Below are 72,089 nucleotides of genomic sequence, written 5' to 3' on the forward strand. Positions count from 1 at the left end.
GTGCATTGCACATCGCCGTCTTATCAACTACACCCTTCGGCGGGAATAGATCAGATCAGCTTAACCTCCATCAGAGCTTAACCTGAGTCTGATGTGGTCGCCAGACGTACTGACGACCCAGAAAACTAAAAGCATGCGCCAACCAGGCTCTAAATATATTTTAGCATGACTACTCGGTTAGCTACGTTAAAATGCTACAACTTTTTTTTTTAATTTGTAACACTGGCTTGATGTGTGGCATTTAATTTACTGGAAACGCATATTTTAAGACATGCTTTTTTTAGTTTGTCGTAGCCAAGAAATAATTCACCTTTGAGTGCCGCGTGTTGTATCCGTTATCCATTGGATCAAAAGGTCTTGCGATTATTTTCTTCTTTGCTTTTAGGATGTGGCGTAGCGTTTAAGTAAAATCTCATTGTGTCAGGACTATACTTAGCAGATATGCCCGCAGGTGAAAAGAGGCCCAGAATGAGAATCTTATAATGGATTTTTGATGGCGTGAATGGCTATTTTTTGTTCTAGTAAAAAGCACGGTGTAAGAATATTTTAGGTGAGACGACGCCGCCGCTGTCCGCGTCGCGACAAACCTCTGCTTCTCAAGCTCTCCAACAGATGGCGCTACCAACTCAGACCCGGTAGAGTTACTGTATATGCTACCAAAGGTAGCATATACAGGAACTCTAGGACCCGGTAGTGCCCGGTCGCTGTGTGGGCGAAGTCACGGTATACAAGAAACCAATTTGTCTCGCAACGTCATTGTTGCGAGGCCATAGCAAATCGTCCAGTAAAATAAATAGCATCACTTAACAACTTCATGTTAGCCCCTAGCGTTCGGTTTTATGTGCAGCGAAGGCGAAACAGCGAGTTGGGGGGCTAGGTCCCGTTCGTCCGGGCGATGTCGGAGCATGCGTTAGGTAGTTTCTCTGATACTGGCTATCGCGTGAATAAACGTGTGAAATGTTTTCGATCGTTTACCCCAGTCACCCGTCGTAGGCGGTCAAGCGTAGCTACTGTTATACACCCAGTTTATATTCTACCGCTCACGAGTGGCCCGTCATGGCAATAACGTCGCAAGTTGGCGATAAGCGTCAAAGTAAAGGGAATTCACAGGAAACAGTTGCAACATTTCAGCCCAGAAAACGGCTAATAAACTGTGATAACCCTTGCAACCTTATGCTGCTGTGTCGGCTGTGTGCTGTGTTGGCGTGGTATTGGCAACCAGATTCGATACTGTCTGAACGCTTTAGTATTCCTACGTTAAGATACATACAGTTTATAGTGTTGTTCGTGAGAAGAATGCATACTTTTGTGTGGATGGCAAAAAGGCGTTGACATCATAAATTTCATTTATTTGCAAAAGAGAAACACTACATTGTTAAGTGTGACAGTGTACATCACATCATGCACACACACACAAAACAATTGGTTAGTCACATATGCAGTACAAATAAGCACTATATTACACATTGCGCTCGCCCCGGATAAAAGAAATCATACAAGTTCCGCCAATTTACGCAAGTCCTGGCTTTTCTTTACATTCTTGTTCTTTAGCTGTCGGCAATACTGGCGCATTCGCAGGCACACATAATAGTGTAACAGCTTAGCAAGCATTCCTTCTTTATGAGCGACACATGGAAATGTGAAGTTGAAGTTTTCGAGCACAGCGTCAGTCGTGCGATCATATACATCCCTTTCGCCGGCATGTTTTGCGAAGTGCTCCTCAGCCTTTTGAAAAAGATGAAACAGGTGCACATTCGGATGCATGAGCCCTCCTTTTGTTTTACAGTTTACCAAATCGGCTTCAGGTAGCTTTGAAATGCCCTTCTGTCCGACCAGAGCCTCCTTACAAACTGTACAGGATGTATGAGTGCCAAGCTTTCGTGACACAAATCCTGTGACATATAATACACAATGCAGTCAATAACCGAAAAAAGTCATGCTCAAACACATCATCACACTCCCAAGTTTCCTCACTGATAAGGCCATCCAGCTTCTGCTTGAGGTCATGCATTTTATCGGTGTGCTGAACGGCTCCTGATTTAAACACCTCTCTAAAGTCATTGAGCGTGAGAAAAGCAGATTGCTCTTTCTCGGAAGCTACACAGTTGCCGAACTGTTGTGGCCTCAATAATGAATAAAGAGAAAGCATGCGCTAAAGCTGTAGGAATGTTGGAAATGTGGGATGATCATTTTGGCCGCCCGCTTATCTTATAATACCGAAAAAACACTCCAAGGGGTCCTGATTCATTTTCGCTGTCAGAACATACTTGAAATCGCACTCCTTCAGAAGAAACATTGACAATTCCTGAACAGACTTAAGGGTAACACGCAAGCCTTCGGCAGTAGATTGTGTTAAGAAAAGAACTTTGTGAATGTCACCCCTCACAACTTCCTGCTCCAGTTATCTAGCCACTTAGACGCAGACTCGAGAAGATGGAAATCTTTGCATCCAAGTGTGAGGCCTTCTGCGGGAAAGCGACGACTGAGGGCGTCAAAAAGGTTGTTCATCAAGAGGGTAAACTCCACAGTTGGCTCGACATTATCAAGCTGAGATGCGCCTCTCCGTGCATAGAAAGATATTCCGTTAGCAACTGAGTGGTTGAAAACTTGTGTGGCAAGGTTCACACGCATTTTGAGCATATATGAGGGATTGACATGACAATGCGTCAGCTTTGGGCACACCCTAAGTTCAGCGGCATTTTTCAGTATGAAGTGAGGAGCGAAATGTTTTTCACACACACGGTCCGTGCGCTGCAGTACCCGGTATTTGCGAGGGATCGCCCGTCTCCATGCGTCGAGCCTGGCTTGGTCGTGCGGCGGCGTAAAAAGCGATAACTTCTCTTTACAGGACTTATAGCCTGTGTTGCAGTAAGGTACAAAGCACTTCCCCATCGCGCAGCATACCAGTACACTAAACAACCAAACAGATCGACGCGCAAACACACGTGCCCGCGATCACAAGAGCAGGCGCAGAGGCGGGCGCGGCGGGCGCTAAAGCCCCTCGATAATCTGAAAGTAGCGTCTTTCTGTGAACTATGCCGCCGCGCCGCGCACCCTCGCCGATCCTCCTCTCTCACCTCTCCCTTCGGCGCTTTTCTCAACGGTGATTGGCTCCGCGGGCGGTCTCCGGGAAAAGCGCGCGGAAAGTTCGCTCTTTTTGTGTTTTCATTTTTCGTCGGCGCCATTTTTTTGCCAGCCGCCGCTGCTACGACCGAGCTCCCTGGCATTGCGATCTTGCACTTCGCGTTATTCGTGCTCTTTTGGTGCAGCACTATGCCGAGTTGCTGCGCATTTCAGTGCACAAGCCAGCGTGAAAAAGCCTTTGCTTTTTTCGCGATTCCGAGCGGCAAGAAAGACAGCATTAGAAGAAAAAAGCGGCTGCACAACATTGGCCGCAAAAACTTTACCCCGACGAAGACTGCCCACCTCTGCGAGCAACTGTGCATTTCTTGCAAGCGACTGTGTATACTGAAACTGCATGCATGCGCATCACAAGGCCAACAACCTCACTTAATTCACTGATCATTTAGCGTCGTTATTGTCACTTCATGGTTCCGCTCACCGTGCTATAATAGCAGCGGCTGATGCATACAACGTGTGTGCATGTGTTAGCAAGTGTGGAAGCAAAACTGCTGGTTAGCGTGCAGCGGTATCCGTGGTGCGGTAAATTTTTCGAACCTGTGGTAATGGTGCACATCGCAGTAATGCGGTGCATGTCCCGAGCGAGATTTAACCTAGATTGTTTTTAATGAATGCGACTTGTCTAACGATCTACGCTTATTTTTTGTTTTGCTGAACCGTTACGCTTCTACCAGGTGAGATTATCAATGCCACATTCTCGGAAAAGACCTCATATTGCATTCACATAAATAATTCATTTTTTAATCACTTCAGTGCTTTACATTGTTGCCTGAATGTACTCAAGTATTGTAAATATTCAATGCATGCCATTTTTGTATATTCATTGCTACAGTTTGTGATCATTTGCTTTAGTTGAGCATGGTCACGTAGCCATTTGTTGAATACATCATCCGCTCAAAAACTATAGGCCTACATCTGAGCTGTTTCATTTCCCTTAGTATGTTTTTGTTCTCTGTGTTTTGTTTTGAGGACTGCACCCAACGGGTGACAGATGTCCACAGCTGGCTTATTCGTGGTTTTTATGTATATTTTGGGCGTAAAACTACACGACTCATCTGTAATAAACATTGCATCTGAAAAACTGTGTCTCATATTGTGACTGTATTTATACTCAGTCACTTGCTTTAGGATAGCCTTGACTGTGGCTCACCAAATTGCTAAGACCCCATAACTTTCTCTTAGGTTTTGTCACGGTCGTTGCTATCAGTTTTTTTCTTTCCTAACGTAACATCTCTTTAAGCGGATTTAAAAAGGAATAGAATGTGGGCGGAAAATGCCCAAGTGTGCCAAACTTTGGGGGTGGTCTACCTAAATTTGGAAGCCAACACTGAGTTTCCCATAGTCAAATTAGGTTGGACCCCGATGTTGGTCAAATATGGACGACGTCAAATTTATGGGTTCCAGAGAGACAAATTTTGGGGATAGCCCATCTAATATTGGAGCTCACCATTGAATTGGTCATATTAAAATTAGGCTTGACACCAATTTTGATGAAATTCGGACAAGGTCAAATTTCAGTGGTTGAGAGGGCCAAATTTTGGGGTGCGCACACTTTCCTTGGATGACGGAAAATCGGTGCGCGGATCTTTGGCTCTCGGCTTCGGCTCGACATCACCTCAAGGTCGCCGACAGCGGGAGCTGAAGTCGTTTCATGCTTAATAGAAAAAAGTTCATATTCATTTTCAAGCCGCCGCGAAAATTCTCAACTACAAAAACGATTAAGCCGTTGCATGTGCACTGCGCGGTGTCAAACTCATACTGAACCTTAATGAAAAATTTTAGGACGGCCATCGAAGCAAATGCCCCAGCTTGTTCCCAGCAACCATCCCACTTCTGAAACTCCACTCGTGAACAACTTCATAAACTGTACTTACGCGATAATTAGTTCGAAGTGAATCTACATTTAACTAAATATTGGTATGCTGAAAATATTCAGCAATGTTCAAATATATTGTAAATATTATGCTTTATATACTATGCCGTGTTGAGACAGACGGTATTGAAAAGTCAAAAAGAATGTGAGATGTATGCAGCAAGTGGTTTTGTTCGTGCCGCAAGCGCTCGTAATTGGCACTTTCATTGCGCGTACGAGACGCTAATTTATGTGGCTTGTGGTAGTCACGCATGTCGCACGTCTTTCTCGTGTTTTTATTCAATAACAGAGCGTGGAAAAAGCGCGCACTTAAGAGCGCGCGCATGTGTCAGCCAACTGCCCGGACGGCGAGCGAGCGACGCCCAAAAAAGCGTGCCGTGTGCAGCGCGCGCAGCCGGCGGGCGAGGATATTAGAGGAGGAAAACGCCGGAGTGGAGGAGAGTGTCGCTACTTTCAAATTATCGAGGGGCTTTAGCGGGCGCTAGTTTCGCGCGCCACCTCTCGAGGGCTCTTCTCACTAGAACTCAACTGTCCTCTCCCCGGGAAGCGTCGCCTCCGCGCCGTTCTGTCACCTAAAATATTCTTACACCGTGGTAAAAAGCTGGTGGCATTAGTCCTTGTAGTTTTTTCCTGAAGTAGATTCCAGTAATGTAAGCGCGGCATGAAAAGCGAACTAATATAACACTGTAATGCGGGTGGCAATGAAAGACAACAGTTTTGTAAGAAGAACAGTAGTGGAAATAGTTATGCTAGTTACAGCTTCCAAATGAATGGCAAATGATAAATCATCTTCTGAAAATGCACCAAGTTTCTTAAATTTTTTGGGACAGTTGGAAATATTTGAGGGGCGTCATCTCATATTTATTCGCGGCCTGAAGAGGACAGCTCTCATTTTACAGGAATAATTTATTAATTAGTCATCAAGACACCAGTTATTCTGTGCTTCGAAAACTTTATTTGAGTGGCGGGTCAAATCGGCAGTATTTCAGGATGTAAGAACCTAACTGGTGTCAGCAGCGTAGACAAAAGGTATGACTGAATCAGACCGAGCAATACATTACTTACGCGTATTCAGAACAGCAGGGGTGAACGTACATTGCATTCAGCTATCACATTTTATTTCATTAATAGGCTAAGCACTGTTATTAACCCTCACATTTTGCGGTCGTGTCTACAGCTTTCTTTGGCATCACTTTTAAGGCGGAAGCCTTTAATGCCTCATCGTTGTAAGCAGGAGTTGTCGACAGAAATGTCACGCTTTTCAATTGGTCGAAACGGTCGTGTCGTCACAGTGCGCGAATTTCAAATGGGGCCAATTGTACTTTGGCTACTAACCATGCAACCAATTAAAGTGATCGTATAGTGATGCTCCAAGTGAGTTTGAGTGAGTTTAGTTAATTGCTTACTTAACCAATTAGTCTAATTAACCATTCTAGTCAGACCAGATAAATAAAAACCGAGTAGGAAATTGGTCGAGCTTAGGAAGGAAGGAAGGAAGGAAAAACTTTATTTTACTCTAGTCCTTTTTCCTGCGGTTTGGGAGCATCTTCAGAGACGTTTTCTCCTTGATTTTACCCCCAGGAGTCTTCTCTGTCGAAGTCGTCCGCCTCTAATCAGTGGTCGGTTGCCCTCAGTCCAGGGCTCCGCTGGCCACTGCCGCCCGTTGAGCTCGCTGTACCAGACCTTCTTGGTCTTCACAGCGGTCGCTGGACAGCAGAGTCTCCCACTGCTCCGCACTCGGGTTTTGTATTTTGGGGACCACGTCTATCTTTTGGCAGGCCCATGTGATGTGATAGAGAGTAGGTTTTCCGTCGCACCAGGGACATTTGTCCGCGTATATGGTAGGGTGCATTTTGTTTAGTATATGTAGGTTTGGGAAAGAGCCTGTTTGTAATTGTCTCCAAGTGACAGCTTCCTCTCTGCTGAGAGATTTGTGCGGTGGGGGATACCGCAATCTTCTGCCTCTGTAGTTTTGTATTATGGCCGAGTAATCCCTGGGTGCTGGCGCGAGTTCCGCGGGCTCATCGGATGCTCGGAAAGTAATGTATCCTCGAGCTATCCTGTCGGCCTCTTGGTTCCCTGCCACCCCCGTGTGCCCCGGTACCCACACAATTTTGTGTGGGATCTTGTCGCTTTGTTCTTCCTGGTTTTTAATTCTGTCGCTCGCTGCGAGGAGTATACGGAGCGCGTGACGACCTATCCTGCCATTCATGTAATTTCGGCAGGCTGTTTGAGAGTCGGTGAGTATTGTTAGCGACCGCCCGGTTCTATAGCCCTCCGCCACCGCTAGAGCAACGGCTACTTCCTCGGACTCTGCAGCTGTGCAGCCTCGGAGAGACGCGCTGGTCATTTCGCGTAAAGACGAATCGACCACCGCCGCCACAGCGATTTTGGTGTCTCCTCCTCTCCAAGACGCGTCTGCATACACGGTCGTGGCTTGAGGAGCGTATGTTCTTTCGATGAAGTCGGCCCTCGCTTCTCTTCTGCCTCGATGGAGGTTGGGATCCATGTTTTTTGGTATTGGCGCTACCTTGAGGGTCTTGCGAAGCTCGTCGGGGATCGTTGCCGTCCTCGTCATTTCTCGCATCTGCTCGCGGTATCCGAGCCTCTGCAGGAGCGCTCTTCCAGTCGTTGTCTGCAACAGCCTGAGTTTTTGCGACTCAAGCTGCGCCTCTCGTAGCTCCTCAAAGGTGTTATGTAATCCCAGGGCCATGAGTTTTTCGGTTGACGTGTTGCGCGGAAGTCGGAGCGCTGTCTTATACGCTTTGCGTAGCAGGGCATCCGCTTGTTGTATTTCGTTTTTGTTGAGGCACTGGTAGGGTAGGCTGTACGTGATTCTACTAACTACAAGGCTTCTGACTAGTTTGAGTGTGTCCTCTTCACGCATGCCATGTCGCCTGTTGGTGATGCGGGTGATCATGCGTGAGACTTGTAGTGTTGTTGCTTTGAGCAGGGTAAAAGTGTGAGTACTGCGCTGGTTGGATTGAACCCACATGCCTAAAATTCTTATTGTTGTCTTTTCGGGTATGGGTGTCCCGTCAAGGTAGACGTTGAGTTTTAGGTCCTCGTTGGTTGGGACGGTCCGGTTTTGCTTGCCTCTCCAGACTCTCAGCAGTTCCGATTTCTCGGTCGAGCATGCGAGTCCTCTTTCTGCGAGGTATCGCTCTACACAAGAGGCCGCTTGCTGTAGCCTTTCTTCCTTCTCTCCGAGACAACCCGTGTTTGTCCAGACTGTTATATCGTCAGCATACATTGCATGCCTGATGCCTTCGATGTTGTCTAGTTTTCGAGCTAGGCCTATCATAGCTATGTTGAAAAGTAAGGGGGAGATAACTGACCCTTGGGGTGTTCCCTTATTTGGAGTGCGAATTTTGTCCGATCGAAGGTCTCCTATGCCGATGGTGGCAGTTCTGTCGGACAGGAAGGCTTTGACGAAGCCGTGGATTCTGCGCCCGCAATCCAGCTTGTCTAGGCCCGTAAGGATCGCTTCGTGGCTGACGTTATCGAATGCCCCTTTGATGTCCAGGGCCATTATGACATTTTCTCCCGTCCGAGGTACTTTCGCAGGACATCTTCTTGTATTTGGAGGAGAACGTCCTGCGTCGAGAGCTTCGCTCTGAAGCCGAACATGGTATGTGGTACACAGTCGTTGTCTTCCATGTAATTTTGCAGTCTTAAAGTTACCACCCGTTCGTAAAGTTTGCCAAGGCACGACGTGAGTGATATGGGCCTGAGGTTTTCAATTTGTAGCTTTTTACCAGGTTTAGGTATCATTATTACTTCGGCGTGTTTCGAATCTTCGGGAACCGTCTCCGCCTCCCAATGTTTGTTAAGAAAGCTGACGAGCTCTTGTATGAGGTCGTCGCTCAGGTTGCGGATTAGGGCGTTGTCGATTCTGTCCGCTCCGGCTGCCGTGTTTCTGGTGGTGTTTCTTATGGCCGCGTAAACCTCTTCCACAGTTATGGGGCGGTCGAGTTTCTCGTTTTCGGCTCCTCGATACGTTCCTTGGTATCGCGGGGGGTTGTGATCGCCGAAACATTTTTCTCGTGCCTTCTCCAATAGGGTGATGTCTGATCCCTCGAAGGAGTGGATGAACCTGTGGATGGCTTTATTGTTTTCTGATTTTATTTTGGTCGGATCGATTAGTGCTCTTAAGAGATTCCAGGTTCTGGCCGTGCCTAGAGTTCCCCTAAGCGAGTCGCTGAGTTGTTCCCAATTTTGTTTCGCGAGTTGCATCGCATATTCTTCCGCCTTTGCCGTAATTTCTGCTATCTTTAGTTTTAATTTCCTGTTGTGTTTTTGCTTCCGCCATCTTTTGGTGAGACTGCGTCTCGCTTCCCATAGTCTGAGGAGGTGGGCGTCTACTTCAGGCGTTGCTGTCGTTCTCCTTAGACTTTTTGTGCATCGTTGTCGCGTTTCTCTCAGCATGCCGCTCCATTCCTCCAGTGATTGGATACCGCCTTCAGATTTGTTGCAAGCCCCGCGAAACGCGTTCCAGTCAGTGATTTTCGCCTGTCCAATCTGGCGTCTTATGATGTCGGATGCTATTCGTGTCCGGAGGATAAAGTGATCGCTGCCTAGATTTTCCATCATGTTTTCCCACTGTGACTCCCTGCTCTTCCTTACGAAGGTGAGGTCCGGGCATGTGTCCGTGCTCACGCTATTTCCGATTCTCGTGGGGGTCGCAGGATCGCAGGATCTGTGATTAGACTGCAGCCAAAGTACTCCGCTACTTCCACTAATGTTCTTCCCTTGATGTCTTGTTTCTGGTATCCCCAACTCCTGTCCATGGCGTTGAAATCTCCTACGATGATGAGTGCATTTTTTTTGGCCAGCCTGTGCGCTCCATAGAACAGTTCGAAGAGTTTGGCTTTTCTTTGTCTCGGCGGGCTGTACACGTTAAGTAAGAACGTGCTGCTTCCCTGTCGCTTTTTCGGAATAATTTCAACAAGCGCGTGCTCGATGTCGGTGTCGGCGATGGTATCGTGCCTGATGGCGGTAATGGTTTTGCTGACTAGGACGGCCGCTTTACCTTCGTTTTGACTCTCGTAAACCTCGTACCCTTGTAAGGTCGGCTTGATTCCAGTCTCTTGGAGCGCAATTACATCAGGAGGTGTCAGTTGTGTGTTTATATATTGTTTTAAAAGGGCCTGCTTTTTGCGGTAGCCTCTGCAGTTCCATTGCCAAATATCTAAGTGTTCTTGTTCTTGCCGATACGTATTGATCATGTTTACGCGACACTGCTGTTGCCTTGTTCGCTTGCGAAAGCTGTTAGCGCTGGACGGTTGTACGCTTTTTCCCTAATGTTTTCGGTATGTTTTTGTTTTCGAAAAGCGCTTCTGATCTCTGCGATCTGCCCTTGGAATTGTACTTGCATCTGTTGCATTTGCGATTGGATTTGCTGCATGATATCCTGCATCATCTGCTGCATCATCTGTTGCATTCGTGTTTCAAGGTCTCCTTCATTCGATGCCTGTGGTTGTTGTTTTGGAAGGGCTGTAGTCGTGTCGAGTTCCCGCTGTTGGTCCTTTAGTTTGGTCCTTTAGCTTAGGAATCGAACCCCGGTTTCCGGAGTGCGAGGCGAGCACGCTACCACTCCGCCATACCAGCTCAATGGTTTGGAATGAACAAAGGTGCGTCTAGTGAATACGGTGTCTTCGTTCACTCCCATCTTCCTTACTTTCCGTTACGGCGAAATTTAGGTGTCCAGCGAGATATGAGAGACAGATAATTTCCTTTCCTCAAAAACCAATTTACCGACGAGCAAGGTGTTTCAGATTGGTCCAAATTGTCGTGACGTCACCGCGGGCGAATTTTGACGGGTGTTCACCGAAATATGTGAGGCATTTACTGCGCAACTTCCTTTCCTCAAATACAATTTTCGAATAGTGTCTACTGAGATATGTGAGACAGTCACTGCGTAATTTCCTTTCCTGAAATACAATTTTCATTTTCTTCATTTCGGCCCCTCTTTCTTCTTGCACTCACACTTCTTCCCTTCCTGTACGGTGCGGTTCAGGTGTCCACCGAGATGACAGAGAATTACATCCCCCATTTCCTTTCCTCAAAAAGCGTTGCGTTCAAAGGACAACACATCACGCCGAACGAACGGGTGGTGGCGTTCCTCTGACTCCGTGGCAGCACTACAAAACGCTGTCGCGTTCCGCTCCTAAAGGCGAAGCTTAAGCTTCATTAATTGGCAGTTAATTAATGCAACAACAAAATGTGCAGTGAACAATCGCGTAGCAGAATGCAGCACTCAGGCTTTCGCCTTTCACCACTTTACCCGCTAAAGTTCCTCGTAATTTTAATCATAAGGCAACTGTGGCTGATGTTGAGTTATACTCTTTTAAACATGTCGATGGGGATAGTCTAGCCTTCCGATAAATAGCAAAATGTAGCGTTTATAGTTTGCCGTGCGCTAGTACCGATACTTATGACTGCATTAGAAAAGTAATGTGAATGTGTTTTTAAGAAAAAATGATCGGGCCACTGCGGAATATTGTAAGATATTGTAACAACCATAAAGATGGGAAGGCTCTAACCTTTAATTTCTTGAAAAATGTTGCCTTTAAAATTTGTCCTGCCCACTCGCCGAATAGTTAAGACTAAATAAAAAACCATTGGATTGGGTTTTTGACAAATATTAACATAAAACTACAATATCCCGAGGAAGGGACTGCTGATATATTTATTTCAAGGGTGCATTCTTAAGATATGCGAAAAAAATTACGTTTATAATGAGCTCACCACTAAACACATGCCCTTTACTAGAGTTTTCGGGAATAGAGCTTCGTGGCGGTCTGCAATTTAAACCGGTAGATTCATTGCAACACTAGATTCATTGCAAGGTCTTAATACAGATTAGAGCGTGAAATAATCGAAGCATATTACATCAAGCGGAGGGGCCATATCTGCATAAGCAAGCCATCTGTGTCGCTGTCAGATGAAGAGATTAGTTTTCTTAGTGGGTCTTTGTCAGCTTCATAATCATTGCTTGGGTCCTTTTGGCACGTGTGTCTTTGTTAAATCACCCCTTGTAACTGGTTTGCCTTTATCTTTTCGCATGCCGTGTGGTTATTAAGTGGTTTTTTCCGTGAATAAACTCAGTTGGAAGTTTGCGCCAGTCCTGTGTGTTGTGTGTGTTGTCTTCGTCTTTTGGCGCCAGTACGCTTTTTGCGTAAACATGTCATGCTACAACCCTGGTAAAACAAAGCTTGGACTTTGAATTTTAATTCGTTTTTTAACCTCATCCCATAATTAATGCGATAGAGAGCCTTCGAGAAAATGATAAATAATGCTAAGGGTAACTATTCTACGTTCCATAGCCATTAGGATTGGCACTTCCTGTATTAGAAATGCTTATTCAATGGATCGGCCGTTCTGGAACATAGCTGGCAACTTCTCATAACGTTAGCCTTGCTTTCCAAATTATGTTGTCGTTCTTATGTAGATAACTATTCCAATTCATTCATAAGTTATTTACATCTCGTTTCAAGACCACATTGACTTTAGCCATCCTCGTGAGCAGTAGATAAGTGTTGCGATAAGTGTTGACAGTTATGACTGCAATAGAAAAGTAATGGGGTGCGTTTTTTTTTTACAATAATGGTCGGGCAACGGCGGAATATTGAATGATATTGTTACAACCATAATGATGGGAACGCTCTAACCTTTCGTTGATTAGGAAAATCTTTCTTTCAAAATTTTTGCTGCGCACTCGCCGAGTACTTTAGACTTCAATAAGGGTTCTTGGCAATTAATAGCATAAAACTACAATCATCCCGAGGAAGTGCCTGTTGGTCCATTTATTTGTTAGGGTGCATTCTTATGATATGCGAAAAAAGTTGCCTTCATAGTGAACTTCCGGTTGAATACATGTAGTACGTTTCTAGAATTTTCGGGAATGGAGTTTCATGGCAGCCTGCAATTTCCAACGGCCAAACAAAGGTAATACTTTAAATTTCAAGTCGTTTTTTAATATCATCCTCCGTATAATGAGATTTAGAGCCTCCGAGAAAATGATAAATATGCTAGGGTTTACTATTCTACGTTCGATAGCCTTTAAGATTTTAACATCGTGTATTACCAATGCTGATTTAGTGTATCGGCCGATCTGGAACTTAGCTGGCCACTTGTCTTAACGCCTTGCTTTCAAAAATATGTTGTCATTCTTATGTAAATAAGGGCTCGAATCTATTTAGAGAAAATAGGAATGATTTATTTGGGTCTTGTTTTGATAAATTATTTGCATTTGCTCCTTTCAAAACCACAATGACATTAGCCATCTTCGTGCGCAACAGGTGAGTGCTGCTATCGCGCTTACGTTTACGTGCAAGGCCTGATCAACAAGAACTAGTGCGTGATTAATCGGGTAAACTTCCGAGTTGTCGGCGTCAATAGATCTGGTGCTATGGTATGAATTTTTCTTGTGTTGTTGAGTATTATGAATGCTCTTGTTCGTTTTTGAGGACGCGTGAAATCAGTGATGCGCACCGCATATGATAACAACTGCCCTTAGGGATACCAAATAAATAGTCACTAAATATGTAAGCCTGCGCGCTCCAGGATACCCGTCCCCCACTTAACGTCGTTTCCGGAATTGCTTCATCACTCCGACTCCTCTTATCCATGAAACTGAAATTGGTTTCTGAGGAAAGGAACTTGCGCAGCATCTGTTCCATGTCACAGTGAATACAACTACTATATTCCTACTGTTTTCTTCGCCAAAGCGTAACGCATGCCCGCAGATACCCTAAATGGCCTTCTTGCTGATCACCATGAGATTTTCGTATCACAATGCTCTCTCCATTGATGCCTCGGAGAACTTTGAGAAAACGGCGATAGCGCCTTCGCAGGATCTGGATTGGAGCTATTCTATTCGGCATCCCTAATTATATTCCTTTATTCTTTGTAGAGGTTTTCGCTCTTGGCTCGGCTTGGCTTCGCTCTTGGCTGGGCAGAATTCCATGATCTGTTTTAGTCTCTCTATTAACTAAAAAAAAAAAACTTTTTTAAGTCGTTCCTTTAGGTTTCTTGTTCCGCGCACTGTGAGTGAGGTCCGTTTTCTCTGAGTACCTGGTCTCGTATCTATTTTAACAAGGCGGCCGATTTTTTGGCAAGTTCGGCGCTCACTACACGTGTAACATATCCCGTCCCTCATTTCATTCTGTTGGAGATGTTTCCCATTTCTAGCTGTTTAATCATAATGCGCCAGCGCTGAAGAGGACAACGAAGATTTCTGATGAAGGAGTGTGCGACTCGTGGATCTTTGGCCTTTCATTATTAAGCCTGAGGACATCATCATCTTGCTGAACGCTGCGGTGCCTAATCTTTCAACGGGGCTAAAATATGGACTAACGTTTCGTGTAACCTGAAAAAACAAAACCGTCCAAATTTGTGGCGTCACTAAAATGCTATTATCTCAGGGAGGAAATGAACGCACCAAACATGTTGTTATTTGTACCATTGCTCCGTACAGTGATTATTTTATATTTGAAAAAGTCTGTAATGGATCCATCACTAGCCGTAGCGGCTAAGGATCCATATGACTACGCAGCAATTTTCGTAATATTTGCTGCGTGAATGAACGTTCCGATTCTACGGGCTTCATCCTTACCTCACTCACAAGGCTATTTACCCACGTGGCAATACCTAAGCCAGCTTCCGTATCCGTTTCTCAACGCCGCGGGTTTTCTGCGCGCAACCTACCCTTGGAATGTCCGGTCATGTAAATAAAGGCTTTGCGAGGTTCATATTTTAAAACTGCGCGAACAAAAACAAGGACCTAGCAAGAACACAGTAACACACACAAGCGAAGTGTGTGTTACTGTGTTCTTGCTCGGTCCTTGTTTTTGTTCGCGCAGTTTTAAAATATGAACGATTTAGACCAACTAGCCCGCCACAAGATGCTTTTGTGAGGTGTCAATAACGCTTTGCCACTGCAGACTCACCCAATTTAATTTGTATTTATGCAGATGCAGGTGCGCTGCAAAAACCCTCGGGACACTTGCGGGAAATTTGAATCAAATGAACAACTTCCTCCATCTTAACCGCGGTTCTCACTTCGGAAGAAGACATGCTTGTGGTCTCTCGCTCGTGGTTAGGGCTCCTTGTGTCACTGCCAGTTGTTCCTTCATTCAGTAGAAGCGAGATGGGATTCGTGAATACATTCGCGGATACATTATTGCAGCTGGAATATTTCCTCGTTAAATAAAATCAAGATTATTGTACTTCTTTAGTTTTCAATAGTTTAGCTACAATGCATTTCCGCCTCACTCCTCTTTTTTTCGCTCATTCGTCTATGTGATTAGCGCTGGTATTCACTCCAAATCATGGATAATGGCCCCGGATGGGTATGTTCAGAGTCGACTGAGGTCAGCAACGACCAGATGTTGGCCGGCTGAATAAACAAAACGAAAAAAGAAAGCGCTCAAGGACCTGAGTCTCAAGACAGCGGGCAGTGAGGCTGATCTTTTTTAAACAGCCCTGGTTCAAATCTCATTCTACGCTGCAGTTTTCGGACGAAAAGTTTCCCAATATTGCGGCTAAGCTTATCCGCATGTTTCTGTTGTCAGGTTTCCTCTTAAGCTCGGCTTCAGGAGCACTGTGGTTTCCGGACAATATTTGCCTCATTTTGCGGAAAAAAGGGTTAGAAACATTTCATCCTTAAAAATCCTTTCATTCCGTGCGACAGGCGAATATACTGCTGTGAAGTTAGTCATGTACTATTTGAATCCCTTGAAACATCACATGACGGGGCGGTGGAATCCATGTAAAAATGTCCGAGCAATACGTTATTGCTAACTCAAAATATTCACAACAGCGGTCAGCCTAGACTGTGAGATCAATTAAGGACAAATGCAAGGCAACCACAATGCAAGCCTAGGGAACACACCTGTGAAATCATTAAAAAGAAACTTTAATTTACAACGTTATAAAAACTACACCAGGAAGTAACAGCAAAAAATGCTCAGGTGCCCACATAAAATATAATAGCGCGGTGCGGAAGTGACATTAAAACAGCACTAATTTTGGTGACCGGCAGCCGGGGAGGCCCCATTGTCAGCATACTCTGTGCACTGCGGCGTGTCGCACAGCACGAGGTTAGATTTTATATGTGCGGTGGGTGTTCTTGCGGACTGCCGAAAGCATGTCCTCCACTTCGATACCTCGCAGTGAGGCAAGCCGGGTGTCCACGTGTATTGCCATCCCGGGGTGGGAGGCTTTGAGACGTCCCGACTCCTTAAAGAACACATTGAAAGGGAAGAGGTCACTAGCGGAAAGAGGGTGGATCTGGTGAGCGAACACGCCAATAGGTGGATTACTATACTTTGCAGGTATTTTGTAACAATGAATCTGCTGCACATGTCCTGTTATATTCTGAGGGACCCATGTAGTGCTTCGAACAATTAGCCGTAGGGGAGACCCACGGTTGTACTAGCAGTTAGTCGGGCGTACTGAAACCACTAAGAATCATTTCTGACCGGAGCAAAACACTCGGCACGGGACTAAAGTTTGTGTTTTGTTACCGTACGACGTAACCTATTGATGCCATAAATAAACTGTGGAAATAAAGTGGGGCAAAACAGCGGATCTTTCGTAACTTTTGTGCACACTATTCTACACTGGCGGCTGCTTACAGACACATAAATATGAAATTCCTGTTCGCACCAAATATTTGGCTGAGCGACCATAAGAAACGCTATACCGAACCACATGAAATTAAGCATTATGCATATAGTTAATGCACACATTTCCAGACATTGATAGGCTTATGGTAGAAATTATAAATGCTTTCTTCGTACTGGATTCTTTTGGATAACCAGGACAGCAGCTTGGGCATGTTGGTTATTCATTTGTGACGGAACAGCGCAAAACACCGGGACAAGAGACAAGCGCTGACTTACAACTGGTTTTTATTTCGAAGAAACACTGCTTCTTATACCTTCTTCCCCCTAAAAAAAATACAACAAATGCGTCACAACCATATCGTTCAAGCGTCCAAAAAAAACATAAGATAAATAATCACAGAGATTTATAATCACATTTTTAACATTTCAAATTCTTTCTTAGTCAAAGCAACAGACGGCGTGCTGACACAATCGTCGCGCAGACTCGCTATCGAAGCTGCCTCGATTATTTCCCTGACTAACTGGTCTTTGTGATTAGCCAAAGCTTTGCATTTCTGGAAAACAGGTGCACAACTTGTTGAAGGGCATTCTCTGCAATGAATTCCCAGGTTCCGGCAAGCTTGCTCGAAATTAGTTTTGTGTTCTAGTAGCCTTTCGTTCATGCACCTACCAGTCTGCCCTATGTGTTGTTTACCACATGCCACTGGCAACGAATAAACAAGGCCTTCGGTGCACTCCACAAAGGGTGTTCGATGCTTTATCGTGCATCCCTGCTTCTTTTTGGTCGGGTCGGAATTGACTCGTCTGCACAGACTTTTGAGTTTGTTAGGAGCAGTCATCACTACATTCACGCCAGCTCTTCGACCTATGCTCTTCAGGCGATGAGAAACGTTGTGAATATACGGTATTGCTACTACCGGCCTCCTTTCTTTTTGTTTCTTTGCCTCATCTTGCTGCTCGGGCCTAGCCTGCATCAGGTGCTTTTTTATCTGCTTGGCAACAGAAACCAAAAGGTGCGAGGGGTAACCCGAGTTGCCAAGCCGTTCAGCCTGGCGAAGAAAGCGAAGACGAGTCAATTCCGACCCGACCAAAAAGAAGCAGGGATGCACGATAAAGCATCGAACACCCTTTGTGGAGTGCACCGAAGGCCTTGTTTATTCGTTGCCAGTGGCATGTGGTAAACAATACATAGGGCAGACTGGTAGGTGCATGAACGAAAGGCTACTAGAACACAAAACTAATTTCGAGCAAGCTTGCCGGAACCTGGGAATTCATTGCAGAGATTGCCCTTCAACAAGTTGTGCACCTGTTTTCCAGAAATGCAAAGCTTTGGCTAATCACAAAGACCAGTTAGTCAGGGAAATAATCGAGGCAGCTTCGATAGCGAGTCTGCGCGACGATTGTGTCAGCACGCCGTCTGTTGCTTTGACTAAGAAAGAATTTGAAATGTTAAAAATGTGATTATAAATCTCTGTGATTATTTATCTTATGTTTTTTTGGACGCTTGAACGATATGGTTGTGACGCATTTGTTGTATTTTTTTAGGGGGAAGAAGGTATAAGAAGCAGTGTTTCTTCGAAATAAAAACCAGTTGTAAGTCAGCGCTTGTCTCTTGTCCCGGTGTTTTGCGCTGTTCCGTCACAAATTTTGGATAACGGCGGCCAATTGTCGGAAAACTGCTGGTAGGGTGCTGGTAGACATTGCTGGTATGCAGCTGATCAGACGTATATAGGAACTGTCGATAAGCGAGCGATGGGAATTTTAGACTTTCTATGTTCTTGAGTCTTTCGGATAACGGTGGCCAATTGTCGGAAGACTGCTGGTAGGGTGCTGGTAGACATTGCTGGTATGCAGCTGATCAGACGTATATAGGAACTGTCGATAAGCGAGCGATGGGAATTTTAGACTTTCTATGTTCTTGAGTCTTTCGGATAACGGCGGCCAATTGTCGGAAGACTGCTGGTAGGGTGCTGGTAGACATTGCTGGTATGCGGCTGGCCAGACGCATATAGGAACTGTCGATAAGCGAATGATGGGAATTATAGACTTTATATGTTCTTGAGTCTTTTGGATAACGGTGGCCAATTGTCGGAAGACTTTTGATAGATTGTTACTAGAAAGTATAAAGACATTTAAACGACTCTCTATTCACTGTTGATAGGTTCTATTAACATTTGTCTGAAGACTTTCGAAAGAATGTTACTACAAATTTTTGTAAGGGCAAGCACATAAGTGCCCAATATTGTCAAGGCTTGAAGTACAGGCCGGCGGCGAGAACAGGTGAAGACAGGGAGCACAGAAAAACAGAGGTCCCCCAGGAGCAACGTCGTCGTCGGCGCGCGGCAAACACTCATCTTTTTCTTCCACTCGCGACACTACCTCCCCCTATAAAGAAGCATCGTCCCGATGCTAACACGGAAGCAAAGGCACAGGGCGCAAAGCCGCACACACGCACAAAAACTCCTGCTGGCCAGTGTAGAAGGAGGTGGGCAAATCCGTTCGGGGGCAGACGATCATCGCGCGTAGTACGCCTTAAGCCGCACTACGTGCACAATTTCAGGGCGGGGTGAACGACGCGGTGACGGTCGTGTTCCTTCGGGCAGCACCTCGTAGTTGAGTTCACCGATGCGGCGAAGAACTGTATACGGCCCAAAGTACCGCTTTATGAGTTTGTCGGAGAGACCTCGACGGCGTACTGGCGTCCACACCCAGACCTTGTCTCCAGGGTAAAAATGGACGTCGCGTCGACGGAGATCGTACCGACGACCGTCGGCATGCTGTTGGTGTTGGATGCGGAGTCTAGCGAGTTGCCGAGCTTCTTCCGCGCGCTCGCATACTAGTCGGGCACCATCGTCTACGTCGACAGGCGGCTCGTGCGGTAGCATAGCGTCAAGCATCGTGGTGACCTGTCTGCCGTGGACCAGCTGGAAAGGGGTCATACCGGTCGTCTCCTGGACGGCGGTATTATAAGCGAATGTAACGTAGGGCAGTACGGAGTCCCAACTGCGATGGGCGACATCCACGTACATGGCGATCATGTCGGCCATGGTCTTGTTCAGCCGCTCCGTCAGCCCATTCGTTTGCGGATGGTACGCAGTAGTTCGGCGGTGGCTGGTGCAGCTGAGACGGAGGATCTCCTGTGTGAGCTTGGCCAGAAACGCGGCACCCCGGTCAGTGATCAAAACGGCAGGGGCACCGTGACGGAGCACTATGCACTCAATAAAAAATTTGGCTGCCTCAACAGCTGTCGCAGACGGAAGTGCTCGGGACTCCGCGTATCACGTTAGGTAGTCCGTCGCTATAATAACGTACCTGTTGCCCGAATGCGACGTCGGAAATGGACCAAGAAAATCCATTCCGACAGTCTAGAACGGAGCAGGTGGTGGTTCGAGTGGTCGGAGAAGACCAGCTCGGTCGTATGGGCGGTGTTTTGCGCCTTTGACACTCTCGACAAGTTCTTACGTAGTGACGGACGTACTTGGGAAGTGTCGGCCAGTAGTACCGTTCTCGAATACGTGAAATTCTCCGGCTGTAGCCAAGGTGACCAGCTGTAGGATCGTCGTGGTAAGCTTGGGCGACCTCGGAGTGCAGGTCTTCTGGCACAACAAGAAGCCACGACCTCGGGCTGCTGTCGAAGTTCTGCTTGTAAAATACGCCGTGCATTATCTTGAACGTCGGCAGCATGCGCTGGAAAACGCGAGGCACCGCAGCTTCGTGGCCTTCCAAGTGCGCCATCAGCTGACCAATCTGAGGATCACTGCGTTGCCGAGCAGCCATATCTGCCGTGTCCAATGCCCCAAGAAAGCCGTCCTCGTCGTCATTTTCGCCTCCCGGTGCCGGCTCCACAGGGGCTCGAGACAAGCAGTCAGCATCATGATGTTTGCGGCCGGACTTGTAGGTGATGGTGACGTCGTACTCCTGTAGCCGAAGGCTCCACCGAGCAAGGCGGCCTGCTAGATCCTTAATATTTGCGAGCCAGCACAGCGAATGGTGGTCGGTGACGACACGAAAAGGGCGGCCGTACAGATAGGGCCGGAATTTGGTGATGGCCCAGATGACAGCGAGACACTCTTTTTCAGTTGTCGAGTAATTGCCCTCCGCCTGCGAAAGAGCTCGGCTGGCATACGCAATAACCCTCTCAGCGCCGTCCTGAAATTGCACCAGCACTGCTCCTAGTCCTTTGTTGCTGGCGTCCGTGTGGAGTTCAGTGTCTGCGGCTTGATCAAAACGGCCTAGTATGGGGGATGTTGCAAGGGCGTGTTTTAATTGGCGGAATGCTGATTGTTGCTCCTCGGTCCACTCAAAGACAACGCTATCCTTCGTAAGGCGGTAAAGTGGCGCCGCGATGTGGGCAAAGTTCTGAACGAAACGCCTGAAGTATGCGCAAAGACCGAGAAAGCTTCTGACGGTCTTCTTGTCCGACGGTGGAGGGAAGGATGCGACGGCAGCCGTTTTCTCGGGATCTGGCTTCACACCCACTTGGCTGACGATATGACCAAGGAACTTCAGTTCACTGTATGCGAAGCGGCACTTCGAAGGCTTGAGCGTAAGTCCGGCGTTCAGAAGAGTTTGAAGAACTGCTTCAAGACGCACCAGATGGTCTCTGAAAGTGCTTGAGAAGATGACAACGTCATCCAGATACACGAGACATGTCTGCCACTTCAGACCGGCTAGCACAGTATCCATGACTCGTTGAAATGTCGCGGGCGCTGTACACAGGCCAAACGGCATCACCTTAAACTCGTAGAAATAAAAACTGGTATGGCGCAAGAAACGGGGACACAGAAGGCACACAAAACACAGGACTCAGGTCATCATGAACCAACTCGCCCAAACTAGAGTTTTACTAAACTCGTAGAGGCCATCCGGGGTTATAAATGCGGTCTTCTCGCGGTCGCGCTCATCCACTTCAATTTGCCAGTATCCGCTCTTCAAGTGGATGGACGAAAAATAGCGGGCATGACGAAGACGGTCGAGGGTATCGTCGATGCGTGGGAGTGGATACACGTCCTTCTTGGTCACCTTATTGAGTCGCTGGTAGTCAACGCAAAATCGAAGGGTCCCGTCTTTTTTCTTGACCAGCACTACAGGTGCGGACCATGGACTGTTGGATGGTTGGATGACGTCGTCGCGTATCATTTCGCGCACTTGCTCCTGGATGGTTTCCCTTTCCTTCAAGGAAACGCGGTATGGCGTTTGGCGAATCGGGTGCGTTGCGGTGTCGACAATAATTCGATGCTTGGCGACGGGTGTCTGGCGAACTCCGGATGTCGTCGCGAAACAGTCGTTGTACCGATGCAAAAGAGAGAGCAGTTCGCGTGTTTGGGAAGGCTCAAGTTTGGGATCGATATCCAGGGGCAACGTTGTAGGGTCTCGTGACTCGGGCGGGGCCGCCTCCTTAGGCAGCGCAACTGCTTCACGAACGTCGCTAAGTTCTTCCATTTGGGCTACTACTGACCCTTTCGTCAGGTGCTGCGGCTCGTTCCTGAAGTTGGTCACGAAGATATTGGCTCGCCCTCGTTGAACATTTGAGACCCCTCGCGCAAAACCAATGCCACGCGTAAGTAACATCTGGACACTGCCTTCCAGAACGCCTTCTCCACATGCTGTTGTATCGGCTCGGACCGGCAGGAAAACTGTCGACAACGGCGGCAAGTGTACATGGTCGGCATCAACTTTCATCGCAAAGCCTGTAGCCCGGGGCGGTACTGGCGATGAAGAACGTGCGCGGAGGGTCAACCTGTTCTGCCCTATGTCGATTACGGCGCCATATTCACGGAGAAAGTCCATGCCCAGAATAGCATCTTTAGAGCAATTCTCCAATATCACGAATGTGGCGGGGCACGTCTCACCGTGGATCTCGACGCGGGCAGTGCACTTGCCAACAGGGTTTACGATGTGGCCGCCCGCGGTACGTATGGGCGGTCCGTCCCACTGGGTGGTAACCTTGCGAAGGCGCCGAGAGAAACTGCCGCTGAAGACCGAGTAATCGGCGCCGGTGTCCACAAGCGCCGTTACGTCGCGTCCGTCGATCAGAATGTTCACATTGCTAGAGGTTACAAAACGGTTTGCGCTTCCAAGGATACCATCGGTCGAGCTGGGACACATAACGTAGGCGGAGGTTCTTTGCTTCGTGCGACTCCGGCAACGCCACCTCCAGGCGTTGCCGTACTCAGTTTTCCCGAAGCGGCGAGAGGCTCTCACGGCGAGACCCGCGAGAAGGGGACGGTGGGCGGCGAGGGGGCGGCGACCGGGAGGTGCGACGAGGAGCTGTAACCGGTGATGGAGAACGTCGAAGGTAGTCTTGTATGTCGCGGGGCTGCTCACCGTAGCGGGGGCACGGATCGGCCCGGTGAAAACCCCTTAGGCCGAGTTCGCGGTATGGACCGGAGCGATACATGTGATCAGGCTCACCGCAGTGAAAACACAGTGGTCGCCGGTCCGCAGTCCTCCAGATGTCGGTCTTCCTGCGTCTCGGCGGTCCCAGGCGTGCATCAGACGAGTGCAGGAACTCGCGGCGTCGAAGGGCGGAATCGGGAGCGCTCTGGTCCTGGCGATGGGCGGGAGGAGGACGACGAACTGCGGCGGCGTAGCTAAGAGCTGGTGAGTCGGCTGCAGCTACAATTGGGACGTCTTCTGGCGCCAGCGCGTGTCGCAGTTCTTCGCGAACGGCGGACGCGATGGAGACAGAGGCGGACTGCTCAGGAGTAGGGAAGAGCTTTTTCAGCTCCTCGCGGATGACGTCGCGAATTATTTCTCGAACATCGGCGAGACCAACTCCGCCCAAGCCAGACGAGCCAAGACTTGAGACGACAGGAAGGGCGCTCAGTCTCTGAAAGTGACTGGTTCTTGTCGCCAATGCGTGCTCGATGTTGGTGGCTTCAGCGACGAATCCGGCTACTGTGGTCGGAGGATTGCGGATGAGGCCTCCAAAGATGTTATTCCGGACACCCCTCATCAGCGCCCGTACCTTTTTCTCCTCAGTAGCCCGCGGGTCGGCGCGGGCACTCAGACGCAGCACGTCTTCGACGAAGCTTCTGACGCTTTCGGTAGGTCCCTGGATGAGAGCATGGAGCAGATCTTCAGCTTGCTGTCGCCGGTGCTGGTTCGCGAACGTGCGTCTCCCATGATGTTAACGAAGCCTCATGGTTCTAAAACCAATACTTCGCTGTGGCTTCCAGGGAGAAGTACAGGTTCGGCAGGCATTGGTCGGGAGTCCACCCGTTATGTCGCGCTACTCTTTCATAGTGTTGGACCCAGTCTTCAACATCGTCAAGGCCATCGCCACGGAACGGCACGACAGATCTTGGAGTGACAGGCACGTAGACGATCCTCGATGATATCGCGGGGTCGGTTTGTTGTGACTGGGACGCCATGGTGACGTTGGCTGTCCTAGATGTCCGCGATCCCTCGGGCAAGAGTCCGAATTCGGGCGCTTGGCCTTGCTGACGTCGGCTAGCGCGAGTCTCAGTTTCCGCCGAGGGCCCCTCCAAGAAAACTCGACGGCCAGGACTTAGTACGGGGCTCGAACTACGAGGCGGGGTGCGTTGCATGAGATGCGTTACCCAGCACCTGCACCAAATGTCACGACTTGACGTACAGGCCGGCGGCGAGAACAGGTGAAGACAGGGAGCACAGAAAAACATGAGAGGTCCACCAGCAGCAACGTCGTCGTCGGCGCGCGGCAAACACTCCTCGTCTTTTTCTTCCACTCGCGACAATATAACACCACAATCCATACTCACGGATTGCGGAAGGAAATATGGTGCATCCGTCTCAATCAGCAGTCGGTCCAGGGGGATGTTGCGGGCAACCACGAGGACACGGCCGGCGTTTGAGAAACCCACCAGAGGGGTGAGTCCCAGGCACAGGTTGGGAAACTCGGCAAGCCATTGCTGCGCTTCGGGCCAACCGCCTGTGAAGCAGTGGCGATGAATCGGGTAGCCAGTCGGGACCATCTGTAGGGGGAGGGGGGGGGAGGCATAGAATTAGCGACTAAACTACACTGCCATATACTGCCCGGAGATTGTAAATAAAAGAAGTACGGTCTGTACAAGTATTTACGGCTAAAATATAAAGAATTCTACACGCCACTATGCTACTGATACTGACGAGAAATCGACAACCCAGCAAGAGGAATCGGAAGCATACGGTCAATATAGAGGCAGTGTTAGCGAAGGTGTACCTGAATTTTTATGAACAGCGTTATTCAATAATCGAGATTATTTATGCAGGATTGTAATACTAGCGCTTGTTGACATTAGTTAATAGTTTAGACATGTAAACAATAGTTTTACCCAATACTTTTAGGTGTACCGTTCCAAGCATGAGGAACCACCTAGACCGGCTTTTTGTCTTGTGCAATAAGTGATATTTAAGTGGCAGGTATAGTTACTGCCATATCTGCATTTGGTATTTCTAAAATGGATTAGCCTCCAACTGAAGCTGTATGAAGTACGGCTATATGGCTAAATCTCGCAAATTTCGAAAATTGCGGGCCTGCAGTGCCCGTAAACTCACAGGTGAAGGTCGCAACGCGGCGAACGTACGTGCCGCCTTATCATCTCTGTCCCGGACTCCGTCAAAGCTGCGTTCAGCATCAAGCGTAGCAGGGAAGTCAACTTACCTTTTTGAGGATCTCGAGGGTGTCTACCGTGGAGTCCCTAGAGTGGATGATGAGGGGCAGACGGCCATTCAGGGCCAGACGGACCTGCCTCTCGAAAACGCGCTTCTCATTTTCATGCTCACAGTTGTTCCTGCAAAAGCGAGACGTGTGTTTCGAGCGTCAATGAAGGCACGCTTTATGCAGGAAGAAAATTCCGCAGGCAGAGAAACTAGCGTCAGTAAAAGGGCCCCCATTTCACTGCGCGCTGGAAATAACCACCGCAACAGATTGCTCACAAAGGTTGCTGACGCAGCGAAGCAAGACTACAAGACGCATCAATTTTGACGCAAAATTGCACGCACGGAAATATAGTATTTGGAGCCCCGTGACTCAAATTCTGACAGAACAGACGCTACTTTTATCAGTGCGTGATGGCTTGTGAAATAACTGCTTTGGTCACAGATCACAAACGCGCAGCACAGTAAAGTACATATAAGAGCGATTTGGCGGGCTAGCTGCTTCTTTTGCATGGTGAGGGAACAGCGCAGGTAGCGACGCAAGGATCAACGAAAGACACACAGGCGCTGACTATCAAAGTTGATAGTTAGCGCCCGTGTCGCGTTCCTGCGATGTTCCCCCTCGAAGCACATGTGAACTTTCATAAACGTGGAAATCTGGTATGACGTGATCAATCTGAGGTGTTATTCTATCCGTTCACTGACGCCCTGTTAGTGTGATGAAATGAAGAAATTCGCTAGCGCGCACACTCACCTGTGCGAGTAATCGAGTCCTATTTCACCCAGGGCGACCACCTTGGGATGTTCCAGTGCCCTGATGAGGTGCTCTTCGACATCCTCTGTGTATTGGCGGGCCATGTGAGGGTGGCACCCAAATGCACCCCAGACACCTTCTTCAGCCAGGATCTTCTCCCACATGTGACGCTGCAGAGGTTCTTAAAAATCAGCACACGTACGGCAAAGAGGAACTAAGTGCATGCTGGTGCTGAGCAGTGCCCGCGAATTCGAGCAACGTGTAAAGATGTAACCATATTATGCTCACCGAAATCTGCCAGCCAAGAAGCATTAGAATTCGGCCTCAAAAAAATCAGCACATGAGCACCATAGCGTTTGTATGAAACGAAAGCACCTACCGGGCAGCATAGCACTGAGGGCCGTCTCAGCTTTCACGGTGCCCAGAAGTTAATTAGCACGCCACTGCTTTCATGCCGTGGAAGCATCAGAGGTAAACTTATCCCTTCAAATGAACGCGTAGCGCATGGAGAACATTGAGCGTGACGAATAAAAAATGTTGGCAGTAAGCCTCTGAGGACGGACCAAGATATCACGTGCCTGAGGAAAAGCCAGGATTCGCATCGAGATTTCTTTTGATGTTGTGCCTGCTTAAAAGTCGACGGGTCGCAGAAGTTTGCCACGCAGCCATCATAGCAGTCCGGGGAAGTGTCTGCGTGCTTGTTACGGAATTTGGGCGTAGGAACCACTGTGACCCACTTTGTGGAAAAGGAAGTCTAGGTGGCAGTGGGTATCCATGAGGCCCACTTGGGACGACAACTTGTATGACCACTGTTTGAGTGGCGCTTGTTGGACTTTTGGGGTAAAGACCCTCAATGAAACAAAAGCAGCGAAAAGCTTTCAACTTTCCGACACTCCTCCTCTCCTAGCGCGCCGCCGGATAATCGAGCCTCTCATTGGCTGAGGCGCCATGGTCAAGTGTTAGCGCGCGCTTTTTGGCTTCGCAGCAGATACCGGCGCCATTGCCGGGGCTTCGTTTCCTTTTCGCGCAACACAGTTTTGACGGGAGCGTTTCTCCATCTTTGATCGTGTGTAAGCGCTGCAGCGACGCCGAGCTTTTGTTGCTCTTGCGGGTGCAACCAGCGAGGAGGAAGTGGGAAAGGTTTTTCGTCATTCCGTCCGCAAAAAGTAATGCGTCTTACCGAAAGGTTTGGCTGCATAGGATCGGCCGAGAAAGCATTGATAATAAGCTGGACCCCCGTCTTTACGATACGAGTTCCGCTCTTGAGTTGTCAGTCGCGTTTTTTTTTTTTTTCGGAGGATTTGGTCTGAAGCGCGAGCGACTGCAGTCTTTCTTCGCAGTTAATGCCGTCAGGCATAGTTGTAGATGGATTCGTTTGCTCGCGGGCTACGAAAGCCTTGCTTTTCGTTGTCTTAGCCCCGCCTTTCACGCTGCTCGCTCTGCTAGGCTCTGCAGGCGTAGCCACGCCCCACGCCGCAAGGCGGTCTTTTGTGGGCAGGACCCGCCAGTCTCGCAACCTGCCGAAGTCCCTGATATCTGCAGGAAGCGCAGCTGACGTTAAATGGCGCCAGCGTGCCCGTCTCGTTTTCTGGAGTTGTTCGCGGGTCTGCTGAGCGATCGTTAGTGCCTCAGAGATCCTGGAGGCCGGGGTTTCATCAGCATCCAGATCGGGCACGCTCACAGTCAACGACGCCAGTGTGCGGCGCATGTTAACGAAACATGCCAGTGGCTGCTCGGCTGTAGGGCCGACCACGTGTTGCGAAAAAAACACGTTACGCGCTGTACCCAGGAAGTATGCGAGGAGTGTTCTCCCGGGATAGTCTGGGTTGCGCACAAGATCGCGTACTCCTCGCAAAGCGAGCACATTACACATGGTGCGGATGCAGGGTATACTGAACCCACCCATGTACTACAGACTTTCCCTAATGACCCATCCCTGAGGAGGGCATTCCGGGTGGTACGCAGTATATGAGGTTGCCGCGGTAAAGCTTGCGGTACTCCCGACGAGTGGGTCAAGGGGGCGCCCTTAAGGACAAGCTGGGAAAGAGGTGACGCTTAAAAGCCTGAAGGCGTTACCGCCCACATCTTTCCTTGGCAGAAAGTGAACTGAAAGACAAACACGTTCGGCAGCCAGCTTTACAGCAGTCCTGTGTGGGTGTGCGCGTGCGTGTTAAGGGGATACAAAAAATTGCTAATGTAATATTTTGATCCTAAACAAAGATCCCTCTCAGGGCTGAAATGACTGAACTTGATACTGTACAGAAAATGTACGAAGTACGCAGTTTACGTTTCAGGAGGCGATTGCTTTATCGCCGCCGATACATCAATTCACATGTTCCGCTCATCGAAACTGTTCGCAATCGGTCGGGAGTCTTCGACATTCGGGACTGTCCGTCATGATTTACGCCCGTTATTTAGAATATAGTGAGCCATGATTATTCAGTCATGAGCATCGGTCGTTCGAATCTCGACGTCCGCTAAGACCGCTTGTAGCTAATTGTGTGTGTCATCTTTAATTGTGCTTTGTGCTAAATGCAGCAATGTTCTGACTTTTCTTTTGATAGTCATCTAAGGGACACGGTTTTAGTAGACATACTTTGGTACTCATTGTGTGTGTGAGAGTGCGTGAGTGTTGAATATGTTTGATGTCACCTTTTTTTTTCACCCTTTTCTTTCATCCTCATCTGGAGTAGCATGCCAGGCCTATAACCAGGCAGACCTCTCCATTATACATTAAAGTCTCTTTCCTCCTCCTCCTCTTTCCTGTCCAACATTAAAAGCATTTATTATGTTCACAGCTCTGTCATGTTGTCATGAATAAGTCCCGTAGTGGAAAAGTACACTCTGTCAGCTACAATGCCGACGAATCTACCAAAGCTCTCGCGGAAAAATCATACAGCTTCAATCTCTTACAGAGATTTTGAGGTTTAAGGTGTCGCAAATGCCCCGCTACACTGCATGAATGCAAACGCTGTGGCGTGGAAACTTTTGATGCGCCACCAAAAGTTTTTTTTTTGTGTGTGGAGTTAACATTAACTGCTTACATCATTCAACGCAGTGCGTGGCTGCAGAAAGGAATGCGAGGAATGCGCAGAGCACCATTGTAACCTTTTGGCTACTGCCTTTTACACCCGATCTCGAAAGCTGGTGTCAACTGTCTAGTTCAGGTTCAACGTGAATTCCCCTCTCTTTTTCAAAAAAAGATAACAATGGTGCGCGACTGACGCTTCTCCCATGCGCTAACCCTTTTTTTTTCTGGGCAGGGCTTTTTCAGTAGACCTCTCGCGGTCTACATAATCAGCGCACGTATGTGTTTCTAGTCCGATGGGCAAAGCATGCCACGTAGTGAGGGCGCTATAATTGGGAGAAGAAAGGCTGTGAAGTGTCTCCAATAGGAAGAACAAAGTCGACGGGGGAGCCCCGGTCACAAGCTAGCTTAGCCGGTTCAGAAGCTGAAGTAGATGGTTTTGCTCATCGAACAATGCGACCTTTTGACGTCACGTTCTTTACACCAGGCAGTGGTCTGCTTCGTACGAAAAGGAAACACCATGCGCTCGTTCATTGCAGGTGCAGCTGTACCCGACGCGCAGTATTGCCGTCGTGCACCGAGTGTAACTGATGCCGCGAGAACTCGCAGGCCGGGCTGAGAATCTTGGAAGGACACACGTGTGTTACAGAAAACGTCGAATTTCTTGCTTACAGCCTCACGCCGTTCATAGTTAAGGCCGAATACAATAGCTTCAGCGTTACCGTCTGGCGCGTTTCCACCAACTTAGATACCTGAACGCATACGTTATTTTAATGATAACATTTTCAAGGGAAGGCAACACGCAATTTTTATTATATGTTCTGCATTATTACTCAATCAATGCAGATTCGCTGCCTATGGCAGTTTTCATGGTGGGCGTAAAAATCGACTGGGGTCCACCAAGGCAACCACGTCCTTCTGCCCAGCTGTGCGGTTGAAAATATTCGAAAAACTTTTCCGTCGCTGCGGTACACAGGCTAGGTTCTAAGTAAATAGATTAATGAACGCAGCGGGCATAAGTCTTTGCTCATTTATGTACTTTGCAACGCGCTGTGGCTTGCCTGGCTGGGGCGCGCAAAGTTGAACCAGCTGACCATCAGCACCGCATTGATGCCATGATCCTCGAAGATAAAAAATTTATTTTTCCACACAAATTTTACTGATGGTATTTTCTTTCTCTTCAAACTGCGCTTAATTCTCTAGAGCTCCCTTTTATCACATGCAGCTGTTTTTATTTGAGTTACCTCGCGTTCACTGCACTTACTCCAATTCTTATTTACAGGCAGGAGTACCTCTCCACAGGGAAGACAATAAGAAGGAAATGGAGAAGACAGGTCATTTGTTTTTTATCGAGACAAGAATCTTGCTGCACGCACAGCACAGCGTACATGTGATGTAGGCACGCATGCCATGTCTTAGCCGCATTCTTAGTACCATATAAAACATAGTGCGTATAAGGAACTCCTCATTTTTTTTATAATTTTTCTTTCTGAGCACTGGTTTTTTGCAAGTTAGCAGGGTTCTACAGTCTTCTGTGGCTGTCGACTGGCCCGCATGTTTGTCAAAGCTGCAGAGTTCGTGATGGGTCGTGTCAGTGCAAGCTAAATAAAGGTGGATAGGAAATTCATGCTTCCAGAGTACATTCCAGAAAAAACAGCTATTATTTCCTACTCAGAAGGAGGAAGCAGCACCGACGTTGCACATCCTCCTTGTCACTACAGCAATTATGGCTGCTCACTGCTTTTTTGCAGCGTTTCATTTATCCGCAGGAAGACCAGGCATGAATGGCCGGCTATAGGTACCTAATAAATTGAACATTGCAATGAGCAATATTTTGTTGTGCCTGTGCTTTTGTTATCCGTGAAGGAGTTAGCATTTTTGATTGATGGTTGTGTAGCAAAGATGTGACTGCTACATTGCACTGCGTTCACAAATTTGTTTGCCCATGCTTTTGGCTTTCTCAGTGGTTCGTTTCCTTATGAAAGGGCAGACGGAAATTCGGCTTTCACCTTGTGCACTTTCATCATGTTTGTAATGTATTTTCACCTGGTGTTCAGTTTCAATTTAGAGAAGTTGTCTAACCATTGTCTGTGTGTAATTTTTTTTATCTCTTGACCTCATTACGCTGCATTTCTAAATTATTTATTACATGAATTTATTAATTGTTACCCTGTCATGTGGTTAGCAACATGGTGAAAATATTTTTTTATGAAGTCAACGTGCTTCTTTTAAAGTTATAGCAAAGTAAGTCCTTTGTTATTTAATGTTGCTCACAATTTGTAGCAATCCCTCAACATTGAAGCGACATCATGCGTCACTTGCGTCTAATCTGATTATAACCCCCCCTCGGGTCATCACCTTTGCACATGGGGTTAATCTCATTTTCGCCATGCTAGTTTGTGGACATTGTTGAACAAGAGTAAACCACACAGATCGGAAATGGGATGTCATGTGGTGCCTAGCCCGGGGGCCAACAGTTACGGCGAGTAATACGGTTCAGAAAATGCATAATACGGCCAGCCACCTTCGCGAATGTGTTACCGATGGACCCTCCATTTTAGATGCAACAGAGCAAGCATTTGCTCTGTTATGGAGAGTTTGTACGTAACATTCACGGAATTTTTTTGCAGTGTATTATGGCAGCATTACACCTCTATCTATTCATATAGAGCCTAGGCCGCACGTCTATTCTTATGTCGTACCACTTCCTATTGACGGAGTTAATTTTTGATTATTAAGATTGGGAAAAAGACGCCAGTCGAAAAACAATATTCCGAGGATGTTCACTGCTGTGCGGCGAGCTAGCTCGCGCATGCTATTTCCAACGTGTGCGCCGCAACCGAAGCGATCGCAGTACAAAAATTTCCGATAAAGCAGTGCAGCATAGGTCGGGGCAGTTGTTTCATTATACCTATAATTTTTTTAATCTCGCATACCATGATCGCATTGTGGCTGAATCGGAGCCAGAAAATGCAAGCAATTGATTCGAGCGCGCGGTCCGCTGCGCGCCAAAGCGCGAACAATGAGAAACAACACTCGGAGGATAATCTCGGCCACGCACGCCACCTCGACCGCTTGCACCCAATCAAATCGATCGCAGTACAAAAAGTTTCGATAAATTAATCCAACGCTGATGGGGGCAGTTATTTGAGTAACTAATTTTTTAGTCTCCCATGCCATGATCTCATTTCGAACGAAGCCAAGGCAGAACACGCACGCGCGGTCTACTGCGCGCCAAAGGGAGATCGTTGGGAGCGTCTGCTATACACCATTTTACGGGGAGCAGACGGGAGAGAGAAGAATACTCTCAAACACCTACGTACGCGCGACGCCCCACTGTTGCCATCCTCCCCTGGGCTGATAATCCGGCGCGCGGAACAACATTCTGCCGGTCGTCCGTTTGTTTACTGTGGTGAAATACGTGTTTGCTGTCTTCTGGTGAATGGTGAAATGTCGTACGGAACACCAACTTCATCTGGCCAGCACTGCGCTGTCGTGGGCTGCGGCAATACGAAGCGTAAACGAAAAAAAATTGCCAACAGCGTCTGCGCACAGCATGCCACGCCGAAGTCGCAGTGCGGCTGCGATATGTTTATGTTACACCGTTTTCCTGCCGACCCGGACTTGACTCGACAGTGGATAGCACTGGTAAACAGGAAAAGCTTTGTGCCAACAACGAGCTCACGCGTGTGCTCGGCTCACTTCGTGGATGGGAAGCGGACGGAAAGGAACCCGCTGCCTATGCTCAGCCTAGGATACGAACGAAAGGTACGCGCTAGGCTCCCACAATTGCTTCGCTATTTTCCGCGGTAAATCGACGTTCTCGGTGCTTAGGCTAATGCACAAATGAGGTAGAGAGTAGCATGTTAAATGCTAACCATTTCCACAACATCAAGAAGTGTCTGAGCGTGGGACTGATCGTTCACATTATCACATTACCAGCAGTTTATTTATTGTTAAGCTGCATCTTGGCGCCAACTTTGCAGAGCCTTCGTCTCGTCATCTGGCAGTATCTGCCTGACCGGCTACAAACAGATGGCTAGGCGCGGTTCCTGCGACTCTGGCACACGCACTTCTGTGTTGTGAGGGAGGGTAGGCTCGAGATGCCGCTCGTGCTAGGCCCCTCCCGCAAATTTATCTTGGAGTGAAGTGTGTGAGACCGTGCCGTAGTTTTCAAACGGGTTCAGAGAAAACCCATCTCGCCTGTCATATGTACTCCCGCCCCTTTATTTTGCCCCCCCCCCCCCCTCCCCTGCACTGTTGTACCATTGTTGTAGATGGCTCAGCATTGTTTGGTTCTGTTTGTGTGATCCCATAGGGGATATGTATTTTGATGGTACACAGTAAATTTTTCTTTGGTTCTTATTGCTTGGGCTTTTGCACTAATGCATGCCCGTGACTGCTTGACTTTGTCAATGCCTGTTGACTGAAAGCTTGCCTTTTATGGATCGCTTATGACAATGTTTTCATGTGTTTTTAGGTGATCCACGGACGCAGGCGTCTAATGCACGATGATGGAAATCCGCCAGCAGCGAAACGGAAGGTCAGCATATGAAGCATGTAGATGAAAACATTGTGACTCAAATGAGCTTTATTTCCATTTCAGAAACAACACATGAGCAGTGATGCTCAAAATAAAGCATGCGACACAGCGCAGCAAACGCCTCCACATAATGTAAAAATTGTTTGGTTTTATGGTGTTTAGTGTTGCAAAACGGCTCAGGCTATGAGGGACGCTATAGCGGAGTTCTCTGGATAAATTAGACCACCTGTGGTTATTTATTGTACGCCAGCATCGCACAGTACACACACCTCCAGCATTTCGCCTCCATCGAAATGCGACCTCCGAGGCCAGGATTGAACCAAAGTCTTTCGGGTCAGTATCCGAGCACCATAACTACTCAGCCACTGCAACGGCCCTGTAAAGAACTGTATCTAGAGTGCAAAACATGGCGAAAAAGATAGGACAGATATCCTTGTTGCAAATTAGGCTGTGTTACCTAGATAAATATCTTCAGTTAATAAAGCTTGGTCACATAAATCACACCAAAGCCTCCCGCTCTTTCCACGCAAGCATTAACATCCTAATTTTGGTGATTTTTACATACGTGTACTGCATTCTAGCTTGCTGGCATGCTACATGCTCATAAAGCAAGCTCATTGTTCTTGCCTTTTGTAAGTTAGCAAGCGGTTCCTCTCTCCCTTCTTTCACTCCTTTCTCAGCACGGTGCAGGTGCCAACCAAGATTAATGTAGTTACTGTGCCTATCTTTCCCTCATATCCAATTTTTATTTTCAGGAAGCTACTGGCACTGAGCACCTGACATCCGGCATGGCCTCCAGTAGTAATGTATGTGCAAGTGCAGGGTGTGCTTGTTGTATTCACATGCAACCATATTGTCACGACCAGAGGAGCCGTGAAGGTAGACGTCAGAAAGAACCCAAGACCGGGAGCCTTCTTTTAATTATCGAGCCAGCTTCCACGACACAGAACAGAACAGCGCGCCACGAGAGCCCACCGCCGCTTCGTCGTCGTCTTCGACTCAGCGCGGAGGCCGCGCGGCGCGTTAGGCGCGTGGCATTATTTCCCCCCGCGAAAGCAAACATCGTCTCGATGTGGAATGGGGTATGTACAGTGAGGGGAGGAGGAACAATGAAAAGACTGGGGGTGAGGTGAACTATACAGTGCGCGCTAGATGACATGCAGGGAGAGTCAAGTACACACGTGGGGTAAGGGGAAAAGGTACGAAACAGCGTGAACACAGCGCTCAGTCACGCGAAAAGTACGGCTTTAAGCGCACTACATGCACGATTTCAGGCCGTTGACGCTGAGGGCCGGCGACCACAGTTCCATGGGGGACAACTTCGTAGTTGACGCTGTTCAGGCGGCGCAGGACTCTGTACGGGCCAAAATACCTATTTAAAAGCTTTTCGCACAATCCCTTGCGGCGCACTGGTGTCCACACCCACACGTGGTCGCCCGGTTCGTAGTGCACGTCCCTGTGCCGAAGGTTATAGTATCGGGCATCGGCGGATTGCTGGTCCTTGATGTGCAAGCGGGCCAGCTGACGGGCCTGCTCTGCTTGCTCCACGAAGTGGCCAGCTTCAGGGGGAAGCTCTGCGTCGCCGTACGGCAGCATGGCGTCTAGCATCATGCGGACCTCTCTGCCATACACGAGACGGAACGGGGTGAACTGGGTGGTTTCCTGCGTCGCGGTATTATATGCGAAGGTGACGTACGGCAAGACCTCATCCCAGGTTTTGTGTTCAACGTCGACGTACATCGAGATCATGTCCGCCAATGTTTTGTTGAGCCGTTCCGTTAGACCATTGGTTTGGGGATGATACGCTGTTGTTGGTCGGTGAGCAGTATGGCTAAGCGCTAAGATGTCACGTAGGAGTCGGGCTGTAAACGCCTTGCCGCGGTCAGTAATGATGGCCGATGGGGCGCCGTGTCTAAGCACGATGTCGTGCATAAAGAAGTGGGCAACTTCGGCGGCAGTACCTCGCGCAAGGGCCTTCGTTTCAGCGTAGCGGGTCAAGTAGTCTGTGGCGACTACGATCCACTTGTGGCCGGAAGACGAGAGAGGAAATGGCCCCAGGAGGTCCATGCCGACTTTGTCGAATGGTATTTCTGGCGGCTCGATGCACTGAAGCAGTCCAGGAGGCTTGAGCGCGGGTTTTTTTCGCCGCTGGCATTGCCGGCATGTCCGGACATAATGCTTGACACTTGAAGTTAGGTTGGGCCAGTAATAGTTCTGCCGGATTCGGGATAAGGTGCGGGTAACTCCAAGGTGGCCGGAAGTCGGTTCATCATGGCAGGCAAGGAGGACTTCATCCCGCAGATCAGACGGTATGACGAGCAGGTAAGTTGTCGGACTTGAAGTAGAGTTCTTTTTATAAAGCACCCCTCTCCGCAGGCAGAACGACGATAGTCCACGAGCTAGGTTTCGTGGGATTTCAGGGCACCCACCTTCGAGATGTTCGATGAGCAGACGGAGCTCGGCGTCGGCACGCTGTCTGGAAACGAGCTCAGATGTGCTGACCGCTCCAAGGAAGCTATCATCGTCGGTGGTGTCTTGCGGAGGAGGTTCGACGGGAGCGCGTGACAAGGTATCAGCGTCGGTGTGTTTCCGGCCTGACTTGTAGGTGACGGTGAAATCGAATTCCTGCAGGCGTAATGCCCAACGTGCTAAGCGGCCGCAAGGGTCCTTTAAATTTTTCAGCCAGCACAGCGAGTGGTGGTCGGTGACGATACGAAACGGTCTGCCATAGAGGTATGGGCGGAACTTGGCGGCGGCCCAGACTACCGCTAAACATTCTTTTTCCGTGGTAGAGTAGTTCAACTCAGCACGCGACAGTGCGCGGCTGGCGTAGGCAATTACTTTGTCGACACCGTTTTGCCGCTGAACTAGAACGGCGCCAAGACCGACGTTGCTCGCATCCGTGTGCACCTCCGTATCGGCATCTTCGTCGAAATGTGCCAGGATGGGCGGTGATTGGAGTAGGCGTCGTAACTCGTCGAAGGCAGACTGTTGTTCGTTGCCCCAGGAAAATGATGTGTCATCACGGGTTAGGAGCGTCAGAGGGCTGGCGAGCTGGGCGAAGTTTCTAATGAAGCGGCGATAATAGGAGCACAGGCCTAGAAAACGACGGACTGCTTTTTTGTGGGAGGGGACCGGAAAGGCAGCAACGGCAGCAAGCTTCTCTGGGTCAGCGCGGATTCCGTCAGCACTAATGACGTGCCCGAGGAACTTCAATTCGGTGAACCCAAAGTGGCATTTTTCTGGTTTGAGGGAGAGGTTGGCGGATCGAACGGCTTTGAGGAGTCCTGAGGTGGTGCAGATGTTCCGTGAACGTTGCGGAAAAAATGATGACATCGTCAAGATAAACAAAACAGGTCTGCCACTTCAAACCGGTGAGAACGGTGTCCATCATTCTTTGGAACGTGGCAGGAGCACAGCAGAGCCCGAATGGGAGGACGCGAAATTCGTACAGCCCGTCCGGTGTAATGAAGGCGGTTTTCTCACGGTCCCTCTCATCAACTTCTATCTGCCAATAACCACTTCTGAGGTCGACCGAAGAGAAGTACTTGGCTTGACGAAGTCGGTCGAGGGAGTCGTCGATACGCGGGAGTGGGTACACGTCTTTCTTGGTCACACTGTTCAGCTTCCTGTAGTCGACGCAGAACCGTAGTGTCCCGTCTTTCTTTTTCACGAGGACGACAGGAGACGACCACGGACTGCTTGACGGTTGGATGACGCCGTCTGTGAGCATCTCTTCGACCTGTGTTTGAATAGCATCTCGCTCACGAGGGGACACACGATAGGGCTGCTGATGGATGGGTCGGGCTCCTTCATGCGTGATAATGCGGTGTTTAACTATCGACGTTTGGCGCACTTTGGACGACGACGTGAAACACGCACCAAACTCCCGCAAGAGGTCCTGGAGTTGCCTCTTTTCAGTGGGTGGAAGGCCAGGATTTATGTCTACGCTGGTGACCGCTTCGGCGTCAGCTCCAGGTGTGTCCTCCGCACAAGCAAAGCATTCGGCCACTTCCTGAACATGGTCAACGTAAGCGATGGCTGTGCCACGGAACAGATGTCGATGTTCATTGCAGAAGTTGGTGACAAGGACCTCTGTACAACCGTCATGAAAGGATCCAAGGCCCCGTGCCACCGCAACCCCCTTAGTGAGTACGAGGGAGACATTAGGCTCGATAACCCGGAGTGCCCTATGTGGCTCGTCGCAGGTAACTCTCGTGAGAGAATGCTGGCACGTGGTGGCACCGTAACGTTATCGTCGGCGACTCGCAGGGCGAACCGAGAACCCTGGTGCGCAGGTTCTTCTGTGGCCATTGCGGTAGAAAACGTCACCAAGCGGTTCGGGAGGTCTATGATCGCACCGTGCTCGCGAAGAAAGTCGATGCCAAGGATGACATCGCGAGAACATTCGCGGAGAACGAGAAAAGTGGCAACGAATGTGCAGCCTCGAACCGTAACCCGGGCCGCACACATGCCGAGTCGTGCGACAAGATGTCCGCCTGCCGTGCGTATGTCGGGACCGTCCCAGGGTGTCGTCACTTTTTTCAGGGCCGTCGCAAGCCGTCCGCTAAGGATAGAGTAATCTGCGCCCGTATCAACCAACGCGCTGACCTCCTTTGTGTCGACGAGAACAGGGATATCCAAGGAGACCCTGCCTTCAGCACGGCCCGTCGATGGCTGTTGTGGAGGATTCAGTCGGTGCGGCGGCGGAACCTGGTCGGCGACTGGGGTTGCGCTGTTGGAGCGATTCAAGCGGCGCGTTGGGGGAAACTCTTCGGCGATGCGGCGTTCGGCGTCGGGGCGATTGGGTCGGTGCGGCGGCGGAAGCGGGTCGGCGATTGGGGTTGCGGCATCGCGGCGATACGAAAGGCGCGTCGGGGAAAACTGCAGCGATGCGGCGTGCGACGTCGGGGCGATTCAGTTGCTGCGGCGGTGGAAGCTTTGCGTCGGAACGGCGTTCGGCGGCCTCGCCTCCAAAGGCCGCCGGAGCTAGTTTTCCCGACGAGGGCTCGAGGAACCACGTTGTCCTGAGGCGAAACGGGACCCAGAGGGCGAAGACCGGCGTGGAGAGGGCGATCGCGACTCGCGGCGCGGAGGAGATGGTGAACTACGCTGGCGGGTGACATACTCGGCGATGTCTTGAGGGCGCTCTCCAGGGCGTGGACGGGGGCTGTCGACAGAAAAACCGCGTAGTCCCATTTCGCGATAGGGGCACCGCCGGTAGAGATGGCCGGCCTCACCACAGTGGTAGCAGAGCGGGCGTTGATCCGGAGTGCGCCAGAGGTCAGTCTTCCGCGGTGCCTGGCGCCGATCCGCCTAGTAAGGAGTCGGCTGGGCAGAGTGCACCGCGACCAATGGTGCGGTGTAAGGCGAAGGCCCAGGAGATGGGGCCGCGCGGCGCACGACGTCCGCGTACGTGACTGGCTGGACAGGAGTCGGGTACGGCGCGGGATCGTATGGGGTCGGTTGCGGCGCCGGCACAGCTGCAGCGTCTTGTGCCCTGAGTGCCTGTCGGACTTCCTCGCGGATGACACTGGTGACGGAATCGACGCGAGGGGCAAATGTGGCTTGAAGGTGCTGCAGCTCCTCGCGGACCACGGAACGGATGAGTTCGCGAAGGGAGTCCGGGTTCGTCCTGGGATCATGGTCGAACCGGTCCAACGTTGATAGAGTCGACGTTTGGCGCAGTTGCCGGTCGTACTGATGGGATCTTTGCTGCAGCAATTTCTCCATATGCACGGCGTCGGCCAGGAACTCCGCGACGGTGTTGGGCGGGTTCCGCACGAGGCCGGAAAAGAGCTGGTCTTTTACGCCGCGCATCAGGTGCCGCAGCTTTTTTTCTTCAGGCATGGCCGGATCGGCGCGATGGCAAAGACGCTTCACATCCTCGACGTACATGGCAACACCCTCATTGGGAAGCTGAATTCGAGAGGACAGTGCACGCTCTGCGCTCTCCCGGCGGTCGCTGTTAGCGTACGTACTCAGGAGCTGACGTCGAAAGTCCGGCCACGTAGAGAAAGTATTCTCATGGTTTTCGAACCACGTTCGTGCAGAGTCTTCAAGGCTGAAGTAAACGTTACGCAGCTTTGTAGCGTCGTCCCAGCAGTTAAAGGTCGCGACCCGTTCGTAGTGAGCCAACCAGTCTTCGGCATCTTCAAACAGGTCGCCGTGAAAGGGCTTAGGCGTGCGTGGAGTCTGAAGGGTGAGATAGGTGGGGCTGGCTGCAGGGACAGTCGTAGGCAGGGCGGGCAGTGACGTCGCCATGAGTGGAGTGGTAGTTGAAGGCGCGCTGACAATAGGAAGGGCCTCGGGGGACAGGCCGCGGATCCTCCGGCTGGCACGATGGACAGGGGTGGTCACAAGAGGCGGACGCGTCGAGTCGTCCTCAGGAGTAGGGAGCATCGGCCGCACCTCCACCAGTGTCACGACCAGAGGAGCCGTGAAGGTAGACGTCAGAAAGAACCCAAGACCGGGAGCCTTCTTTTAATTATCGAGCCAGCTTCCACGACACAGAACAGAACAGCGCGCCACGAGAGCCCACCGCCGCAATATTATGCTATCTCACTCTTGTTGCATTGCCCTTTTACAGACGTCCTCCAACAGCGAGGACACTGCAGCACATTTGGACTCATTATCTGAACAAAACGTAAGCATGCATGCTGCTCAATAACCTTGATACACTACAGTGTCTAGTCAAGCTCAAAACTGCGTTGTACGTGTTTCGGCAGGCTGAATTTTGCATGGAAGATTCTTGCAGTCCTGCTTTTATCTGCAATGGAAATGTGTGTGATCATATGCCTTTAAAAGTTTGTCAAGTTGTGTGTTATTTCTTCCCAGGTGACTGAAACACTAAGTGCCTCGAGTACTGTCTGTACGAACAGTGAGCCACACGTAAGTATGCACTGATGAAAGCCTTAAGCTAAGCCTACTGTCAAGTTTTGTTTATCTTGGCTGACAGGTTGCTGCGTTATGCACTGAAAATGCCAGCCTTGGCCTGCCTGTTAGAAATTCCATTGGATGTAAGTGTCCTTACAAACACCGGGCCTGCCAGCATACTGCAAATTAGAAGCCTGGATTCACTGTTTTGCTTTTTGCTTAGGAGGTTCTTCCTTTTCATCAAAATGTTTCGAGCGGCACACTTCTAAGCAGTGAACTGAATGTAAGCTCACATTTTTTTCTTAGCTGCTAGCAGATAAAAGGAAGCTCACTGTTGCTTTTCTCCCATAAAAGGTTGATGATGCTTCTGCTGGCATGCTGCCTTCATATGAAGATGACGTAAGTGTGCATGCACGTATATTTATTGAACTTCCCCGCATTCAGGAGGCATCACACTGTATTTTATTATTTTTCTTCTCTGAAAACAGGTAGTTGACCAAGAAAATGCTATGTTAATTCCCCATAGAAAGAAGGTACTGCTTTTTTGGAAAAATGGCTTGGAGAATGTGATTTTGACTTAATGTTTTTCATTGCAGGTCGAGACAAAGGACAGCTACACACAGTGGGAGCAGACACCAACAGATCACACATACGCAGTCACACATCACTCAAACACTTCTCCTGCATTGCGATTTACTCACTCCCAATACCTCACGCCACAAGACATCCTTTTTTACACAGGGATCCCTGTTCAAGTTTTTAGCAGCCTCGTTTCGAAGCTAAAAGAAATGGAAGCAAAAGTATCAAGGGTTTTAAGCCTCGAAGAACAACTGCTCCTGACTCTAATGAGGCTCAGACTCGGCCTCCTCTCTGCAGACCTTGCAAGAAGGTTCGAGGTATCAGTAGCAAGCGTATCTAAAATATTTGCAAATATGCTTTGCAACCTGGAAAAAATAATGGAGGACGTTGTCGTTTGGTTGCCACGGACAGCTGTGTATGACAGCATGCCGCAAAGCTTCGTGACGAGTGGCCACGGTCGAACAATGTGCATCTTCGATTGCACTGAGGCTCAATTGCAAACACCTAAAAAGCTTCTCGCAAGAGCACAAAGCTACAGTCTTTACAAGAGGTCAAATACTGTAAAATTTCTTGAGTGATAGCTCCCAACGGACTAATAATGTACGTGTCCGATGTGTATGGTGGCAGGGCCTCGGCCAAATACATCGTTAGAACATGCGGCATAGAGGACTACCTTCTTCCTGGTGATAACATTCTGGCAGACAGAGGCTTCAAGCTAGAACCTCACCTGGCAGCACAAGACATAAATATGAATACACCAGCCTTCACCAGAGGTGAGCGTTTTTCACTACAGTACAGCATGGCTGTTCTTGTTCTAGAGTACTCAAAAGCATTCTTTTCACTTTTAGCAAAGACTCAACTGTCAGAAGAAGATGTCACAATGACTAAGAGAATCGCATCAGTCCGAATACATGTTGAAAGGGCGATAAATCGTATAAAGACTTATAGGATCTTCAAGCACGCACTGGCGATTAGTAGTAGTAAAAGACTTTTAATCAACCATAATTTACAGGCCGAGCATTTCGACCGCCTGGGCGACCAGAAGCCGCTGTTCTTCTTCCCCTTCAGCGCCAAGCCAGTCGAGCCAGGTGGTGATGGATAGAGAGGGTGGGGGGAAGGAACCCGACTGCTGAGCAGCCGGGCAATAGAATAGGCAATGGGCCAGGTCCGCATAGATACAGGGGCAGTTGGGACAGGAAGGGTCCGATCGATAGCGATAGAGGAAGAGGCGGGACGGGGTGATAACTGCATTCATCTGAATGTGCCGAAGAAGGCGAGACTCCGGCACCGTGAGCGATGGATGAGGGGGAGGGTAAAGGCGTTTGTCGAGGCGGAGCTCAAGGTAGACCTCTTTTATGGTGCGGCGAAGGGTGAGTCTCCCACCGTCCTCCGAGGGCTTGGGCCAGGGGATCAACGGTGCCCGGAAAAGTGTGTCGCGGGCGAGCTGATGGGCCAGCTCATTGCCGTCAATCCCTGAATGCCCAGGGACCCAGCGGAGGAAAACGATGGAAGGCTGCAGTGCGGAGACCGCTCGTTCGACCTCCTGTTGGAGAGAAGGGGTCAGGGTGCATTTCTGTATGTGGTGTATAGCGGCTTGTGAGTCCGAATAGACTGTGTACTCTTGGAGAGAGGGAAGGAGGGAAAATGACTGGAGGGGATTCCGCTAGGTGGCGCCGCCCTGGTTAGCTGGCTGCCTACCGCGCTCTGCTTTAACCTGCCCCTGGCCTGGTCCAGGGCCTCGCCCGCCCCTGGATTTACACTCCATCGCTTCAGGAAGGCTCCCGGAGCACGTGAAAACCATCGGCATCACGGCCCGCTGCCGAACTGGCCCTCCAAGCGTCTCCAAAACTGTGAAGCGGCGCGGCGCCTCGCTAAACCTAACGCGCCGCGCCTCCACCGCCGCAATGCAGCGTCTGACCAAGCCCCTGCAGCCCAGACCCACCGATGCCGCCACCGCGGGTCCTGTTCCAACCACGTCGACAGCCGTCTCTCAAACGGGTACGTTCAACGCCGCCCACGCAACCGATCACATTCCTGCCGCACTGCACGCCTTGAGCGACGCTGGGAGCACCGGATCGACGGCCGCGGCGCAGCCGGCAGCGTTCGTCGGCGGCGCAGCGTCCACACCTAGCCAACTCCACGCTACAAGGGACGCCAAGGGCTTCGGGGCCATAGACGCGTCGCAGCCGGCTGCGTTCGTCGCCGCCGCTGGAGCCGCTGCACCTACTCCAGCCAAAGGTGCCACTGACACCAAGACCTCAAGCCCGACACCCGCGTCGCACACTGAGACTCCGGCTGAGGACTCAGACATGGACCTTACGACGTCCCCGGCAGACGACACTCCTTCCCAGGAAATCGGCTGGACCACCATCGGTGCAAACCGTAAGCCTGCCACCGCAGCCCGACCCCGCGCCGAGCTCATCACAGTTGCCATCCAGCTTCCCCCTGGAACCCTCACCCCCAAGCTACCTCTCTACGACGTACTCGCCGCAGTCGCCTCCGCTGCTCAACTTTCCTCGAAGACCAGTGCCGACATCACCCTTCAGGCCAAGCCAGCCCAAAGCCTTGTGTTTCTAAAGACTCATTCTCCTCTCACCGCCCACCTCCTACTCTCTGTCACGCATCTTCAGATTCATGGTAAGCCTGTCACCATCAAAACTTACACCCCCCATCCTCCCATCTCATGCCTCGGCGTCATCCATAACGTCGGGGGCCACTTCACTCCTGATGACCTCATGCATGACCTGGAATCTTTCAAAACAGATATTCTCGCTGCTCGCATGATGGGATCCACTCAATCAGTGCTCATAACGTTCGCTGGCACCGTCATCCCCCACTTTGTTTATTTCAAACGCGTTGCCTTCCGGTGCCGTCCTCATAAACCTAAGCCTCCCACTTGCACCCGTTGTCTCACTCTAGGCCATCGCGCCCACCAGTGCCCCCAGCACAGCGTTCCGGCCAAGTGCCGTCGCTGTGCTGCTCCTCTACCCGCTGACCCTTCCGCTCATGTGTGTGCCCAGCCCTGGTGCGTTCATTGCCAGGTGAACACCCACCCCTCCCTCGACCCCACTTGCCCCTTCATCCTTGCTAAGCAACGCGAGTGTGCTAAAGCTGCATACCTCCGACGCCTAGCTTTGCGCCGGGCCACTCAACCCACCAACCCTCCCCCCTCCTCCTCCTCCTCCTCCTCCTCCTCTAATCATGAATCTCCATCATCTCCGATCACGTCACCACCAGGCTCCTATGCCGCCATAGTTAAAGGATCCTCGGTGCCAGCGTCCCTCTCTTCCACTACACCACCCTCTCCATCTTTGACTGACGAGAACCGCTCCTTCGACCTCCGGCTCGCAATGCTGGAACGCCAGCAGCGAGAGCAGCAGCGCATTTCCCACGATCTACAACAGCAGATACATGCCTTGACTCAAACCCTCCAGACAACCACCTCCTCTCTTACCTCCCAGCTTAGCAAGCTAAATGAGCACCTTGCCACGTTCACCACTCCTTCCTCCAGCGCCCAGGTCGCCCCTTTGGCTGACCTTGTAGAAACCACCACACAGGCACATCACACTCGCTTGGTTCAGCTGGAAACTTCGGTTCTCCAGATCCTTACCACCCTCCAAGCACAATCAAAGCAATTGGAATCCTTTGCATCTATGCTTCAATCCGTCCATGAGTCACTGCCCCCGGCAAAAAAGAAGGAACGCGTACCATCGCGTTCCTCTCCTCTATCATAATGGCGTTTGGCGAGGACCTCGAGATTGTGCAGTGGAACTGCCGAAATCTTTGTCACAATAAGACCCCCCTCCACCAGTATCTACTCACCCGCCCCTCCCTACCTCATTTTCTCCTTCTCCAGGAGACCCGGACGGCCCGCAATGTCCCAGGCTACCGCGCCTACCATGCCACTACGGCCACACCACTTGCGTCTATTTATGTACGCAGTGACGTGCTCGTAGAGCAAATTGACATCCCCTCCACCCTCCTTAAATATTTAGTTGGTGTGGTTTATTACCACCCTTCTTCCCGCATCTCACTCGTCCTTTTGTCTTTTTACAACCCCCCTGTCACTTCCTCTTTATTCTCTGCTCTGGGCAAATTCCTTCACTCTCTTTCTTCTACCTCCCATCTCCTCTTTGGTGGTGACTTTAATGCCCCTCACACACTCTGGGGCTACCCACAAACCCTCAAACCCGGCCGCCTCCTCCATTGTCTGGCCCAGGAACGCCACCTCACCCTTCTTAATACTCCTGGCTCTCCTACTCGAGCGGGCACTGCCTCACAACGCCCTACGACACCCGACCTCACTTTCTCTCGGGGTTCACTTTCCTTTCACTGGCAGGTGACAGCCGAAACTCTTCTAAGTGACCACTTTCTCATCCATATCACCACGTCTCTCTCCCACATCCCTCGCTGTCATCCGATTATTCACACTGACTGGCATGCTTTTCGCACTAATCTCGCCTCCGACTCCTTTCAATCCTACGACGACTGGACGTCGCGCATCTCTGCAGCGCTCACGTCCAGTAGCCGTCGCGTTCGCTCTCGTTACCCAATCCAAGACCCAGATCCTCACCTTCTCCGTTTATGGCGTCGCCGTAAACGTCTTCAACGCTCCTTTCGCTCCCAACCACACAATGCCCAACTTTCCTCCCGGATCACTGCTTTGCGGGCCGAGATCGTCGCCCACTGCGCCTCCCTCGAGCACTCTCGTTGGAGTGCTCTTTGTGACCGTCTTGACTCTGCATTGCACTCGCGATCCACATGGTCTCTCTTCAAATCCCTCCTTGGCACTAAGCCTGCCCTTGTTCCCACTCTAGCTAAAGCCCTCACTCAAGGAACTCCCTCCGATGTTTTTGATCAGCTCGCCTCTCTCTATCTCCCGCCCCCTCTGGCACCCTCCTACCCGGTGTACTGCGGTGGACCTAACCCCGATCTGGACCAATCCTTCACTCTCCGGGAGCTCGAATCGGCTCTGGCTGCTAATGCTACACGCTCGGCTCCCGGTGAGGATGCCATTACATACACCACACTTCGCAACCTTCCTGACTGCGCCAAAGAATTCCTCCTTAAAACCTACAATGATGCATGGGACAGCGGCTGCCTGCCCAGCTCCTGGACCTCCTCCCTCATTTCTATGATTCCAAAGCCGGGCAAGCCTCCCTCTCTCTCTAACCTCCGCCCAATCTCCCTGACATCATGTGTTGGTAAGACCCTTGAGCGAATGGCCCTGACTCGCCTCTCTAATTTTCTCGAGACGAGGGAGTTCTTCCCTCATTCTCTCATCGCCTTCCGACGCCACGTCTGTGCACAGGACATGTTTCTGGTTCTCCAGCACACGTTTCTGTCACCTACCCCCTCTCAAATTCACGCCCTTGTGACCGTCGATGTTCGCAAAGCCTTCGACGGTGTTTGCCACGACCACATCCTTTCCCAACTCGCCTCCCTAGACTGTGGCTCCCGCATGTACTGTTATATCCGCTCATTCCTCTCTAAACGTGTCGCTCGCTTTCGAGTCGACACCTATCTGTCCGACCCCCACAACCTCACCCGAGGCACTCCTCAAGGTGCGGTTCTCTCTCCTACCCTTTTCAATCTTGCTATGGCCCCTCTCGCCTCCCAGCTAGCTGAAATTCCCGACCTGCATCATATATTTTACGCCGATGACATCACTCTCTGGTGTTCATCTGGATCTCCCGGTCACGTACAGGACACCCTGCAACGTGGCCTAGATCTCATCGACTCCTTTCTCACCACCGCTGGCCTCTCTCCTGCTCCTGAGAAATCCGAGCTTCTCCTTCTCAGCCATTCCTCCTACCAGCGCTCACACAACCACTTCGTCTCTCTCCACCTTTCTGGCTCTCCCATTCCTGTCGTCACACAGTGCAAAGTTCTTGGCTTCCCTTTGCATGCGGCTAAGAATGTGCAATCCCTTCACCGCGCTGTCACCACCTGCCACTCTGTAACTCACCTCCTGCGGCGCGTGGTCACTCGACGCTCAGGTCTCCACGAGGCTCACGCGTGCCGAGTTGCCCACGCGCTGGCCCTCAACAAGGTCTTGTACTTTGCACCCTACGCTTCCTTCACTCAGACTCAACTTAACGCTCTCGAGACTGCTCTTGTGGGCCTCTACAAGGCAGCTCTCAACCTTCCTATCACTACCTCTACCACTAAGCTCTTTGCCACAGGCCTCTTCCATCCTCTTCGTTCTCTTCTCAGTCTCCATCGTGACTCGCAGCTTGCCCGGCTTTCCCTTACCCGTCAGGGTCACTGGTTATTGACTCAAGCGGGTATCTCGCCCATTCCAATCTCCCCGTTTACCTCTCCTATTCCCACCCCCGCCCCCAATCTTCGTATCCTTCCCCTCCCGACCAACATGTCCCCCGTCCTGCAAGCCGGACGTCGTCATGCGGCCGCACAGCACCATTCCCCTCTCTTTGATACCCAGGGTGTAGCTTACACGGATGCCTCCTTCGTGGCTCCTCGAGGTTCCTGCGGCTACGCCCTGTACCATCCACACCTCCCTGCTCCTGAAACCCACACCAGCGGGCCGTATCTACACCCTCCAGACGCATTGTCCCTCGAGGTCCTCACTGGCGATTAAGTCCAAAAAACATATAAACAGAATTGTTTTGTATGTGCTGGGCTATGCAACTTGAAAGATCCTCTAATCAAAAAGAAGTGTGAAGAATAAACGCTTAACTACAGCAGATATATTGCAGTTGTCTGACTTGTATTCAAAGCAAAACATTCAACTTTGAGCTGTGAGAATACATGGCACATCATATGTAAGATACCTTCAATTGTTTACTTGTAGACTGGCAATTCCCTACTGCCATCACCATGTGCTGCATAACTAGCCAAGCTCCAATCACAGCCTAGGCAGCACTATTTTTGTGAAGAAACTTTGTAGGGCATTTACGTGAGTGTCCATAAAGGCCTCTTCCTTCTCTACTGTAATCATCATCCCTCCCTTGTCTACGTGCAAGTACAGGTAGCATATAGTGCTGCCCACCAGGTTCAAGTGCAGTTGTGCTTGAACCTGGTAGTAGTACTTGTGCGTAACCTTCAATGAGCCTGTGGCATCCAAGCAAAAGTCTGGCTTTGCTTGCCCTGCTCTCACCAAATCATCTGGCTGCACATCACGGAGTGTGTACAGACACTTGACCTCGAGCAGCGCTGGAGGATGGCAGTCACAATGAAATGACCCATCTGGACTGCAGCCAAGATACGGATATTTCGGCAGTATCATGAAGCCGCAGTCATCTAGCCTGCCATTTCTGTGCCGTGTTTTAAAGGCAGCAAGTGAACGAGCCTTTGCCAGCTCTTCAAACTCTATGCCCTACCGGATGGCCGGACTGTAAATTGTTGTAGTATTGAATATTTTAGCCAGCAATGATTAACAATTAAGCTGCTTTGAGCGGCACACGTCCTTGAATATAGAAGCAGTTATTCTGCCTTTACGATGAAGAGACCAGGCAGTGCATTCTCTGTTTTTTTGTAGCTGCTTCAATATTCAAGGAGGTGGCCAATGTGATTTTTAGCTTTGAAAGCACTTCCGGCTGATTTTCTTTTCCGGCTTTGATCATGTCAGCCAGGTTGAGGTGACAAAGAGGTCTTCCCAGGGTAATTTGAAATTCTGAAACCTGGCGCTCCGGCAAATCTTCTACAGTCCCAGCAGAGGCTGATGCTGGGGCAACCTAAACAGACAAACAAATCACCTTGAATAAACCTCAGTGTGAAAGGGAAGAAAACAGTTTTAAACGTGCAAGAAATTACAGGAAGGAACACAAATACTGAGGTTGCTTGCCAATCACTTGTTCAAAATAAAGAGCGCCTGTGTGGCTTTGCTAAGAAGCACCTAAGCTAAACTCGGCTCAGAAGTGGTTGCTACATTTCGTGCTGCTGCTAACCACCTGTAGCATGTTTTGTAACTTTCCAGCAAGAAACACAGGCAATGTTCAGAAAAGCTACAAACTTTCTGCAGCCACTGCAGTATTGGCAACTACTTTGCAGCTAGTCATTTAGCATGACTGAGTCAACTTGTTAATCACCATACCGCAAAATATGAAGCAAGCTTACCTGTGCACTGTAACTCTCTCGAACTATTGGCAATAATGCACTTGACAACTCTTTTTCAGTATTGTTATGCCCCTACTTTTTTGACAGCTAAAACTAAGCTGAATTACCCTCACATCCTTTTTCCCACATGGGCCAGATACAGCTCATGTAAAAGCCTGTAAATTACTGTTGTTTTACCTTTTCTGCTGGACGTTCAATCTCCTGAGACAGGGTGTCTCCATTTGTCTGGGTGGCCCGCTGGTCCTCCATCTTCCTCCTTGTAGCATGTAATGTAGCTTCAAGGAGGGTGCCTGCATGACACAATAAAACTAGGTTACCTGGACATCTAAATTGCTTGATTATGTATTCAAGATGTTATTTTCACGTGTAATTCCGTACTGAACAATACTTCACATCAAGTTGAGTCAGTGGGTATCAGCATGCAATTCTATTAACACAAGCTAACATTTCAGTTTTTTGAGGCGACAATGGGCCAGCTCAGCAGAATTCTCCACCTGGGTACCTACCAGGTATGTTGAACAGGTCCCGGAAAGGAAACTTGCTTACATACTCTAAGACATCCTCTCTGTTGCCAAAATGTTTTATTTTGCGTGTTGGTCTTGGCTTTTTTGTGCTGTCAAGATGCTCGGCAGTGCATTGAAGCTTGAACGCAATGTCATCAATGAGGGCAGGCTCCCATTCCTTTTTGTGCCTCTGTTCCAGGCTGCCGCCTCATCTGCGCATGAGTTCCCTGTCAGGCCGCGCTGTACAGCAATCTCCGCCTTCCATAGAAGTGCACCCACATGGCTGCATACACGTGCCTTGCCTGCCATGCAGTTGCAGCCAGCAGTCAGCACTTGTCCGCTTTTCATGATGCAGGCCCAAGCTTTCCACGGTCTCTTGTTAATGGCCTGAGAGGGCCGCACCTCTGCCTTGAGACACACGATATCCTGGTTCATCTTGTGGCACAATACTTGGCCTACCCAGCCACTCTGCACATAATTGTAAGAGTCTAGGCTCTTGTATGCTTCAGCTTGCTTGAGGCCACAAGCTTTTGTCTTCAGTAAGTAACACACAATATGTGCACTTGACAAATCTGGCCAGAGCTTCATGTCGTCCATCCACTGAGTCATCAGCATGGGGTGCACGTAGGTGCCGCCATCTGAAAGAAAAAGGAGTAATAGTAGGGTGACTTATTAAAAATCCATTTCATCAAAGAGCGAGAAAAAAAACACCGAAGAAACGACGACACAGGCCAGCATTTGTCCACTCTGTGTCATCGTTTCTTTGGTCATTATATTTTTTCCCGCAGTTTGTTGCAATAAAAAGGGACATAAACAGAACATAAAAATAGGAAAATATGCACAGTACGGCATGCATGAAAGCTATGAGTCTTCTGGCTTGTTTCTTCAGGGCCCTTCACATCCAGCACATGCAACAACTAGCAACTAGCCCTGCTGTTTGCCATACATGGTATACATGATTTCGTTTTCGGCACATCAAATGCAACATAAACAGCTTGATCAGCTACAATGCGCACACTACACATAGCAAATGTTACGACGACTTCAGCAGTGCCTCTGCCTTAGATTCTAAAGCGCAACACTGACTCAGCAGCTTGGTTTCCTTTTTACGTTGTAATAATATACCTTTGGCGTATCAATCAACCTCTGATTTTAGTTAATTCAAACTCCATTGGTCTTCAAACGATTGGTGCTGGCAACGGCGCAGTAGCTGAGGAGGCAAGTAGTTTTCAATAAAATTAACGTCTCAAAACGACTCGGGCTATGAGCGACGCCGTAGTGAAGGGCTCCGGAAACTTCGACCACCTGGGGTTCTATAACGTGCACTGACATCACACAGTACACGAGCCTCTAGAATTTCGCATCCATCGAAATTCGACCGCCGCGGCCGGGATCGAGTCCGAGTCTTTCAGGTCTGCATCCGAGCACCATAGCGTTACGCCAAGCCACCGCGGCGACCTACTCTCAATAAATTGGCTCGTAGCGGGAGCACTCAAGACGCAAGCAGCAGAAGCGGCTGAATTTCATCCGTTTCAACGCGCGTACAACAGCAAACGCCGACATAGCAATGAGTGGCAGCAGTTTCGGCTCGCTCACGTTGCTCGCTGTAGTCGCTCGAGCGTCAGTTTACGAACGAATTTAGTCCATTTTAAATGATGTTTTCGGTTTCTGAACCCGAGCTCTTTGATCGTATTTGCCACTTTCGTACTCAGCGTACGGCGTGTCATATTTACTATTAAGAAAACCGGCTACAAAAACTACACACGTGAACTGGGAGCACAACACTTACCGATGCTGATTGTTGGCTCCGTCGATGCCTGATCGTCGGCTCCTTGTCGATTGCTGCGGGCGCTTGCGGTCGCTAGCGCCATATCACCCACGCAGATGCAATCAATGAATTCTCCAAAGGCGTGCAGCGAGCTGATATCGATGAGTAAGCAATTCGTTGCTCCGCGAGTATCTCACACACCTGCAGCGACGGTAGAGCGACGGCAGCGTTTATCAGTCCAAAATGGCGTCGGCACTAGACGGCGCTAGGGCCGGGAAAAATGGCGGCGCCCATGTATCGGAACTAAAATCATGTATAGACCAGATTTTTTTACCCTCGCACGCAGGCTGCGGGCGCGCTCCTACTCTCGACACCAGTCGCCATCTGTCGGCGCACGCGGACCGAGGGACGGCGGGTTGCGCCGGTGCCGCGCGTGGAACGCATGTTTACGTGTTCGCTTCTGCCGTTGTTGTGTTCCATCACCTCTCGTATGAGGGTGTGTGCCGTGCGTCACTACTCACATTTTCCCTATTCCAGACAGTACTGCGGTTATCTTGCGTGCAGTTACTCGCCAACGTGACATCCGAGGGTAGTCGACCAGGTAGTGTACGGACTGGAAATGGGAACTTCTAAGCAGATTTCTGCGCTGTCGTGTCGTTTCTTGTGGCCTTTTACATGCGCTATCATCAATGACAATTGTAGGCATCAGAATGCAGATCTATTGTTTTGACTCAGTGCAGTAGTAACTGCATAGGCGAGCTGCAGACTGAAGGTTGTCCCGATGGAGCGCGTGTTTTCGATCACCAGTACGTGTTCGGCATCCTTGCACTGAGCTTGCTCTTGTTCCCATTAAACACATTTCATGCACAAGATTGTAAGCACGGCCGCTACCAATTTCAGCTGCTTTTTCCGCACGCATGTCAGAGGGATCTAAGGGGTAAAGGTTTATCTATAGTATCTTTCTGCTGTTGATATCTACCTTAGTTTGGTTTGGTTTATTAAGGTTTTACGTCCCAAAGCGACTCAGGCTATGAGGGAAGTGAAGGGCTCCGGAAAGTTCGACCACCTGGGGTTCTTTAACGTGCACTGACATCGCACAGTACACGGGCCTCTAGATATCGCCTCCATCGAAATTGGGCCGCCGCGGCCGGGATCGAACCCGCGTCTTTCGGGCCAGCAGCCGAGAGCCGTAACCACTGAGGCACCGCGGCGGGGCGGTATCTACCTTAATCATAGGAAAATGTGTGCGATTTCATTACATTTTCCACACTTAGCCAAACGGCTACGCAACGCTCTCACACGCGGCGAGAGCACCTGAATAAAATAACGCGACTTCGGACCTCATAATTAGTGAAAGCTGCTCATATCTATTCAAGCTTTGATAAATTGAGCGAAAGTACGTTTTATGCGAAGCATACTACTTTAGCTACCACTTCAGCCCTTCACCGTAGTTATGCGCCTCCAAATCACGTGATACATGACGTCACACCACGTGACACGATGACGTCACGACAGTAGAGAAACGGGGGCCCACTTCGCGCCGTCGCTGTGGTTGTGCGCCTCCAAATCACGTGATACATGACGTCACACCACGTGACACGATGACGTCACGACAGTGGAGAAACGGGGGCCCACCTCGCGCCGTCGCTGTGGGTGTGCGCCTCCAAATTACGCGACACGATGATGTTTCGCATTCTCCAGGCTTAACCAAGTTAAGCCTCAGCCATTTTTTATGCACCAGGTCGCATAAACCATGAAAAAATTTGTTTTTTGTTCGCGCTGCGACTCAGTTGAGCTCACAGCGTTAATTTGTTGATAAACTGGCGCACCACGCAGGCGACAAGAAAGCCGTGTTTGGGGGGAGGCTTTATGGCCGGCAGGAAGGAATAAGAGTGCATGGGAATTGGAACTGCATGCTAGCCGCACACCTAATGCTTCATATTGAACAAAAAGTTTCATTGCTGTGGAGCACCAAGAGGGAAGCGATATAAGCACGAGCGCGTTCTAAGCGCCGGCACAGTTGAGTTGAATGTCAAACTAAATGTCATTAAAACACGTCAATGTTATCGCTTTGATAACGTAAATACTTCCTGCAACACAGCCACGCTGCGGAAGTATGCTCAACAATGTTTTTTTAGCGCCCGAAGCGGGGCTATATGCAGGCGCGGCCGCAGTCCCCAAAGAAACGCCCGCAGCGCGGCGCGCCGGTCGGCGCAAAATGGCCGCGCCCAGGAGCAGCTCAAAATTCTACCCGGCCTAGGTGCCGCCACCGTCGGCGCCCGGGAAGAGCCGAGAAAAGGAGCGCCGGCATTGGAGGAGGGACGCGATGTCGTTACTTTTAGCATAGTCCTTCAATGCTTTTATGGTCATGAAACTTCTCCGTAACTCTGTGGGAGAGCTTCATATTGTTACATTAGGCGGTGCATGCATAAGGAAGGAAGAAGAAGAAGCTCTTGAGTTTTTGTGAAGGAGACGACGGTCGAGCAGTGTCGGCTGGTGCCTGCAGTAAACGCCTGTGGTTTTAAAGCCCTGTTTTCCGTGTCCGCTCTCTGCAATCCCAAGCGGAACTACCCCGTAACATCTTGGTGGAGGTGCTTTCGGTCCCCCTGGCCACAGCTCCTCGTATTTCTGCGCCAGAAAGCTGGATTTGCGCAGTGGACGCCATCTCCCCGAACTCACACCACCGACTGCCACAGTAAGCATGGCTTCCCAGGACGCATCTCCCGCTCCGGACACTCCAGCTGCCCACATGGTCTTAACCAAAATCCGCCATCCGCCTATTTTTAACGGCGAAGACAAGACGGATGTTGAAGATCTGCTCGACGAATACGAAAGGTGCGGCAAGAATAACCGTTGGGATGCTAGCATAATGCTCGCAAACATCATCTTTTATCTCGCGGGAACTGCGAAGACCTGGTTTACCAACCACGAACAGGAGATGCCTACTTGGGACACCTGGAAGCAAAAACTTCAGGACTTGTTCGGCAAGCCAATTGGGCGAGCTCTCGCAGCCAAAAACGACCTGGCTACTCGCGCTCAATCGTCAACCGAATCTTACCTTGCCTACATACAGGACGTCCTCGCTCTGTGTCGAAAGGTAAACACCTCCATGACCGAAGCTGACAAAGTGGGCCATATACTTAAGGGTATCGCCGATGACGCATTCAATATACTTATCTGCAAAGACTGCTCTACGGTGGACTCAGTCCTGCAAGTGTGTCGCCGTTTCGAACAGGCGAAGAAGCGCCGCATCGTCCATCGGTTTGCGCGCCTTCCCAACACGGCGACTACATCCTCATGCGCCGATCTGCCCACTTTGTAGCAGCCTTCAAGTCAGAATAACCTCACTACCATCGTCCGCAGGGAAATCGAGGCCTTGACTCCTGTTCCACTTACAACACCTCCTGCAGAGGCAACAATAGCTATGATAGAGGCTGTTGTCCGCCATGAATTCGCGAATGTGGGCCTCGTTTGCAATCCTACCACGCCACCCCCTGCACCACAGCCAATACCAGTGGTTGCTGCTGCTACGACAACCCCGCCCTACACACCGCCCTACACACCGCGCTACACCACCCGCAATCCTGCGGAGTGGCGCACGTCTGACAACAGGCCTATTTGCTTCGTCTGTTGTCGGGCTGGCCATACGTCCCGCTATTGTCGCAGCCGCCCGGCTCCCCCCTCTCACCCCTACTACAGCCCTGTCCGCCATGACTATTATGCACCGCGGCGCGTTTCTGTCTCCCCAGCACAGCATCGTGCCGAAGACATTGAGCCAGTCCGTCGTCCTAGCCGTTCGCCATCGCCACAAGCCCACCGTTCCCGATCACCTACTCCTCGCCGCAGCTTGTCCCCAACGTACCAAGAACCCTACTCGGGAAACTAGGCGACGCAGCGCCCGGACGTGACGCTGCGTTACTGACCCGGACAGCCAACTGTGTCTCGACCATCGCACCACGCCGCAACCTGATCAATGTCCTCGTAGATAGAGTCCCTGTGCCCGCTCTCATTGACACTGGAGCCCATATTTCATTCCTTAGTTCGTCGTTCCGCCAGCGCCTCAAAAAAGTTCTTACGCCCGCTAACACCTCTACAGTTCGTGTTGCTGACGGAAACACTGCTACCATCATCGGAATGTGCACTGCGCGCGTTAGCATCGCCGGCCACCATGTCCCTGTGCTATTCGCCGTCCTTACTACTTGTCCTCAAGACGTCATTTTAGGCCTAGACTTTTTAACAGCCCATTCCGCTCTCATCGACTGTTCCTCCGGACTTCTGCGCCTAGCCCTGCCCCATTGTGTTCACGACCCTAGTGCTGACCATTCCCAGCTTCGCCTCTGCTCCAGTACATTTACTCGCCTACCTCCCGAGGCGGCAGTATACGTGCCCATGTCACCTTTTCCCTCCCTTCCTGACGGCGACTACGTTGTCAACCCCATCACCGACGTCACTCTACAACACAACATCGCCCTACCTCATAACATTGTACACGTCGAGAACAACCTCACCCACATTCCCGTCCTCAACTTCAGCATGTCCTCGCAAGTTCTCCCGGAGGGCATTTACCTTGCCGAGCTGTCACCTTTGTCCACATTTACTATTTCTGCAGTGCTGTTCGACCGTCGCGCCGAGGTACCTGCACAGCCTGCCTCGTCACATAGCCCGGAGGACGGCATCTCAGCCATGGTTGCCTCTGACCTGCGTCCCGAATATGCCAGTGCCCTTGCCAGCCTTTTGCGGTCGTACAGCGACATTTTTGATTTCGGTCACGGATCCCTGGGACAAACGTCCGTCGTCACACATCGCATAGATACTGGAGATGCCCGCCCTGTTCACCGACGGCCTTACAGAGTTGCTCTTTCAGAACGCCATATCATTCAGGAAGAAGTGGACAAAAGGTTGGCCAGCAACATTATTGAGCCGTCGAGCAGCCCCTGGGCGTCTCCGGTAGTACTTGTCAAAAAGAAAGACAACAGCTGGAGGTTTTGCGTAGATTATCGACACCTCAACAAGATAACAAAGAAAGACGTGTACCCTCTTCCTAGGATCGATGACGCCCTCGACTGCCTGCATGGTGCGAACTACTTCTCCTCCATCGATCTCCGTTCTGGATATTGGCAGATCTCTGTTGACGAACGAGATCGTGAGAAGACGGCTTTTGTCACCCCGGATGGACTCTACCAATTCAAGGTGATGCCTTTCGGCTTATGTAATGCCCCTGCGACCTTCGAGCGCATGCATGATGGACTCCTTACTACGCGGGTTCAAATGGACCACATGTCTGTGCTACCTCGATGACGTCATCGTATTTTCATCAACCTTTGAGGGCCACCTCCATCGTCTTTCGGCTATTCTTGGCGTCTTCCGACGAGCTGGCCTTCAGTTGAACTCCAAGAAGTGTAGCTTTGGTCGCCGGGAACTCAAGATCCTCGGACATTTGGTCAACACCCATGGCATCCAGCCGGACCCCGACAAAATTCGCGCTGTAAGTGGTTTTCCTATACCGAAATCTAGCAGCGACGTGCGTAGCTTCCTCGGACTTTGCTCATACTTCCGACGATATGTACCAAACTTCGCGGAAATCGCCCGTCCACTCACGCAGCTTCTGAAAAAAGAGGTCTCCTTTTCCTGGGGCCACGAACACTCGGCCGCCTTCGCCGCTCTTATTGCCCACCTCACCCGTCCGCCTGTGTTGGCTCACTTCAATCCATCAGCACCCACAGAAGTACGCACCGACGCAAGTGGTCATGGCATTGGTGCTGTTCTCGCACAACATCAGCTCGGCTCCCCTCGCGTCATCGCCTACGCCAGCCGACTCCTCTCTCAGGCCGAACAGAATTATTCCATCACTGAACGTGAGTGCTTAGCCCTAGTCTGGGCCATTACGAAGTTCCGCCCTTACTTGTATGTGCGGCCATTCACAGTAGTCACTGACCACCACGCCTTGTGTTGGCTTTCTACACTCAAAGACCATACTGGCCGCCTTGGACGTTGGGCCTTGCGCCTTCAGGAGTACAATTTTTCAGTAGTTTATAAGTCTGGCCAGTTGCATCGAGACGCCAATTGCCTGTCCCGTCATCCAGTCGACCCGCCAAGCCAACCTGAATGTGACAATGACGATTTCGTGCTCTCTATTTCTGACTTTTCCAACATTTCCCGTGAGCAACGCCAGGACCCTCAGCTTCGCGAAATTATCAATCTCCTCTGCGCCGATCGCCATGACCCTGCCCTTCGTTTGTTTGTGCTCCGCGACGGCACCTTATACCGGCACAATATGCGACCTGATGGCCCTGACCTTCTACTAGTCGTCCCTCAGCACCTACGCAAAGCCGTCCTTGAACAGCTTCACGACGTTCCGACAGCGGGTCATCTAGGCGTCTCTCGCACATACGACAGTGTGCGCCGTCGGTTCTTTTGGCCAGGCCTCTACCGCACAGTCCGCCGATACGTGGCTGCTTGTGACCGCTGTCAACGCCGGAAAAAGCCAGTAGTTTTACCAGCTGGACTTCTGCAGCCGATCGACATCCCCATAAACCCATTTTCTCGCGTGGGTCTGGACCTCCTAGGGCCTTTTCCGCTCTCCGCATCGGGGAACAAATGGATTGCGGTGGCCACTGATTACACCACATGCTACGCGGTCACACGAGCAATACCAACCAGTTGTGCAACCGATGTCGCTGCTTTCCTCCTCAACGACGTTATACTCGTCCATGGAGCTCCCCGCCATCTGCTCACCGACCGTGGCCGTTGCTTTCTTGCGCGTATAGTCGACGAGATCCTACGGTTGTGCAACGTTCGTCATTCTTTCACGACTGCCTACCATCCACAGACGAACGGGCTTACCGAACGCCTTAACCGGACATTGACTGATATGCTGTCTATGTACGTGTCTGATGACCACCGCGACTGGGACATCACGCTGCCATTTGTGACATTGGCATACAATTCGTCGCGTCACAACACTTCCGGCTACTCCCCCTTCTATCTTCTATACGGCCGTGACCCTCTGCTTCCATTCGACAGCCTGCTCCCTCCAGTCGCCACTGCCAGCTCATATGCCCGTGACGCCATAGCCCGAGCTGACGTTGCCCGCGTTGTTGCTCGCAACCGACTGACATCCTCCCAGCACTCCCAGAAACGTTGCTATGATTCCTGTCATCGCAACACCGAGTATTCTTGCGGCTCTCTCGTGCTGCTTTGGACCCCAGCTCGCCGCGTTGGCCTCTCGGAAAAACTTTTGCCACGTTATGCAGGCCCCTACCGTATTTTACGACAAGTGACTCCAGTGACATACGAAATTGTGCCCTTGCATCTCGCACGCCATACCTCCACACCTCGCACTGAGACGGTCCATGTTGCACGCCTCAAGCCGTACTACACGAACCCTGGTTTGGACGCTAGTACGCGCCGAGACGGTGCTTTTCAGCCGGTGGGGTAGTGTTACATTAGGCGGTGCATGCATAAGGAAGGAACAAGAAGAAGCTCTTGAGTTTTTGTGAAGAAGACGACGGTCGAGCAGTGTCGGCTGGTGCCTGCAGTAAACGCCTGTGGTTTTAAAGCCCTGTTTTCCGTGTCCGCTCTCTGCAATCCCAAGCGGAACTACCCCGTAACAATATGTTGACCGCGCCTTCCACGAGGCGGCGCTAAGAGTCGTGTGGGGGCAACAACGCGAGGAAGCGAGCGGCTCTACGGCCGCGAGTCTACGGGAGGAATGGGATGCCGGCGTTGCGGCTCCAACTATTTTCTCTTCTCACTTTGCCTTCGTTTGCAAAATAAGTACAGTGCCCGTGACGTGCAAGCCTGCAGTGCCGAATACTTTCTGCGTGAAGGGCTGCCGCTCCGGCTAGGGAGGTACGAAGGAAAAGGCCTCGTTGTTCTGCCGGCGGAGGGACGCCGAGCAGCGCAAAATATGGAAGCGGGAGATACCCCGACAGGAAAGCTGTGGATTTAGCTTAGACTCCAAGCGTATCCGTGTCTGCGAGAGGCATTTCGCCCCGCGTATTTAATTCGGTCTCACGAGTTCGTGATCAACGCAGAAGCATTGTCGCCGCAACGCGAGAAGCTGACACTCAGGCCTGCCGCCGTCCCACGGACATTCGAAGGCCAACCAGCGTACTTGAGCACGAATCTGTGACGATGTTGCATTTCAGACAACTGAACTCTTCAATGTGCTCATGGCTTTTGGTACGAAAACACTATTTCACGGGGTCATACCCAACCAAGAATCTTGTGGCGTCCCTGAATTTAAGGGTGCAGAAATAAAATAAATATTGCCGCGACTGGAACCCCCGGCGGCGCGAACGGCTCAGCTTCGCTGGTCACTGCAAGAGAGCACTGTGCTATAGCGGCAGCCCATCACGCCTCGGGTTGTTGTTGTTGCCTCAAAAACGATGGCACATACAAACGGTGGGAGATTGGCCAGGGTTTCGTGCAGACCCAAACATGAAAAAACTATACTGTAGCAGGCTCTCGCGCGCTGCGCGCATTATACACCGTCGTCTTCATCAACGTCCTCCTTCGGAACGAACAGATAAGACCAGCTTAACCTCGATCAGAGCTTAACTTCACTCTAATATCGTCGCCAGATGTGCCAACAACCCAGCAAAGCAAAACCATGAGCCAAACAGGCTAAACACATGCGTTCGCACGTCTGCTCGGTTTAACCACGTTATACCCCTAGCGCGTTTTATTTTTTGTACATGTTTCTCCGTGATTTCTATAATTGCTCATTTCTGGTTTTTTGCGTGGCCGCTCACAGCTTGTCTCTTATTTTGGTAGCGCGAAGTCAGCACATGAGCAATGAACAAGAAAAATTCACAATTTCGTTGCACTCGTCAGCGACTCCGTAGTCACAGCGTGATGAAATGTACATAAATGGCTTATATAGTAAGAGTCTTCAGCAGCTGGCTTTGCCACCTCGGAAAGTGTCAGCAAGAAAAAAATTGAGATAACACCATAAACTACCGGGGAATTCGTCATGTGATCGCTTTTGTAGCGCGCACTCCAGTTCTTAAAATGCCGCCATAACATCTTGTTTTCGGCATTATTGAGATTGCAGTATTTCTCACAAGGTAAATGCCAGCCTTAAGCAGCCTTGTGCACTTAGATCAAAGCGAGGACTCGGCCGAGACGGGCGCAACCCAGACACAAGTAGATCTGTTACTGATCGCTACTCTATATCTTGCAGAATGACGTCGTAGGCAAGTTGCGGTAAAAATGAATGCGAAGGCTGGACCAATGTTCGAAAATCGCTTTTTTTGTAAAAAGCAACGAAAGTAAGCGCGCTAATTGTTTGCCAGTAAACAGGCGCTAACAAGGTTTACTAGCGGCCGTCGTCGATCGCACAGGGTTTTTAGTGTCTCGATGTTGCAGCCAAGCTTTCAGGTGATAACCAGTACATTACCGTCCATCCTAAGGCCAAATATCGAACCCCAGAAAGCACCACTACCAAGCCAATATGAGCCTGTTGGCCGGAAAACAGCCGCTGCGAGCAGGGTTCGCGCAGCGCCTCGTGCCCCCACGCCGACAGCCCCGCAACTAGCGGCACGCGCTGTCCCTATGTGAAACTTTGGCCGGAGTTTCGTGACCAGAAAAAAACATTGAAGGACTATGCTTCTAGTTTATTGGGGGGCTTTATTTCGGGGTTGTTGTGCGGGCAGCCTCTGTGGATGCGGCTGCTGAATCCTTGCTGAGGAGGGCGGCTCCGGAGGAGAGCTGGATGGTCGCGTGACTCGTCTGCGCCGGAATGCGATCTCTGCCGGCTCCTCGGGCTGCCAAGAGGCTAGCAGCAGGGCACGGGCGTCTGCTTCGTCGTCCTGTGAAGGGAAAAATGTGGGGTGTGAGGATATCAAATTTTTCGAATACTTGTTTCCGAATATCGAATACTCTAGGACAGGCGCATTTAACCACTATAAAACATTATTTGAGTACCCTAGAACATCACAGTTCAACTATCAGTGATGAAATCAACACAAAAGGTGTGTGGCTGCACAAAAAAGTATCAAAGCCTCGAACATTATTCTTAGAATAGTGGAAATATCAGAGAAGATGGCTAGTATACACCATTGATTAGGGCTAGCTTGCGATAAGCACAAAAGCGCGTTGCTGGGATGAACATAAACGGTTCTCGTGAAGGAAAACCGGCTGCTGCACATGGTCAGGCAGAAGAAGTTCCCTTCTAGCCACAGAAAATGCCCTCTCACTTGGCACAGAACTGGAACGTATTGCGAGGTACTTCGTGCACAGCTCTGACTATACCAGCTTCGCAGGTATAGCTACAAAGAAGCTCACCAGCCCAGTCAGCTACTGCATGGCCCAACGTTACGCATTGCTCTGGGCGCCGCCATGTTCTTATGTCTCTGTCGATAGGACTTGCGGACCGAAAGGAACGCCGGTGCTGGCAATAGAATATTCGGCTAGATAAGAATATGCCCGTCGGGTCGAATATTCGAAACAACACGAATACCTGAATTTCGAATAGACCACGAATACTAAAAATATAATATTCGAATTATATTCGAAAATTTCGAATATTCGCACACCGCTAGAAAATTGGCTAATGCAGGCACTGAGACAGAAACCTAATGCAACTGCTATCGGTAAAGTGACTCAACCAATTACGCATATAGAGAGACGTCCGCGGTAATATACGCAGTGTAGTCGCGAGTAGAAATGATAGGCTGAGTGACTACAGTGAAGCGGTGGAAATCGCTCTGTGCGAATGGCGCAGAGCCGTGCTTTGCGAACACACCTGGCGCTTTTGTTATAGCCGTGTTCGTAACCGCCGCTCCTGTGGCACGTAACTATAGTACTAACCGTTTTTACCCGCGACTGTACCTTTTAAAGGTGCAATGAAGAGCAATCTGAACTCGTCTTTTTGCCGCGGGAACTCGATCAACACGTTCCGAGGATTCTTAGGAACCTTGACTTATTGCCCTGTGTGACCGATTTCCATAATTGAAGCGGATTAACTTCCGGCTCCCGCGTTTTCTTTTTCTATATCTCCCCGTAGGTTGGGCGGAGTCGACCAACGCGTGGGGTGCCTTTCAGCCAGCTCCGTGGAGGCTTTGCTATCGCTTTATTTTGTTTTTATGTTTTCGTGATTAAATAGTTTCATTCGCAGATAACATAGCCGCACAACAAGCCCGCAGAAATAAATATACGCGCGTACTATTTGCTTTCGCATATTACTACGTATTACTCCGTCGATGGCAGAGCGGCAAGCCTCCACGGAGCTGGCTGAAAGGCACTCCACGCGTTGGGCGACTCCGCTCACCTTACGGGGAGAATTAAAAAAAAAAGACGGAGCCAAACGTTAATTAGATTTAATTAGGGAAATCTGCCACACAGGGCAATAAGTCGAAGTTTCTAAGAATGCTCAGAACGTGTAGATCGAGTTCCCACGGCGAAAAGACGAGTTCAGATTCCTCTTCACTGCACCTTTAACCATTCTGCAGAGTGCAGGCACAGTGATAAAAACAAAGTAAGGCTGTCGCGATGATTACCATTGTGAGAAGACAGTCGCCTCAGCAGGAGACAAAGATGTATATTGCTGCGTGCTTATATCAACTGTTGAAAGAATGCGTACAAATTGAAAACAAACGTGCCAAAGCTTCTGAGCATGTGGATCTGGTAACCGGGTAGTGTCTCCAATGGATGTTCCCCGGAAGAAGAGGAAGGCTTCCCGCGCTCGGGGGACTCGTCGTCTACCGAAAGTGGTGTGGAAGCTCCGAGTTGTCTGCCGACAGGGCTGCCGCACTCATGCCATGACCATGGTTGACCATCAGACGAGACGAGGAGGTCAGGAAGGTCCTCTTGACAAGGGAAACGTCTAAGCAAGTCCGTGCAGTCGTCCGAGGACTGCGAACCGTTGTCGCTGTCGGAAAAGTGGTCTTCGCCGCAGGGTTTATCGAATGGCTGTTGTGCGGCCATGATCCTGAACCTGCGCAGTTTTTACAACAGAAGACATGCTTCAAGTCATTCTCTATGTAGACACAGATAGAGTGATAACTCAATGCTGACAGGCAGCCGACGGTACGGCAAGACTAGCTTGATAACATCTTTCACACGCAAGTTAACATAGGAAGTCGTGATTGAAACACATTGCAGACAACGGCGCAAAAAAGCAGTGTACCTTAGCGCATGACGGCTCCGCAGAAATCAAGGCCTTCGCTCGGTACATTTTCACAAAGGCTGCCGCATAACAAGATTTCAAAAACGCAAGGATAGAACCGCAGCGCTTTGCTGTTTACTTCTACTCACCCTTGGAATGAACCCAGTAGTCGGACGAAATGTATCGGTGACGACCAGTGCGAGTGTTTTCACTTTTACCTTTGTCTGCTCGATAGCAGCACGGCACAGCACGAACTGTTCTCCTTCTAGAGGAAAGTCTAACTGCCTCTGTGGATGGAAGTGAAGTTCCAAGGAGCCCATATGAGGGAGAGTGAGATAGCAGCACTTAGAAAGAAAAAAAGGTTTTGGCCAGGAAGTGAGCCCTTTCCCCTTTTTCGCTGCCGTTGCCTGCAGGTGGAGAATGAGTCAGGCTTAGCCTTTTCTTTGTAGAGAGAGGGTAGGCAGAAGGAATCTGGACACTCCCAAAGTGAACAAGAGAGGTGTAAGCCTCATGCTGCTTGCCAACTTTTCCAGACGGTAGTCTTATGAATCATGCGAGAACTTTTTGACACCTTAGTTTGTTCATTACTGTTTTTTTTAGCGCAGAAAGACACCACAGGAAGGAACGGACATTACAGGACAAAACACTGACGAAATTTTCTAGACTTGCAAGCCACATGGGCAATGACGGGAACAAGCTAGAACGATCGGAGCCGAGCGGTTGCGCTTCCTTCATCGTGATGTCTGGACGCGGCACTGGATTTTCTTGTGTTTATGTTCCCTGCGGCTAGGACTACCTAGCCCCATGACGACGAGGGGCCTGCTGAGCCCTGGCCGTATGGATTACCTCGCTGCACAGTAGAAAGAAGGCCAGCTGGCCGTTTTTCCTGACCCGCGTAGTGTGTGCCACGTTGAGTAAGGGATCGAGCAAAAAAAACCGGAAGACGACCACGTGCAGGGCGCGCGCGCGCCCGGCGTCGCCGCTAAGGCGGCAGCGAAAAGGCTTAAGCCTTTTACGTTTTTCGGTCGTGTGCCGCATGGCACAACCACTCTAGAATTGACTAAGCTTTTAGTCAAACGTTTTAATAAGAATGAGCTTGGAGGCGTTCAGGACTTCACAGGGGGGAAGTATGAGGTCTTCCTTAAGACACGCGCTGCTGTGGAAAAGTTGTTGCAGGACCCCGTTGTTGAAGTGAAGGACAGAGCAGTGCTATTTGACTAGAGGCACGAGGGCGAAGATGGTGCGGGTATTCGGTTATTCCAGAGAGCACCATGACGTAGAGCTCGCACGTGCTTTGCAGCCATTCGGTAAAATCGTTAGCGTGTCGCGGGAAACAGTGCAGGGATACCCCACTGTGACCACGGGGATCAGGCGCGTTAAGATAGAGATGAAGAGGGGCGTTCCCAACTTCCTTGATGTGATCGACGCCACTGTACAATGCGAGTACGAGGGCGTTGTTCCCGTCTGCCGGAAGTGTGGCTTTCAGGTCCACATGGGGGCAATCTGCGAAACACCGCAGTGTGTTAGGAGCGGTGAGTATACGGGCACGAAACCTGCTAGGCCGCCTGTCCCAAGTGCAGCGAGGACCACGACGTGCGGGCCTGCAAGGAACGCACTTTTGCGTCGATTGTGGGCGAAGATGAAGGACAGTGGCCTGGGAGCAGCCCGTGCCCACCCTGAGCCAGGCGGCCGCCTCGACCACAGATGAATACAAATACAAATGCACTTTATTTCATGTCTTTTTTTTACAAAACATGAAGAGGTGAGAGAAAAAAGCTGCTGAACAGCAGCTTGACAAGCTCCCGCCCCCCCGTGGTTAAAATTGGAACAACAGAGCGCACAGAATGCATATACATACAATTTATTATGTACAACTTTCATGAAACGTTGTTACATACAATGTTGCATAGACAGTCCTGTTCAAAATGACATGAAATATTGATCACACAGAACGTTTGCGATGAAGAAATAATCGTAGAATGGATGATTTTAAGGAAAAAAAATCTAATTAGGAAAAGTTCTTTCATAAAAAGTGTTGAACATATATTACATTAGTTATTAGAGCAATTGCTTACATGAAGTTCTGTGGATTACTTTTGGATGCGTACAAAAGGAATAAATGTCTGAACTTTCTGCTCGAAATGCGTGTCACGTCAGTGCCCTTTTCGAAAAAGTAATTTAAGACAATCGGCAATGTGTGTCGCAGCATTTGGTCTCCATAATTAGTGCGGCTACGTTGCACTGCCCAGAACTCAGGATGTCTAGTTTTATAATAATGCTTACTTCTTCGCAAGTTTGCCAGAGTAATTAGCAGGTTATTGTTTTGTTTCTTTTCATCTCTTAATTTTTTCAAAGGCGATAGTTATACATGTTCTCCATGCTAATTAGATTCATTTTTTTGAGTAAGATATCTGCTGAGCAGTCTGGGGGTTAATTTGTAATAATACAACGAAGAAGCCACGAAGGCCAACGCGGCGGCCGAGAGCATCTCCACCGAGGGGCAACCCCCTGTGGAACAAGAAGCAAGCGGATCCGCGTCTCTGTGAAACCTCAGCCCAGGCTGCATACCCAGTGGACGTGGTTCCGGCCATCCCAGAACAGACCAACGAGACACAAGAAATGGGCGCCACGTGCGCCCATCCGAAGAGGAAGCGAAGCCCCAGGAAGACGACCCAGAACAGCTTCCCAGAAGCCAACTCAAGTTCTTCAGCAGCAGGGGGGCGGCCCCTAACAAAGCGCGCCTTTCTTAAGAACCCGCCACGCCTAGTTAGTTCTAGCGAAAGCGAGGCTGACAGTGACGAGGAGAAAGGCGCGTCAACACCCTGCGAGTTCTGTAGGGGCAAGACATGTGACTGCGAGCTTTTTTCAGACAATAGTTATGATTCAACTCTAGACTACCCTCTCGCCTCGCCTGTCGCGGCCGTGGAGGGGCAACCCCTTCCACGGTCTGACTAACCGATCACCTGTTCCCCCCCGCATCCCTCCCGCTTGCCCCCCACCACCACTGCTTTTTCCCTTGTACTAGGCACGCTGAACTGTCCAGGCTTCACGAGGGCAGCTAAAAAAGCGGAAGTTGTGCACGTCGCGCGAAGCAAGCGCATCGACGTGTTAGCCTTGCAACAGACATATGTCCACAGGCAGGAACGAATTGCTAACTTCGACACGTCGTTCCGTACGAAATCGTACTGCAGCTTTGGGACAAGGGTATCGGGAGGGGGGGGGGGGGGGGGGGTCGCTCTTGTTTCCCTTCGCGACATCGGACTCAAGGTGCTGCGCCATGACCGAGACACCGAAGGTCGCTTCATTTCAACTGATTTGAACAACGGCATGCGCGTGTTGAACATCTACGCACCGTGCCGCCGCGGCCAACTTCAGTTCTTTGAGGGGTCAGAAGATAAGCTGGTGGGACCTGCGCGAGTCATACTCCTTTGCGATTTTAATTCTGTTTTGTCTCCCAACGATCGCCGCTCACGTCGTGGCCGGTGCGCGAGCACCTTGGCGCACGGGCACTGCGTGCTCTTGTGGACGAGTTGGATTTGACAGACTGCTGGCGCGCGCTGCAGTCAGGTCGGGCAGGCATGACCTGGACGGGCCGTGGTAGCGAGAGCCTAATTGACAGGTCATACGTCTCTCCGAGCCTCTCGAGTAGCCTGCAATCGGCATGGGTTTTTCCAACTTCCTTAAGCGACCACAGGTTGCTTGTCACCCGTCTGTGTGCCCCAGACATTGCACCGCGAACCAAGGGGTGGTGGAGACTGAATGTCAGACTCTTAGACGACGAGCCCGTAGGCCAAGATGACGCACGTGCGATAAAACAGCAAGTCGCCCCATCGATGTCAGCGCAATCTTGGGACGAGATGAAGCAATGCGTTAAGGAGTCTTTTCAAGAGGGGGCGTTAAGTTAGCGCGAGAGGAACGGGAGGAACTCCGAATAGTGTCTGATAGTATTATCGCGCTATCCGCCCCTCTCTCGCAGGGACCGAGCATTGCTCCAACCCTGGCGGCGCTACGCAAGAAACTACATCACTTGCTTAACCGCCGTTGGGACAGGCTGCGCGGGCCGAGCGATGGGAACGAGAAGCACGGTGTGCTCGACACTTGTTGCGCCGCCGACTAGCGACAAAGAGCGACACGCTCACCGCGGCAGCTGACCCCATCACAGGCGCTCTAACAACCAGCGAGGATGGGGTGCTAAACGCCGCGCGGTATTTCTATGAGGATTTATACACAGCCGAGCCCTGTGCTTCGGATGAGTTCCCTCTACAAGTCTCGTGCGAGTAGCCCACAGTAGGCGCGACCTCGAAATCCAAGGACGAGGTTTACGCGGCGCTACAATTAATCAAGCCGAATCGCAGCCCGGGCACACAAGGACTTCCGCCAGCCTTTTACAAGAAGTTCTGGCCTCTCCTGAAGCGTCCTTTTACGATCCTTCTCAACCAACTGGTGGAGCAAGGTGCGCTGCAAGGTGCGAGTATGGACGAAGGGCTGATCATCCTGTTGTGCAAAGATAGCAGCAAGTCGACTGACCTGAGAGCATGGCGGCCTATAACGCTGTTAAACAGCGATTTTAAGCTGCTCACCAAGTGCCTTTCGTTGCGCGTTAAGCCACAGACTGCGGCACACCACTCCCCGCGCGGGGACTACACTCGCATTCTATGGCGCGGCGGCCGCGGGCATAAACCGTGCACATCAGAGCCAAGTCCACCGAGCCCCCGCGAGAGATCGCCCTGAAGACCATGTTGAGCTTCCTTACTCCTGCGCTGCCAGACCATCTACACCGGGAGCTGATGACGGCCGAGAGACCAACGTGGAAATTCCTGACGGCTCAGTTCCTGGACGCGCGCCGCGCCTCATTCATGTGGCGCTTCACGCGAGGAATCCTGGCGATCCGACGCCGCGCCTTCGTTTCGCGAAGCTCCGGACTCCTGGATGCCTGCCCCTGCTGTGGAACACCAGAGACGGCAACGCACATATTTCAAGACTGCGTGCTTCCCGCAGCGCTTCTCGAGAGCCTTCGCGTTCTGTTCAGCCTCCCGGGCATCCCGTATCAGACCGTCCGATACTTCAACCCGATGCCTAGTGAGGCACGGAACCAGTTCGCGCTGGCGCTCGCAGAAGTCAACTACCAGGTTTGGATCTCCCAATGCCGCGCATCATTCAGTGGAAGAATCCCCAACGTGGTGGAGATCAAGAAGGAATTCTGGTTTCACCTTCAGCGAGAGAGGACGCACCTAAGGCGCAAGAAGTTCTGCGAACAATGGGGACGACCGTGTATCATCTTCGAAGAAAGCGGAGCAAGAATCAGCATCTAATATTAGGGAACCTGCTCGCATCAGGAGCTGATCATCTTGCGTGGACCGACTGCGGCGCAGTTGTACCGCTCCCCCCTCCCACCGGTGTGGACGCTCCCGACCGCTCGAGCCCCTTGGCAAGGAAACCGCCCGCGACACCAAAGCAACCTCCCTCACCCCCATGGTGGGAGGGGGGGGGCCTTGCCTTGGGTTGCGCTTGAGTGATGCTGGTTGTCTGAGGTCTGAATCCTCAATGGGGGACAGCACCTATACTGCTGTCTTCCCTTCCATCCGACAAGGCAAGGAACGCCTGCACAACTAAAGCAGAGAGAGAGTGGTAGACGAAATGGGTACTGTCTTCCCTCTGTGTTTTGTTTATGGGTGTTCAACGTCCCAAAGCGACTCTGGCTATGAGGGACGCCATTTTCTTTACAGTCGTGGATACACCCCTATCTCCATTGTGGCGCCGCTTCCTGCATTGTCTCGCTAGTGCTTTAAGTTGGGCTAGTTGGTAGACGGTATATCACAGATTGACTAGCGAAATTCACACACAGGACAGAGAAGGCGACAGAACACACGCTAGACTTGCAACTGAGAATTTTAATAGACGAGTAACGTATATATGCAGCCAACTTGTCCTTGCGCCCCTGGTGCCACCAATCCTTTGGGAACGCGTAAAATGACAAAGAATTAATGACACACGAGTGTAGACAAAAATTGATACACGAAAACAGGAAAACACAATCGCACTTGCACGAGGACAACCTGATAGGTGTAAACGAAGATAATCAGCAAAGCCTAACAAGAAAAGAAGCTAAACAAAAGGGATACTATCGGACCGGAGCCGCGAAACTTAGACCATACAGATACAAAAAGGCGGTGTAAAAAAATACATGACGCGTAAAACCATGAGATCTAAAACAACCCGCGTGAAATGAAGCAGTGCGCACACCTGCGTCAATGGAGCGAACATGCGAAAGGCCCAAAACCCAAATGTAGATGAACGAGCCGAAAGGCAGAGCTAATAACATAAAACAAGGGAACCTGTGAGGGGACCTAAATGATGACTTTATAAGCATAGTAAAATATAATAAAAACAACTTTAAAAGCGTAGTGAAATAACAACCCAAAAGGGTTACTAAAAGCAAATAAAAACACGGGCTTGCGGCAGAGCAATAAGAGCCACAGTCACTTGCTGGGCGGAGGTACATGCTTGGCCAAATAGCGACTTTCGCGTTTGGTTAGAGCAAACAGATGGTTTGCTCACGTATTCGTCACCTGCGTTAGCTATGTGAAATGCTTCCAGAAGCTCTCTACCTTCTCCTGTACTTGACCTACCCACAGCCACCGTTTTTTCCCATGCTGGTTTGTATACTGGCTTGCATGGGCACCGGGCACAATGTTCAGCCAAATGGCCATCTGTGGCAACAGCAGATACCTTGAGCTGGAGCTATTGTCGTCTTTCAATCACGCAACGGACTGTCTGAGCGACGTAGCGCTTACCGCAAGGCAAGGGGATGTTGTAGACGACGCCCTTTTGGCACTTGACAGCTGTCTTAGTGCAAGCACTGTTGCTGCTCTTCCCTTCATTGAAAATTCGGCACAGTCTGCCCAGATTGTTGGGCGCTGTCAGCAACACCGAGACATCATTTTTCGCCGGCACCTTTTTGAATCGGTGCGACAATCCGTGCACATACGGAATGGTTGCCCGTCTCATATTCGGCTCAGACCTGACGTCTTGCTTGGAGCGATCCCCCTCGCATACCTCGTTAACGAGGCCTTCGCCTACGGATGCAATCCCATCCTTCGGGTAGCCAGACCTACCCAGCCGTGTCACCTGCTCATCAAGGGTGTCTTGAACCTTGTGGAGGCAAGACTGTTCAGGAGCACCACGCATACAGATCCTCACAATCTCTCTTTTAATCAATTTTGAGCCGGCCGATTGATAAAGCAAAATTTCTTTTTTGGACCTGGGCCGATATATCCAGCACACCTGCGGTTCCTTCAGGAAAATGGAAAGGTCTAGAACTGCAAACAGCCATCAAGGGGAAGCTCATACGTGAACTTTAGTCCTGGCGCCCCTTCACGGAACACACTAAGTACTCTGTCCGCCACTTCAACATAAGTTACTTCTTAAAACGGGTGAAAGAACACAAGAAAATCGTCCCGTACCTAAACACTTTAGTGAAACTCAACCCTTGTGCCTCAGCCAAGCCTGTCGCAATACGCGTATCACATTGGGCCAGGAAAATTTCACTAAGCAGGGGAGGGATACAGGAACCTGTATGCGCACCCCTTGGTTCTGCATAAACAGGCCGCCCTTAAAGCGTACATACATAAGTGGGCCGGAGATAACACTGCAGGAGAGCTAAAAAACTGTCGACAGGAACTCCACTTGCGTTCTGAAAACTCAAAGGATCAGACTCTTCAATTCGCTTGCACACTGCTTCCAGTAGCTCTTTCTGTGGGATGGAATAAAACATCTTCTATATCAATAGAGAAGGCGGCACAGGCGCCACTCGGAATGTTTTTTTGTTGACAGAAATCCGAACACCTCACTAGAATTCTTAACGCGAAGGGGTCCTGTACACTGAGGGGTTTTAAATGTGTTTGTAGATATCGCGACAGAACACCTTGCCAGGACTCTTTTTCTGAGACTATAGCCCTCAATGGAACGCCTTCTTTGTGTGTCTTAGCTGAGAAGAAAATACTCAGCGCATTCTTCAGTTTAGGAGCCCATCCTTCAGTTTAGTCTCAGAAAAAGAGTTTTGGCAAGGTGTTCTGTCGCGATATTCTCACGTTCTAGTAACTTATTTATTTATTTATTTATTTATTTATTTATTTATTTATTGAACCTCACAGGCCCGAACGGGCATTGTGTGAGGGGGGTTACAGTATCAAAAAGGATTTCAGCAACAAGAGGCAAACACTGGGTATATGAGTATCAAAACAGAACATAATTCACAAGAACTAACATAAAACTAAATCGTACCTACACAGCGCAATACTTGCAGGTGCATACATACATATACACAGAAAAATAAGGCTAACATGGTAACTTATTTAACGGCAGTCCAGCGGTCAGTAGGACACCAACAAGACTTGGAAACGAAGCTCATTATTTGGGCTGACTTGCACCCGCAAAAGAACTGAATCACTCGGCGGCGGCGTAAGCAAGAAACGTGCTCGTCAGTCGTCCAACTACGAATGCCCGCTGCTCACAGCATTGTTCAATTTAAAGCAGGCAAGGAAACTTCGAGATAACAGGTCGAGATCATCTAGAGTAA

General features: G+C 50.2%; 3 pseudogenes across 1 annotated transcript; 1 reads left to right on the forward strand and 2 right to left on the reverse strand.

Annotated features, from left to right (window-relative positions):
• Nucleotides 1-16,024: 16,024 nt before the first annotated feature.
• LOC149325262 (3'-5' RNA nuclease TATDN2-like) lies at nucleotides 16,025-27,731 on the reverse strand (annotated as a pseudogene).
• A 13,320-nt stretch (nucleotides 27,732-41,051) lies between these two features.
• On the forward strand, nucleotides 41,052-47,650 carry LOC149325263 (uncharacterized; annotated as a pseudogene).
• A 267-nt stretch (nucleotides 47,651-47,917) lies between these two features.
• On the reverse strand, nucleotides 47,918-51,594 carry LOC149325264 (uncharacterized; annotated as a pseudogene). Its single transcript, XR_016286520.1, has 4 exons — nucleotides 51,421-51,594; nucleotides 49,635-50,269; nucleotides 49,306-49,418; nucleotides 47,918-48,746 (listed from the first exon to the last, which is right to left on the reverse strand). The product of XR_016286520.1 is annotated as an uncharacterized LOC149325264 (transcript).
• Between the last annotated feature and the right edge of the window lie 20,495 nt (nucleotides 51,595-72,089).

Source organism: Amblyomma mixtum, chromosome 10 (genome assembly GCF_055824585.1).
Source record: "Amblyomma mixtum isolate Tamu chromosome 10, ASM5582458v1, whole genome shotgun sequence".
In the NCBI taxonomy this organism is placed as follows: domain Eukaryota; kingdom Metazoa; phylum Arthropoda; class Arachnida; order Ixodida; family Ixodidae; genus Amblyomma; species Amblyomma mixtum.